Below are 72,089 nucleotides of genomic sequence, written 5' to 3' on the forward strand. Positions count from 1 at the left end.
TCTTATAGAGCATGCCTGATGTCTTGTCTCCTCCCCTTACACCCAGATGGCCCCGCCCCTCCCTAAGCCTGGTTTCTTCCTGTTAAAAGGTTTTCCTCCTCACTGTTGCCAAAGTGCCATCTTTCCATTCAAATTCAGCGGGGGATCATTAGGAACATTTTTATGTTGGTCCAATTGTATAGTAAATTAAACTGGTATACATTTTTATTTTAAAAAGAACTAGGTAAACAAAAATCCTTGCGCCACGGCAGCACAGGAAAAAATAGATAAACTACTCAATATGCATCAAACGAGGCCAGGAAAACCTGAGGGAAGACAAATGAGTGGAAACAGCCCATTCACACACAATGAGCAGAGGGATATTACAGCCCAGGAGGGGGGGGGGGGGCTAACATCACACAAAGCCACAAGAGGAAATCATTTTAAAATTGTTTAGCTTACATAATGAAAGGAACAGCAAACACAGAGAATCACGTATAGATGTGGGAAAACAGGAAAAAGGAAAACACTTAGAAACTCATCGATACAAAGGCAACAATTAAGACGGAAACATGACTTGTGAAAAGTGAAAAGACTTCCAAACAGGAAGCAATTCACTGGTCATGCTTTGTTTTATCACTGGCAGGTCATTAGCACTCGTCCTAGGCTCCTGTTGCCTAGGTAACATATTTCCTTTCCTGTCAGTCACTGGCATCCTTTGTCCTCAGTGGTGGTCGCTTCAGTCGTTCACCGAGTTCAGAGAAGTTTAACTTGTGACCTGCACACTTGATTATTTTGCTCGTCTACTTAAACTTGTCAAATGTGAACGCCACCTCAGCGAAAAATCATTTCCCTTTTGGATGCTGCCGTACGGACTGTTCAAAGCTCTGTGAGTCACGTTTAACCACACACCACTTTATCCTGCACATTTTAAGCACTCTCATCCACAGGCAATGTAGACTCACCAATTAACTTAACATGCATGTCTTTGAAAAGTGGGAGGAAGCTGGAGTACCCCGAGGAAACCCACTCAGCCACAGAAAGGATATGAAAATTCCACACAGGCTGTTTGAACCAGTTGTTGAGAGGCAGTAGTGGGCAGCGTGGGGGTTCAGAGGTTAGCGGGTACAAACAGAGCGCTCATTTTATGTTCAATAAAACTGGAGCCGAGGTGAGGACGTGGTCATTACAATTTAGGGACAATTTGATTTGAAAGGAGAATTACAAGAATTGTCAATTCTCTGTTTTTTCTATAAAACCTTTCAAATCCTTGCTTTAATACGAGCTGCTGTAAACTAGTGTTTCTTGTTTGTAATTATTAAACTACTATGAATTACTGTAACTTTACAGAAAGTAATTTAAATCACAAATGTCCATTAAAAACGGAGCTTTTTCAAATTGTAGGGAAAGTCTTCACTGAAAATGGATGAGTGTGTCTGTAATTCCTAAAAACTTAAGATAAAAATAATAATGATAATTTGTTAAATCCACTGATTCAAAAGTAAAAGTCTGTCACATTTTAATTGTGTCATTTAAAATCCACTGCGATGGTGTACAGAGGCCAACTGATAATGTTTATTAATGCTTCTTCAGTCAGCTTTCTTGCTTTTGAGTAAACTTTTGAACTGCAGATGCACGGGGGGGGGGGGGGGGGGGGGGGGGGAGGCTGGAGGCCTCAAGTCATTGAAAGTTACAAGTCACAGCAATGCCTCAAACAGTTAATATGCAATATACTAGGACTACTACTAATAATAACTACTTCAGTCTATAACTAATAATGATACCACAAATTAAATGTGGTCCTGTCTCTTTTTGCTTTCTTCTCGTTCCCTTCACCTCCACCACAGATGGCTGGCCATGGTCCTGCCAGAGGTTCCTTACAGTTAAAAGTGTGTCACAATAAGATCCCACACTAATTATTTGTGCCACTCCAAAAATAGTTTCTGTCGACCACGAGACAGAAAAGCACATCACAGGCCTAACAGCTGCAGGTGTATCACTCCTCCTGTTTCCACCTGGAGACAGCGTTTGCAATCGGCCTTTTTGGCCTTTTCCACTGTGACATTCAGGACTGTCCTCATTGTTTTGACACACAAACCAAAGCAAACAACCACAATACACACTAACTACACAAAGTGACACAAAAACTATACACAGGCTGAATCTCACGTCTCATAACTCAATATCTCTCTCTCGCTGCTGTCACTTCCAAAATTTTACCCTCTGCCTAAACAGCCATTTTCCACAGGCAGAAAAGGTGTGGCATGTTTTCTGTTTGTGTGCTAGCGAGCGCTGTCCTTAGAAAATGCTGTCTCCAACATGTGCTCTGGCACACTTATAGGCGTCGGTTGCTATTGACAACAAGAAATAGAGCCGTTTCATCTCTATGGGCTGAACCATTTTTTATGGGGGATAGAGTTAACTCTATGCAATATATATACAGATTTAGAATTTATATTATATAATTTATATTTATATATTAATTGTAGCTATGCTCAAAGTGTTAATGACAGCTTATTTTAATAAACCACATTATCATTTGCAAAACTAGGGTGGCAGTAATGCCAGCAAGAGACTATTTTAGGGTGGAACATGCCAGCCCGTGCCACCACAGTGCATCCGCCCCTGGAATTTTTACTGGACAATACAGCAACTGAAATAACAGATTTAAAGCTCACTGGGATAAAAAGGAGAATAAATGAACGTGAGACGACTGCCATGACAGAACAAACTTTTTCTGTTTTAAAATCTCATTGCATTTACTTAGCAAAGGAATTTTTTCACATTTTTCACATCTACTGAACGAACAGTGTTGACGTCCATACGACATCCGTCTGGGCTGTTGATAGTCTAAAACGTGGTGCTTGTGTGGGTCTTTTCAACGTCAAACTTTGACTCATTTTAGATGCTGCTTTTATACGTCTTCTACAGGCTCTGTAGTTCCATGTTTCCAGAGGGTGGAGGTCATGTTTTCAGTACAGAAACAGTAAATGCAGAGCGATCAGAGGACATCTCCAAGATGGTGCGAGCTAGTTCACTTCACACACACACACACACACACACACACACACACACACACACACACACACACACACACTGTTCACAGCCACATTCACTTCATCTTATAGTCATGAGCTCTTCACAATAAAACAGGATACTTATAAAAATGAACCTTTTTAAAGCTTATTAAACACATTGTTCTCCTTTTAAAAGGAATTTCTACATTTTTCTAAACCATTATTGTTTTACATTTTAACCTTAATTTCAATATTTTTAATATTTCAACACATTTTTATAAATGCCAGGTTTAATCTGGTTACAAACAATAAATAACCCAGTGAAAGAAAAACAGGAAAATGTAAACTAATAACAACAAAAAACAAACAAAGCCACATGTACAGAATAAGGCTAACACATAATAAATCTATCTGAATAATCTGTATTCATACATATCATGTTGCTAACAATGATGTTGATATTTGTAAATAAAAAATATTACATTTATTAATCATGTAAATTTCCTGCACAGGTCACATGACATCCAAGAATATTACCCGGTCCAAAATTCAGATGTTGGGTTGGGTCGTGGTAGACGTCGTTTAGATGTCCAGGGTTGGTCATGGACCGACGGGCCCAATATAGACATGATCTGCACGTCTCTCCGATGTTCAGTGAGGAGGATGCTTTCAAATAAAATATTTGTCCTTCACTTGCTAACTGCCTTTCCAAAATATCAAACTGTCCTACGTTGAGCTTGCTGGGATCTTGATGGCGTGTTTGTGCATCCGTCGTGATTGTGGGGCTCAGGTTGGCTCGTATATTTGCGAATCTTCCATCTTTATTTCTTGAGCTTAAACTGAATGACAAGCAGATGAAGAACATGAGTGACAAAAACACACAGAATCGTTTTTTCAAGAAAGCACAAGAGGAGCTTTAAATGTCTGAATAGAGAAGGGAATTGTACTCTGTATGCACCGTTATCTGGTCTGCAAAGGCCGAGTGACCTGTCCTCATTCTGTCAATTAAAGAAAATGAAACACTAGCGTGCTCGGAGACTCACTTGCTGATGACAGCTTTTCAGATGTATGGTATTATGACTGGATAAGGAACTTGGTTTCCTGTAATTTACGGCACTTTTGCAGTCTTATGTTATACTGGCATAAAATAAAATACTTTTTAGTGACACTGCAGCCTTTTCATTATCATTTTCTCTGTCTCTGCTCGAGGACAGGAAAGAGGTCATTGTGAGTGCACTTAGCCGGTGGCAGAGCCACAAAAGCTTCACATAGAGGCTAATTCACAGTGCAGCCCTCCACCATCAAAGTGCTCGGCTGTGGATTTAATTGAGAGCAGCTAAGCTCCCAACTGGGGATTCTACAGTACGGCCAGCTGACATTGGCAAATCAAACTGCCTCTTCATAACTGGAGCTCTCTTTCTGCTGAGACAAAAAAAAGAGAGTTTATACTTACAATTACTCATGACCAAGATAATTATTCCCTTCTGAATACCACCAAAACTGCTGTGCTGCTACAAACCACACTGGCATTGTGTTCACATGAAGAAAGTCTTTTGTCGTCCTAAAAGCTTTTTTTCTTTTCAGTTTCTCGCTTTAAGCAAAAACATGAAAACAACAAAAATTCTGGGACACTCAATAACAGCAACATTGATTTTGATAAGATATTGTACATGGATCAGGACTGCAGCATGTTTTACTAGAGCCATGGACTGAACGTACTGTAGCACACACAGTCAGGGTAAATCTGTCATGTTTGCATAGAAACGTGGAAGATTCGAAAATTCATAAACATTCCAGTAGTTCAAATATTTCACATGTGCATTATTCTCGAGTCTAGCACACTGACTGGTGTCACTGACCATATTAACTTGAAGAGGGTTTGCCTTGCGTGGCAGTTAGCAGTGGTTAGCATTGTCCCCTCGTAATAACAAGGCTCGAACCTCAGCTGAAGCTCATCCCAGCTGTCATAGGACAAAACACGGGGTCCTCCCTGGACATGCTGCTACTGCCCGGTCGTACTGTGATAGTGAAACATCAAAACCCGAGTCAATCAGATTGATACTGAGAGGTTTTCTCAGGATAGAGACTGAAAGTTTCAGAGCACGCAGCTCTGCATCACTGAGTTGTATCCAGAGCACGAGCAGGTATACCAAAAGTGAGCACACATAAGAAGATCGATGCATCAAGCTTTGTTCATCGACAGATACGCACGGCTGACAAATTACAGGAGAAACCATTACAAGAGTAAAGTGCAGGAAGTCCAGTGGATTCATACAAAGCATACATCCCTCCATCCATGCTTTGTTGGTACTGATGGAGACGACTGTTTCAGAGATAACTGAAGTCATCACTTTCATCTTCATTAAGTAGGTCCATGCACCCAGTGAACAGAAGCCGTCAGACTGTGGAGTCGAGCCTAACGCGAGCACTTGGGACAGATCAGAATACAAACAGGGCTGGGACTAACAAAAACGTACACCTGGACATACCTGGAGCATGAGTCATGGAGACACAGGGACGTGAGCAGACAATCAGCCTACAAACAGGAAGACAAAGGGCTTCATCACACAGAGGGATAACGAGGGAATGAGACAGGAGGAGAGCACAGCTGGGAGTAATCACACACAAGACTTTCAAAGTAAAACAGGAAACGAGACATTCACAAAGACACGGACTCGACACTGAGACATGGAGACATGACAGACTGGGGGAAACACAGGACATGCACGAACACAGAGACGGTGGAGACTACGACGTGAAAGGTGGAACACAGGAAGGCCTCGTAGCTGAAACCTGAAGACCAGAAACTAAGGATCACACATGGAGAACAGAAAGGATGAATTAACACTGACAGAAGCATCCTGATTAAAAGCAACCAAACCAAAAACATGTGTGATCACTAATAAAGATGATTACTGAGTGTGGGTAGGCCTGCAGGTCCACTTCTCTTTAAATAAACCCAAATCAAAATGGTAAAACAAAGCCACCACGTTTCCTCTGTGAGCACAGTGTTTGATACAATATCTAAAATGTGTTTGCATTTCATTCATTATGGATTTTTACAGGTTTTTATTGGACTAGTTTCTGTGTTAAGGATATCAGATCCCATGAGACTGCTTCTTCCATTTTCATTTCCTGATATCATCATCTTAAAACACCACAACCAGCTGCTTCTCCTACACTGGGAGCTTCTGTTTGGGTTTCTATAATCTGGTTATTCTTGATCATGGATGCTGTCAGCGCAGCGTGTCCTGACGTAAATCCAGACTGGACCGAATGAGCAGAAAGCTCGGCTTTTCTGGACATATTAGTCATTTGTTTCAAAAAAGGAAAACTACCTTGTACTCTATATGGACTGAGGGCAAATTGGATGATGCACTGACTTATCGTCACCTCTTAAGGTCCAAACTGGTATTAGGTAAGTGTAGAGGCCTGCAAAAGCTGAATAGCTGCTAACTTCAGCAGATGCACGAATGTCTTAAACATCATGTCACAGGTGTTAAATCTCATTTTTAAACAGTTTTTAAACTTTAAGCTTTCAGCCTGTTTGGCTGCTTTACTATCTGGCATATTCAATGATCTGCAGGAATCTAGCAGCATGAAAGATATTGATCAAGACTTCAGTCAACAATTCTGCAGAGCTGCCCTCGGGCCTCCTGTCAGTAGCTCCACCTCTCAAATATCTGAACACCTTTAAAGCTGTAGAGACGTGATGTGGAGTTCTCATTTATATGCACAGAAGCAGCAGAATTAAAGCAGATTTGTTGCATGTAGTGGTGTGTGTCTGTGTGTAGATTGGAGTCGTCCATTAATAACAGAGTTTTAATGTCTTTATTCACTCAGAATCAACTTTGTTTAGCCTAATAAAGCTGTGACTGTGACCCATGACCTGAAAAACCGATATTTAAAGGATGCTCATTTGAAATGCAGCCATGTCAAAGTGCTCATTTGTTCCAGCTCAGCGGCTCTGCCAGCACGAGTGTGAGGAGTTGGTGTGAAATGCTTTAAAAATGTTAATGTCATCTTTGTATTTTTGGATTCCAAATTGTGATATTGTGGGTAAGAGATTCTGACCAGCTGATTGAGGAGCCTGACACTATGGCTTTGTGTCATCGTAGAAATAATGGTGTTCCCTTCAGCACAGGGGGCATTACAGGATAAATGAGAGCTGTGGTTGCCTGAGGACATCTCTAATCTGGTATCTCACCTCCTGCAATTTGTTAATGCCGGTGAAAGCAAAATCTCATTCCCACAAGGCATGGTGTGGACTGTAAATGTTTGGGGGTGTGATATTGCCAATAACAGCTCTGTGCAGACAAATAGTTTAAGCCCCAGTGTGATTATTTGCTACCAAAACTATCAATGATATCTAAAGTGTGGAGACACACTGGGAGCAGCTGATGGGAGTAAAGTTTATCTGTTAACCACGTCTCAGTGATGGTATTCACAGGAGCTTTCGCCTAATGCACTGCTCAGTCCCCCTGAATAAATTCATGTGGCGTCATACTGGGATAAACCCCTGTCCACACCAGTTTAGCATCAACACCAGTTTAATTGCTCCTCTGTACAAACTCGTCAGTTTGAGCCTTCAGGCTGTCACATATTTACTCTGCTCAAGTGTTTACGCGGCGTCACAAGGAAACGTGTCAGCGCCAATTCCAATGAACATGAAGAAAAACTGCAAACAGTTACAGAACAGGTGGTGCCAGGTGGTCATGACTGAACAACATTTAATCCTTTCATCATCGGATATCAGCTGCAAAGAGGTAAAAACAAAACAAAATATCACATTAATATACCAGGATAACTGGATACAGAACCAGCATGAGCTCAGCTTTACTGAAATCTGACAGTACTGTAGAGTTTTTACATGTTTTTATTTCCAGTCTGAACCTAAAGCCCGTTTCACACCAGCACTTTGTCTTTCCTGGTTACATGCAGACTGCAAATGGCAGTAAAAACAACAACTCTGCAGCCCTACTAACAACGTGAGGCTATATTTAGCACGGTTTCCTTTGAGGTCCATGTTGTCAGCATGAGACATGACAAACCTGCCGACTTTTCCACAGAGAGGTGTGCTACAAAGTGAGATTAATGGGTTAGTGAGTTTTCTGTGTAACTGAGGTGACTCTTTGTTAACCCGAGTATATCACTTATGGTGGTAGAACGTGGGGGAACGTAATGTTCACATGTGACAACAAAGAAAATGTTGCCTACCCTGACCCGTAATTAGTGGACAAATATCAGCTGACCATAGAAAAGAGTAACACTGTTTCTTTTTTTTAAGCTTTTAACAAATTTCTTTGCTTCATATGTGCAAATAGTGTAATAGTAACAGTAGTGGATGAGATACACAAGATACACTGTTGTGTGTTGTGTGATGGTTCCAGTGTTGTTCTAACATGTTCAGTTTAAACTGATCAACTTTGAGGTTAGGGACTGTCACATTACACATAAAGGGCAACATTAAACATGGACTGAGTGGTAGAAGAAATCTCCTAATCCTAATCGCCTTCACTTGCTCTCTTGACTGCCAAAGGCAACACTTTATTGGTCCATTTTGCACATAGAAAAGTCAAACGACACGTCAAACACTCCGTTTATTGGAATGTGCACAGCTGCTAACGAAGAAAGGCTGGCTTACAAGAGGAAATGCATTTATTCCAGCAACAGAAAATATATTTGGCATCTGGGCTCTGACCTCACTTCCTGCAAATGTGATACATACAACAATTGGAAAGTGGGTACTGTGGAGGTGGAGCAGCAACAGGCAGTGGTAGCAGCAGCTCTGGGGACATTTCAGGATCATATATATGTGTATGAAATAAGGAGAAGGAGGCATGTTACTGTGTAAAAAGAGTCTCCTGTCTGAAGTAGCTCTTCATTTGTGATACTATGACAAAGTAACAGAATATCGACAAAGACTATGTCATGTTCTTTGTATTGATCTCTTCCTTTTAATCTTCACGTTACTCTGGCCCTTCTGTATATATCTTAGCTTATCTTATTTATCTGTACGTGTTAATTTCAGCCTACTTCCTGCTTTATGTGAAGGGTACTTCCTCGTGTAAGAAGTAAGATTGTAGGTTTCCTCCTGTCAGCAGGTTTGCACACATCTCAGGAGGGATTGTGCCCACTCCTCTTTAGAGGAACTCTCTAAATCCTTCTTGCAGGAAAGTTGTGCATGGATCTTTTCATGATGGAAACGACCCATCTTCAGTGTTCTGGCTGAGGGAAGGAGGTTTTCCAAGAACCTTTAAGATTTTACAGCACGTGGCCTTGCTCATTGGCCCCTCAGAGCAGTGAAGTTGTTCTTTTCCCTTGAAAGAAAAGCAGTCTGCAAGCACATGATTTTTACTGTCATTGCTGCCTCTGACAGCTAAACGAAGAATAAACAACTACAGCTGAGATCAGTGGTTACAAACTGCAGTAATGAATTTACATATGATGCAACCCCTCCTTTCCTTATTCTGAAAACTAAATACAAAGATACATTTCTGATAAAATGACATTTAATGTAAATAATGTGGTGGAATGTGTAACTGTAGAAATTAAGTTGGAGAACTCAAAAAAATATAATTATAAGCTGTACATACAGAAAATGACAGGTTTATATGTCTGTGGAGACTTACTGACTTTATTATATGAAGTTATTAACGTATGAGTTTGTTTCCTACAGTTTAATATCAGTAGATAATGTGACTGACGTGACCATCTGCCAGTGCTCTCAGGTGTAGACATTTTTTAAGTGAAAAAGAAGAAAATTAATAGGATAACAAGTTTTACAACTGATGATGGATTAGAAAAGTTTAACATGAATAAACACGACTGGAGTTTATTAAGAAAATACAAAAAAGGCAAAAGACATTTTCCAAAAAACAAACACTGTCTGTCCAATAAAAACGGGCCCTTAGGAGGAAAAGTACACAACACTGAAGCCTTGGTTTATGCAAGGATTACAAAACTGCATCACTGCATGAAGAATTCATAAAACCTACAACTAAAGAATCTAAAAATAAATAAATACATTACAAAAATAAATTCCCGTGGATATCAAGATCAAAGAAAATAACACATTATAGTAATTTATTAAAAAACAGCACAGATGTAGAGAACACCTGGAAGGTTTTAAAAAAGTGAAGGATATTATTATCCTCTTTATTTTATTACAAATAACCTGAAACCACGAAAGTCTCTGTAAACAGGGTCAAAGCTACGACAAAACACATTAATGAAAAGACAGCAGATGTTCTAAATACAAGTAGACACAGTCTGTTTCTCAAAGGAACAGAAGACACAGATAATCAACAGCCCACAGATTAAACAGCAAAAACTCTACAGACGGGATTCATCATGTTTGTTATAACAACAAATGAACACATGTCGACATCACAGTTATTCAGTCTTTGTGCACTGAAAGCCTTTGCTTAGAGCCATTAAACATCTATTCTTTAATTATACATATGTTTCAATTTTCCCTCTAAGATTCTGGAAAAATTATTTGTCCAAAGAAATAAACTTTATTATTTGCATAACAATGAAAATGAACGGCTCCATGTATTTATTTATGTTACCTGAGGGAAGCAGGGAAACCTGTAAACAGTACTGGTCCCAGACTGGAGCCTTGTGGTGACGACTGTGTGTGAAGACGACTTTTTTATAAGCACAACTGGAATTTATCACATGACGTACTGTAACACCTCACGCAACCTCTTCCAAAACAAACAAACAAACAAACAAACAAACAAACAAACAAACAAACAAACAAACAAAAGCATATGTGAACAATCATTGAAATGAATGAAGGTTACTCTATAATTAGCTGCTTTAATAACCAAACATATTACAAACATGAGCTAAATAACCTGTTAAAAGATATATTTATCATATTTAACATGAGGCATTAATTAATAATGAAACAGTCTTATAGACATGAGTCTGAAAGGTTCATGGTTTACACAAAAACATTACTGAAGTTTACTCAGATGAATATTAGCTGTTGTTAGAGTTTCTGTATTTAATGGTAAATCTGTGGGATGGCTGTGAATAATAGTTTTAACAGTTCCCATTTTATCTGTGAAGCATTCGTAGGGTTAATGATAGTTGTTAGTTAATGATTGGCTCGATAGACACAGAGCTGAAAGAAACCTGGGCTTGTTCCTGTTTTTGGTGATCAGTGACAGAGGGAGTTTTCCACTCTCCGGGTGTACGCAGTGTGGATGTGACACTATTAACAAGCTCCTCGACCTCGCTGCTCTGCATTGTGTTGGCACACTGCATCGAAGAAGACGATAGTGGAGAATGACTTTGTTAAACCTGGTTACAGCACTTTCAGAGAGACAGCTCGTGTAAGGAAATTCATTTTCCAGTGCTGTGTAATCTATTCCTGTAAAATTAAACCTAATAAAAAAAAGTGGATTTTCAGGAAATACTCTTAATTGTTCAGTTTCTATGCTACATGTCAAGAAGAGATCCAGAGTGTGATTAAAGAGGTGGGTGGGCTCATTTACATTTTGAGAGAAACCATCCGTTCTGTTCCACTTCTCCTGATAAGGAGAGGACACTGGAGCCTATCGAGGCTACCACAGGGCAAGAGGCAGGGTGCACCGTGGACCGGTCACTGCTCTTACACAGGGATGACACACAGAGACACACAACCATTCACACTCACACCTGTGGGGAATTAACCCAAGCCCACTAACTGCACGTCTGTGGACTGTGGGAAACTGTACACAGGTGGTGGGGTCAGCTTAAAAAGTTCAACTGAATGTAAAATTGCCTAAAACAAGTGTTTTATCAGAACTGAGCACTAAATCAGTAAAAAGGACAAACCCGACATGGTGAGTCAGGAGGACGATAAGATCTTTACAGTTAGGTGGAGAAGATGAAGAGTCAAATCAATTCAAACTGCCTCTGCACATATTGTTCTCCTGTTGCTGTGAAGCTTGAAGATAATCCATAAAAATTGAAGGTAATATAAAGTTTTTACAGATTTGCACACTTGCTGTGACCTTGCCTTGATTTTCAGACAGACAAACACACAGAACCAATCACAGCCTCCCGAACCCTGAGAGGGGAGAATAAAAGATCCTTTGATACGAGTTCCTCTCCTCAGTCTGCTCGAGAACCGTCCTCGAACCACCACAGCCTGGTTTTGTCTCATGTACACCGCTCACATAAGGTGTTCATTAGCTTAACAATCATGTAGTGTTCAAGTAAAGCCCAACAGAAACTGCTTCATTTAGATGTTGTCAGGTCAACACAATCAGGTGTTGCATAGTTTTAAACTTGCATAGTTTACTACATTAAGATATATTTACAATAACAGATAATATGCACTAAATGCTCATTTTAAAACAAAACAGATGTGTCTGTGTAACCTTTGAGGGACTCAGGTAACGACATATGAATATTTAGTCCAAGGCAGAAGCAAAAGACGGAACTGGTCCTTCATAAAAATACCTCAAAAGAACCTCAAACATTAACCAGAGAGAACATGTGGAACAACACTGCTGTCACACAGACATTCCTCGTCCTCACACAAAAACTGGTTCCTGCGACAAAACAGCCAAACTAAAGCTGAAGAGCACAGAGTCTGCTGATGAGGTACAGAGGGCTATAAAACAAACACCCCAAAGACGCGGCACAACATGGGAGACTCAGCTCAGGAGACTCAGCTTTTAAACTTACAGAGAAGAGTCAGCCTTCTGAGAAAACAAATGTTCACCTTTTGGATGGCTTGAGAGGTTAAAGGAAGGCATCTATGACCACCTGGAAACACCATTACTGAGATCTCTTCCCAAGGGGATTCCCACTTATCCGGTCGTTAAGTGATGACGTGACCAATCCTACTTCCGGGCCTAAAGTAGTCTGCGTTTAATATGGCTTTTGTGTTGTTAACATGTTTAATGTTTTGTATTTTCTTCTATTTAATCTCAAAAAGCTCCTAAGACAGTCAGTGATCACTGTTGACCTCCCTCGGCTTTTATTACCGCTAATCATTTATTTAAGCTCAGTTTTTAAAACCTTAGGATGTAACTACAGCCCAGCCCATGCAGCAGTATATGAATGACTAACCTCGTATTGTGGATGGATTATCTCAGTTGTTCTCCTGGCTGAAGTTTGGTCCTTTTACAGCATCCTGCCATGCGATTACATTTGTTCCTGACCACCGTGAACACTCACGTTAACTTTTATCCAGTGGAAAAAAAGTTAGCTTGTTTATATTATGCTAACATAGCTGTGTCGCTAACGGTCACGTAGCACATCATTATATACCAGCTAGCCAAACTTCAGTAACCCTACAAACGTCACTGCTGTTTAGTTTTCTGTCTTCATTTATGTTGGAAGTGATAACAGAGCTGTACGTTTTAATTTGTTTCCAAAACCCCGCAGTCAGGACATGCTATATTGTATTTAGATAGAAGCTAGCGAGCTAACTTCCTGCTAACTTCTAACTCCGTTAAATGTCATAAATTCCGTTTTCATGGATGCCTGGATGTTAAACTCAATTGTTACACCTGGTAGAGCAGAACGCTGATCATTTTATTAAAGATGAAAGAATTTAGACAGTTTTTCAACTCTCAGTAATGCCACAGTGATGTTTGATATATGGACCTGCAGCGGAGTTTAGGCCCAGACACGGCTAGTGACGTCAGACTTAATCACCGGATAGTCTACACGGTTGCAGGGTGGGCTAACAAAGAATTCACACCTTGGGTCATGTGATCGCAATGACGACACTGACACAGTGTTTTAACGACTCTAAAGACCACCTCCAATGTGACATCCATACTAGAGTCCCCATCAGCTGTTGGAGGAGAACTGAAACATCTAGAAGAACCTAAAGAAGAGCCTTCAGCTTTGGCTCAGGTGACCTGGACCATCTTTACTGACTCTTTAAATACTTGTTGGACTTTCATAGTGGCTCCATGGTGTAGCAGTTAACACATTTGTCTAACACGTGAAAGCTCTCTAGTGTCAAACTGGGAGGACGGAGAAGCAACTTAAAAAAACTGTAAAAATCTGCCACATCAAATATGTAGATTCGCCTGCTGTGGGGACCCCAAACATAATGTCACAATTAAAAAGTAAAATGTAGCATTCATAGCCTCGGTGTTGTACTGCACACAGTGACAGAGCCTGTAGCTCCTCCCTCCTCATGGAGAAAGGAGATGCTGAGAACTCCCTTTAACCCAAGACACAGATCTGGGTTTCTCCAGTAGGCACAAAGAAAGGACGGCTGGAATTCCTCATCCGCCTTTGATGTCTCTTTGTGATGAAACATAAAGCCTGATGGCAGCAACAGAGCTCTTTGAAAAATAAAAAAATCTAATCCCGCTGTAACAACAGCAAAGGCAGAGGTAGGCCGTCCTTTTATAAACAAGGTGCTCCCTGGAGTGGAAGAGGCTGCAAGGCTGCTGTTGCTGAGCTTGGTCACGCAAGGAACTTCACTGCCCTGTAGGAAAGCAGGTATTACTGTTGTCTTATGAGTAAACATGTGTTAATAACACCACTGTCCTTATGTAATGAGCACATGCTCGGTGGCAGTAAACCTGTGTGAGGTGTTCCTGTTTGCCAGAAAGATCCACAACAGTGTTCCAGCAATATTTATGAATATATATGATATATAATAAAATACATTACAATGCTCACCAAGTTTGTTTTCCATGTGGTGATGAGTTGATGGGACCGAGGATAAAGGTGGAAAAAAGAGAGAAGAAGAAAATGAGCGATAATTTCCAATAAGGAGTAATCAGCTAATCACCTAACCCTAACCCAATGGAATAGATTAAAACTTGTACAAGTATGTAAAGTATAACACTGATATTAGACTTGTTTTAATCTGCAGATGGTTTATTGTTAATGCTATCTTGTTAATTCACATTGTAAAGCGCTGATAAATAATTACAGGACAGTCATTTTTGTTATCTGAAGACTCAGATATCAGGAAGTGGGAGAGTGCAGCATCAAACATGGTACAGTACAGGATGTGGAAGCCTATTCACAGTCACTGCTGGGTTGGGCTGAGACAGTGGCTCTTTTCACAATGAGGACCACCCCATAAAATACATGGCTCTTGAAGTACCACCCTTATCACTGACGTTAAAGTACAGTAGTATAGGCATATTTAACACCACATACAGTTTACACAAGACAAGTTTATTTCTTATATGAATGTTATTTATTTTAACTGTCATAAACAGGATGTGACAAGTGATAATAACAACAGCTGTGCTGCATTAAAACAGTCACAGCAGGTGGGATATCCGGTCTTCAAGTGATGAAGTATGAACAGATAAGGCTTTAATAAGGCTGTTGTGTTTTTAACATGTTTTAATGTTTTGTGTCTTGTTCTATTTAATCTGAACAAGCCCCTAAAAACAGTCAGTGATCACTGTCGGCCTCTCTCGGTTTTTATTACCACTGTTCATTTTACAGCTCAGTTTTTAAACCCTTCCGATGGAACTACAGCCCCTGCAGCAGTATATTAATGACTAACCTCCTATTGTGGATGGATTATCTCAGTTGTTCTCCTGACTGAAGTTTGGTCCGTTTACAGCATCCTGCTATGCGATTACATTTGTCTCTAACCATCAGGAACCCTCACGTTAACTTTTATCGAGGGGAAAAAAGTTAGCGTTCATCCTCCAGCTTCACTGTGTTTATGCTATGCTAACGTAGCTGTGTCGCTAGCGGTCATGTAGCACAACATTATATACCAGCTAGCCAAACTTCAGTAACCCTACAAACGTCACTGCTGTTTAGTTTCCTGTCTTCATTTAGTTTTCCTGTCTTCATTTATGTTGGAAGTGATAGCAGAGCTGCAGGTTTGAATTTTTCTGCTGTAAAATCAACCTGTAAATTCAGTATTTGCCCCACGTCAGTGTCATTAAACCAGAGTCTGACAGTAAGTGTTGGTCATGTGGACGAGTCTGCTGTATGTGGAATATGTGAACACAGTAACATGCAGCGATCATTGTACAAATGTCTCATTTTAGCTGAAACAAATACTTTTTTAATTTAGTGTTTTTCATTCTGCAGAACTCATCGTCTGTAATCTTCACCCAGTGGTTTTATCAGAGTGATGCTGGAGGTTTCATCCTGTTAAAGGGGAGTTTTTCCTTCCCAATGTTGCCAAGTGCTCACTCACAGTGAAGCGAGGGATTTTCTCCCTAATGTTTTAGGGATTTATTCACAGTGTAAATGACCTTTGATTTGATTTTAGGGTTTTGCAAAAACACTGTTAGAGATGAAAAATCAGAGAGAAGAAGGAAAAATGTTTGTACCAGTGCAAAACTAGTGGGAGAAAAAAAATACATGAGATCCACGATTTGGCTACTGTATCTTAAAATTCCAGTGTGAGTGTGTAAACAACTGAAAAACAAACTATGTTATTAGTGCCAAATAAATATTGAATGATGAAGTTTTTCTTTCTGAATAAATACAGAAAATCAGTCAGTAACAACACTGTAACTGAGGCCAGGACGAACGACCTTGGACCCTGTGAATGAAGATATTTTAAAATAAAACCAGTAAAAATTGAACATCCATCTCACACCTATCAAATTATGAGAACAGCAGTCAATTAATATTTCTCAGGAATCGACACAGAACACAAGTCAACATGAATACAAGTGCATCTCTGCATGTGTCTGTTGCTAAATTTCAAGCACATAAATAGGAAACTGTTACTCTATGTCATGCTAGTGTCATGAAACAGATTTAGCATTCAGACACAATTCAGCTCATCTATCATCTATTGCATTGGTCCTCGGTCTCAAGCCAACAGGTATTTATCAGAAATCAATTAACAAACTTCAAATTTTTCAAAATGCAAAATAAGACTTCTGACAACAACGGAGAAAAATGAAGATATTAAATTCGTTTTAATGACTCTACACTGGTTGTCCACTTAAACTTCATTTTGAGATTTTCCTTCTTCTTTTACAGCTTCAAAGATCAAGGTGCGAAAAACTGCAGGTCCAGATGGCATCAGCTCCAGGGTCCCCAGGTGCTCGCAGACCAACTGTGTAGCATCATGGCATACATGTTCAACATGAGCCTGAAGCTGGGGAAAGTACCACAGCTGTGGAAGGCCTCCTGTGTGGTACCACTACTGAAGACCACACATCTGAAGGACCTCAGCAGCTACAGGCCGGTCGCACTTACCTTACATGTGATAGAGACCTTTGAGAAGTTGGTCCTCAAAATCTCTGCACCTTGACTGAGATCTTTTGGAGTGCAGGGCATAGCATCAGTCATGGACGATGTCTCCCAGCCCACACATGAAGCTCCTTCAGTGACACACTGCTGCATCCTCGGTGCACAAAGGAGCATTATGGCAGACTCCATCACCATCGCTGCTCCCAAACACATGAAGTTGTTTACATTTGTACAGTTTTTGCATTTTCTGTAAGTAGTCATTGTTGTTTTTAAGCACAAATATTCAGCACTTTCTGTTTGTGTTTTTAAAAATGATCCTACTCAGCTGCACATTTCTTTGAATCTGAGTTTGTGCTTTTTAATAAATGTACACTTCTTTTTTTCTTGCGCTGTAAATGTCCCCTGTACAGTCTCTTATTTTATTGTTTTTAATTTTATAGTCTTTACTTTTGGGTGAATCTGCATGCTCCATCTGCCTGTCGCTGCTGGAACACCTGAATGTCCCCAGTGAGGGACAATAAAGGATAATTCTATTCTATTCAATTCTATTCAATTCTATTCAGTTCTAGCCTGTTCACGGTTATTGCTTGTGGGTTGGAAGTTACATAAAGGGAGAGCTTACTGTGAGAGGTGGAGGTTTCTCCTTTGCATCAAAACGAGGCACTTGTGGTAGTTGATCAGCTGGCTAGCATCCTCCTGGGTGCTTCCCAGTTGAGGTATTCTTGGCATGGCGGGAGGAGGACCCAGGGTAGACCCACGGCATGTGTTGGTTGGCTTGGGAATACTTCAGTCTCTCCCCAGGAAAAGTGGAAGAGATAAATGGGAAGAGGTTGTTTGGACTACTACTGCAAAACCCAGACCCCAGTAAGTATACAAAAAAAAAGATATCAAGGAGGAAGGAAACATAATGACAATACAGGGGAGAGTAACACTAACTACAATGAACTCAAAATAAAACAGGAAACACAGAGACATAGACATGGAGATAGAACATGAACTTAACCTAACCAGAGACATGAAACATGACAGGTAGACACACGGACCAGGGAGAGATGACAAAAGGGACTAAGAAACCAAGGACTAAACTGCAAACTAGAAAACAACTAGATGCGTTAAACTACACATGTGGATACAAAAATATGCATTAGAACTTAAACCCTGGGCCTCATGGCCCAGTACCGTGACACAAACTCCGCCCACAGCCTTTAAACTGCAGGAAAAAGTGTCACTGGATTCTAAATTTGCCTCGCATGTCAGACAGATAAGGTACTTTTTGAACGGATGGTTAAAATGTGACGTGAATGGTCAGTATGACAAGTCCTCTACCTAACATTAGTGTTTGCATTTCCTTTATTGGTACATGGAAAGGCAGAATAAATATCAAAAGGCAGGCCACACTTGGTGCACTGAATGTATAAAACTGCGTGTATATCGCAGCGACATAGAGAGATGGATTTTATGATGTATTACTGTGATCTAATCGAAGGTTTTGTTGCACAGTTCAGCACTCCCAGCATTCAGCGAGAATTACAAGTGCCAAGAGTACGGCCCTCCCCAGCTCACTGCCAGCTGCAACTGTGTCACAGCCACTTGCTATGTCAACAGGCTTGCTTTCCACCATCAATATTTATCAGAGTGTCTGTACACCGAGGGGATTGCTGCTAGCCTCCTACAACACCCAACTCATACGTCTACATATTGTAACTTCATTAGAGGAGTCTCCTGAGCTAACACTACACGCTGGTCATGCAAAACGATTTTCCAGTATAAGACATAAGGATGATTTGTGCATGCTCTAAGTCTTACAGACTCACGTTCCACATGACCAGCCAGAGGCAAATAAGCACAAAACCTTTCAGAGCTGATTAGCTAATTGACAAAGGCAAGAACAAATTGAATTACATGAAATAAATAACTGTTTGTTTTTTTTATCGTGGCAAAAACGAATAAAAGCGTCCGTTTGATGAATGTGATGTAATATTTGTGACGATATCGTGTTTATCTGTGAACAATCACTGTTCATCACCACAATGTGCTGCTAAAGCAAGAAGAATATATATGTGTGTTATCAATCATTACAGATACATTAGAAGCCTATAGCTTTATATTTACTTACAGCTTTTAATGGGTTAATTTACCCATAAATTGAGTGCAACTCTCCTTTCCTGTGTCCTTCCTGACCTGGATCTGTGAATGCTGTCAGGCTACATTCAAGCTGTTCTGTTCATGTGCTTGGAAGTCTTCGGAGAAGCTGGCACTGCGGCACCAATGAGCAGATGTCTGGGAGAATAAATTGGCCGAAGAAAGTTTTTCAGGCACCTGTTCAATCCGTCTTAGTAGGAGATATCAGACAAGACAGTGCCCAGCCACATTCACAGTGACAGACATTCAGAAATAGGACAGGATGGTTAAGCTGTGGCTGTGGGTTGAAGTTTTTGTGTTGTGATTAACAACTTTATAAATGACAAAGCAAAGCAGTAATTAAGAGGGAGGTTTGTGTGTCTCGGTCTGGACCAGCATCTGCGAGGCTCTGCTTGTTGTTGGGCCTGCTGGCCTTGCTAAGAAACGTTTGGTCACATATCTCAGATTTCTTTATTATTTGTTGTTTTTACAACGGTCAACGCTTTTCTTCTATTCCCCTGAAAACGTCTTCAGTGAGAAGTCAATGTCATAATTGGTGACAGCTGTTATCATTCTGGCAGACTGTATGTCGAACCCAGACTAAATCTCCAACAAGCGTTCTTTATAGTGGGCAGCAGGGGGCAGCTCCACTGGTCAGAATAAAAACATTATTTTTTGTGTGGGGCAGTGGGTGTGGGTAGCATTGGTGATACCTCGATAGCTCTGCTTTCTTATTGTTGTCAGGGCAGAAATCAGGACCAGCCTGCAGGGCTTCAGCTCTGACTTGCTGGAGGAGAGAAAGACAAAAACACTGTGGACGAGCGAGGGTTAAAAACAAAAGTCTTCATGTGAAAGTGAAACTCTGACATTTTCCTTAAATTTAAGATCAGCCATAAAGGGAGACCACTACAATGTTTGTCTTCTTGATTCTTTTCAAACGTGTCTCCTGTTGATGACATCAGCACCGTGTGGTTGATGTTTGTATGACGGCGTCACAGAGTTTGTCCCAGTGCTGAACCCTGTCCTACAGGCTTTGTTTGTTTTCATGGGGAGGTTATAACATCAGACCTATTTTATCATTCTTATTGATAAATTCACTGCCGTTATTCTATCGACTAAAACCTTTTGAGTCTATAATATAATAAGTACTTGTTCCTTAAAATAAGGATTTGTTGTGTAACACTTCCTTTAGGGTGGATTTCCATCCTTTTCGTCTGTCTCAGGCTTCCTTCTGGTTTCAGGCTCTTCTGTGTGTTATCATTTCTGTACATATTTAACAAATATGATGTAACTGTGTCTATCACAGCGCCGCACCTCAGTGATTGTGATATCTTGTATCCCTTTTCAAATGCTAAATTGATTTCTGGTGTTGTTAAGACTCCTTGTTGCTATGGTTACAAGGGCCATCCTGAAAATGAATCTCACTACACAGCCTGCAGAGTGTAAACACTAACTTGGCTGCCTTTGTTCTGTAGGGCAAAGCTGGGAAGTGAAGCCCTCTGGGTTGGTAGACCGCGGCGCTGACGAAGCCGAAAAAGCTTTAAGGTTTTGAAAACGTGGAACAACTTACATCTATGGTCTGTTTTCTTATCATACGTGAAAACAGCTGGTCACATATCTGCCGCCTCACTCCCACCGCACAAGAACATCCCATCAGCTCAGTCTCCTCAGGTGCAGCTGTGTATCTGAGCCTCAGTGAAAAATGTGTCACAACAATGGTTCAGGAGTTTCCAGTGTTTGAAGAAGCTTTCTCATTTTTACTTCATTTCAAGCCAAACATATTCTTCCATAAACATTTTCCCAACACTTTCCTTATACTGTAGTTTCTTCATTCTATGTTCACTGGTTGCATGCGCGTACACTTAATAACAGATTTTCATCTGACAGATTACAGTAATATTCTGGATGAATACGTCTTTCCTCTGCAGGTGATTAGTTAATTCAACTGTATTATACAACCACTGTCTCAAAGTGCTTTATACTGTAAGATAAAAACCTTAGAGATAGAGATAGATAGAGGCAACCCTTCCAGCCCCCCTGAAAAAAATCAGAAAACAGTCTTTGAGCAAAGTGTTGGCTAAAGTGGGAACACAAAAAACTCCCTTTCAACAGGAAGAACCAGGCTCAGCCTTCATTCTTCTACTCTGACTGTTGGGGATAAAGGGAGAAGTACAACAAACACAGAAAATAAAAAAGAGTAATCACTGAATGCAGAGTGCTGTATAAACACATAGTGAGTGAAATAATAAAAAAAAAAAACACTCATAGGAAGTCACCACCAGCCTGGGACGTACTGAACTGTAACTAAGGGGGGATTCAGGGTCCAGCCCCAAATATTTGCTTTATCAAAAAGGAAAGTTTTAATCCTAATCTTTAAAAAAAGAGGGTGTCTGTCTCCTGAATCCAAACTGTGAGCTGGTTCCAGGTAAACATCTGCAAATATCTACACATAGAGCCTCCAGGCTGGGGACCTCCATGCCACCCAAGAGACATTAAATAGAGCCAGACTGGCGTGGATGTCACCTGGGTGAACAAGACCCACGTCCGGTGCTGAGGAAGCGCCAGGATACACTGATGAGACGTCGCCTCAACTGTTTTTCCTTTCATTTAGTTTAAAGACAAAAGTCCACTTACTGCACACAACAGATGCTGGGGAGCCTGAGGTGTCTTGGAAAAAAGGCACCCCCCCCACACACACACACACCCACGTACACACACACACACACACACACACCCACACACACATAATTAAAACAAATCATATCCTTTAGCAACGTGTTATCATCCAAAGTGAATGTAATTCTTTTATTATTCAAACGTGGACTTAATTGTCTTTATAATTCAAATTTCAAGTGACAACTTAACTTATCAGCTTACAACAATATTTTGTCACAGTCATGGTGCTTTCACCTAAAAATCTAATAATTTCTGATAATTACACATAATTTGTACCATTGTGTGACACTCAGACTTCTTTGATCTGTTTCTAACACAGATCTCTTGTCCTCACAGGGCAGTTAAAGGGCCAGTTGTTGGTCTGAATGGAAATAAAAAGTCAGGTCCTAGTATTTCTCTCATCATGACTGCATCAACACTTTGCTGCAGCATGATGTCCTCCAGGACTTGGAATGATAATTTGTTTACATTAGTGATTAAAATATGAATTATTAATATTTTTAATCATAAGTAAGTAAGAACACAGACAAAAGGGGAAAATGGCAATAGAGACAAAATAAAACAACCTGACTGATTTTGATGTCAAAGGTCACAAAGCTAGTTTTCAGCTACAAGCCCGACACGAACCCGACGTATTAGCCAGAGGTCCCTTTACTACGCTTCGGAGCCGCGGACCTGTTTTATATACGCGCGGAATAGTTTTCTATACGAGGTCGCTGCAAAAAGTGCAGCCTTACCTAATGTCCACCTACTGTTACTCATTTATATTAAGATTTTAACATCTAGTTGGTGTTGGTATGGAGAGTAACCTTCAGTAATAGTAATAAATCACACAGCAATAGTACATTCATGTAGTTGTAAAAAAGCATGATAATATATTAAGTAATCCAACATATTCAGAATATATTACTTTCATTGAGTAACGTAACGGAATACGTTACAAAGTACATTTTGGGGCATGTGTTCTGTAATCTGTAGTGGAATACATTTTAAAATTAACCTTTCCAACATCGTTATTGGGGTGTGTCAGTTGGTAGGATGTTGTTCTCACTGTGTGGTGGAGGGATGGCCCCTAGCTTCAGTATGGTTGTAATTTCTTATTTGGTTCTGTTTTGTGTTGGGTTTTGTTCTTTTGTTGTAAGAAGGGTTACAACCTTACAAGGGTTATCTTTCTTTGTACTACACATGTGCTATTCTCCAGTCCCTATGTGTAAGATTACTGGACCCACAGTCACACTTTCACCTGCATATGTTGCATTCATGACACCTATCAACCCCAACATGTTGAAGTTTTAAAATGTATGTGAGGGATTTTAAAATTATATCAAAATTAAATGCATGCAAGGAACATCAACCATGTGTCCAAATGTCAAGAAATCTTGTGTTTTCTTAAAAAATGGGAAGTTACGGCAGGTGGGCTAGGTGTTTAAATTATTATTTTCTCACATGTCAGACACCCTGAAACAGGGCGTTGTTGGAATGCTACTACGCAACTAACCCTGGCGGAAGGGTTTAGATGAATAGGATGAGGGACCTATGGATTCTTTGATAGCCAACATCCACAATGACGGTGAAACAACTGGTAGCTCAGTGTTCCAACATTCGAAAGAAGGGACTGCTCTCACAGCTAGAGATTGACGAGGTACAACATAAATGCTACGGCAAGGGAGAGCCAGGACGCCAGGTCAGGGGGAGATATCATGACCCCCACCCGAGATTGGGTACCAAGCCCCAAGTGCGATAGGAGAAGGATCGTTGAGTGCGAGAGGAACTGACCTGAAAGATAAGATCATGGCCAAGCTTGAAACCTGGACCCCCCGTAGCTGGTTACCAAGACTACGTGAAGTACCCTCAGAAGGTCTGCTAGATGATGTTAATACAGCACTATGGATGATAGGGCGTAGGTGTTGATAGCCTGGATCTTGTTCTTACCGTTCAGCTGACTCCTCAGGACTTTCCTGCGCCTCTACAGGTACTTGGCAGTTGCAGCTTTTCTAGCGACCTCTTCATGGTCCCCATTTGCCTGCGGGATCCTTAGGTACTTGTAGCTGTCCTCTATGTCTGCAATGTTGCCTTCTGGTAGTTCGATCCCCTCCGTTCTGACTACCTTCCCTCTCTTTGTTATCATCTGACTACATTTCTCCAGTCCGAATGACATTCCGATGTCATTGCTGTATATCCTGGTGGTGTGGACCAGTGAATCGATGTCTCGTTCACTCTTGGCATACAGCTTGATGTCATCCATGTACAGGAGGTGGCTGACAACTGCTCCATTCTGTAGTCGGTATCCGTACCCAGTCTTGTCAGTGATCTCACTGAGGGGGTTCAAGACTATGCAGAACAGCAGTGGGGACAGAGCATCTCCTTGGTAGATCCCGCACTTGATGGTGACTTGTGCTATGGGCTTGAAGTTGGCCTCTAGTGTTGTACGCCACATACCCATTGAGTTCCTGATGAAGGCATTTAGGGTCCTGTTGATCTTGTATAGTTCTAGGCATTCCAGGATCCAGGTGTGGGGCATCAAGTCATACGCCTTCTTGTAATCAATCCAGGCAGTGCACAGGTTGGTCAGCCTGGTCTTGCAGTCTCGGCTGACTGCTCAGTCTACCAGTAGCTGGTATTTTGCACCTCTGGTATTCTTGCCCATCCCTTTCTGTGCCCCACTCATGTATTGATCCATGTGCCTGTTCATCTTAGCCGCTATGATGCCTGACAGCAGCTTCCACCTTGTGCTGAGGCAGGTTATTTGTCGGTAGTTGGAGGGGACTGGTCCCTTCTGGTGGTCCTCGAGGATCAGGGCTGTCCGGCCTTTGGTTAGCCATTTTGGGTGTCTCTCGTCAACTAGCAGCTGGTTCTTTTTTTTTTTTTTCTTCTTTGGCTCTCGGAGGAGGCGGACGCACTTTTTCTCCTCTCCCTTATCTTCCCTGCTTTGCTCCTCATGTCCTTGTCTTGTGTTTTTTATTACTTTTCCCTGGAACATTCTCTCACAGTCTGTTCTCTAAAACCTAAAAGAGGAATTATGGATTTGTTCAACTGGTCCCTAAATGCAATTGACACCCCTTTCTCAACGAGAAGTTTGGGCTTGGGTGAGCCTGAGTGCTGAAGATATCTACCTATTCGGAACCATGGTAACAGGGTTCTGGCTGATCGGAGCTGGCTTGGCCCTGACTTATCGAAGAATTAAGAAAGCGGAACCGGCTGTTCAAACCCCCACAAGGCTGCCCGCTGGGATTGGAACGATGGGAGATGCGTAAGTTTCTCAAAATGGGCTCATTGAGTGCAGCACGGATAAGATCTTGGAGAGGCTACGGCTGCTGTGAATACTCAGAATAAGATCTCTGACTGCAGACTGGATACATCTCGGAAGGGCTAGCCCGGAATAACATCAATAACATCTCTGTGCGCAAATTGGATGACATCTCGGGGAGGCACACTGCCGTGAGTTCTCAGAAATTGGCTCCTTGAGCACAAGAAATGACAACATCACAGAGCGCAAGTATGGCGAAGCTCGCGGCTCTCCAACGGGAGATTGAGAGACCAGTGTTGGACTGTAGAACTGCTTTGAAAGTCATATGAGCTGTTCGCACTAAAGTAAAAAATACCATCACTTATGCGGATACCCTTTGGCGCCAGCTACAAGGCCGGAGCTGAACAAAACACCCTGATAACGACTGTGTTTAGTCTGTTCCTTCCCATTCCATGCAAGGCCACCTGGGTTGGCTGGAAGGTGGCCTTGCATGGAATGGGAATGGTGGGTGCACAGTAGCTCATAACCTGTAAAGATGGCGGCGCGCGCGGGTGCAGCGGCTCTTAGCTCTCCAGTTTGGTGCTTGTTTTTATTTTTACTTTTACTGTGTATATTTTTGAATGTTTGCAACGCCGCCATCTCTTACAGTCGCCAGAACCTAATTGACCTAGGTTTCAAATATAGTTTGTCTGTCTCTGGCGACTATCAGTGAACACACAACATCCTGGGGGAGATAGCGAGACCGCCTGGGTCACCGTGGATGGTCTGCCCGCCCAGCAAGCGTAGGAGGCGACGGAGGGAGAGAAAGCAGAAGAGAGGTTGCCGGTCGGGCTCAGACGCTAGGCTACGTAAACAACCATACCGGTCAGCACTTCCGAGCCTTTTCCTAACGAATGCCAGATCCATCACCCACAAATTGGACGAATTGGAGCTACAGATAGCCACCACGAGCTTTGCACGTAACTGCAGCATTATTCTTATCACGGAGTCGTGGCTTCACCCGCTGATTCCCGACGCTGCAGTCGAGTTAGCAGGCCGCACGCTACACCGGCATGACAGAAACAGCAACTCAGGTAAAAGCAGAGGAGGGGGGCTATGTGTTTACGTGCATAACGAATGGTGTTGTAACAGCAGGATCATTCACACACACTGTTCTCCTGATTTGGAGGTTCTGGCAGTCTCGTGCAGACCTTTTTACATCCCGAGGGAGTTTACAGTAGTTATTGTGATAGCTGTTTATATACCGCCGGATGCTAACGTTGGCATGGCTCTCAGCCTCTTGCTCAACACCATAAACAAACAACAGCTTGCCCACCCCGATGGGGTTTTTATTGTCGCCGGCGACTTTAACAAAGCGTGCCTAAAGACTGTGCTTCCCAAATTTGTCCAGTTTGTGGACTTTGCTACGAGAGGAGAACACACTTTGGACCATGTCTATTCAAACATCAGGCATGCTTTCAGAGCGACACCCCTCCCCCACCTGGCTGGATCTGACCACCTCTGCATGTCCCTCACCCCCACCTACACCCCCCTGCTGAGAAAAACAAAGCCCCAGACAAAGACAATAAAAACCTGGCCTGAAGGAGCCCTCTCTTAACTGCAGGACTGCTTCTCAACAACTGTATGGGATTTATTCTCCAGCCACAACCTCCAGGAGTACACGGACACTGTACTCTCGTACATCAGGAACTGTGTTGACAATGTCACCGTCAACAAAAGGGTCAGGGTGTTTCCAAATCAAAAACCCTGGATGAATAGCGAAGTGCAATCCCTCCTAAAAAGCCGCAACACTGCCTTCAAGTCAGGGGACAGGGCTGCGTATAGGGCGGCCAGGGCAGACCTGAGTAGAGGCATCAGGAAAGCTAAGGCTGCCTATAGGAGGAGGATTGAAGATCACTTTGTTGTTGACAACGACCCCAGAAAAATGTGGCAGGGGATCAATCACATTACCAACTATAGAAGCAATAACCAGGCGACATCTAGGACTGATGCCTCACTGGCTGAGGATCTAAACCGTTTCTTCGCCCGCTTTGAGACGACCAGGCCCTCAGCTGTCACACCACTTCCACCCGCCACACTAACACTAACATTTGGAGAGCATCAAGTGAGGTGTGTTCTAAGGTCAGTGAATCCCAGGAAGGCGGCAGGTCCTGATGGAATACATGGAAAGGTTCTCAGAGCATGTGCTGACGAACTGACCGGAGTCTTCACTAAAATCTTCAACCTTTCCTTGTCATCAAACACCGTCCCACCCTGCCTCAAAACCTCAATCATCATCCCCATCGCTAAGAAGACGGCTGTAGACAGCCCAAATGACTACAGGCCTGTTGCACTTACGCCTGTAGTGATGAAGTGCTTTGAGAGACTGGTCTGTCAGCACATCAGGGCCGGTCTGCCTCCCACTCTGGACCCCCGTCAATTTGCCTACAGGACAAATCGATCCACCGAGGACGCCATCACCATAGCGCTCCACACTGCGCTGAGTCACCTGGAGCACCGAGGAAGCTATGTGAGAATGCTCTTCCTGGACTTCAGCTCAGCATTCAATCACATCATCCCGGAGATGCTGGTCCAGAAACTGTCTCACCTGGGACTCTCCACCTCCATCTGCCTCTGGATCAAGGACTTCCTGACAAATAGACCACAGTCTGTCAGACTCGGCCCCCACCTGTCCAGCACCATCACACTCAGCACTGGGTCTCCACAAGGATGTGTTTTGAGTCCCCTCTTGTTTACACTCTACACATCCGACTGCTCCCCTACCCATCTCTCAAACACCATCATAAAGTTCACGGATGACACCACAGTGGTTGGACTCATCTCAAGGGGGGATGAGTCGGACTACAGAGATGAGGTAAACAGATTGACTGAGTGGTGTTCAGTTAACAACCTCCAACTTAACACCACGAAAACTAAAGAACTTATTTTGGACTTCAGGAAGGGCAGAGCAGACCCGGCCCCACTCTACATCCACGGGAACCGTGTGGAGAGGGTACACTCCATGAGGTTTCTGGGCGTGCAGATCTCTGATGATCTCTCCTGTACTGCAAATACCACGGCGGTGGTAAAAAAGGCCCAGCAGCGTCTCCATTTTTTGAGAGTGCTCAGGAGGAACAACCTGGAGGAGAGGCTGCTGGTGACATTCTATAGAGCCACCATAGAGAGCATCCTAATGTACGGCATAACAACATGGTATGCAGGGTGCTCAGTTGCAGACAGGAAAGTACTGTAGAGGGTCATCAACACAGCCCAGAAGATCACTGGCTGCTCTCTGCCCAGCCTGGAGGCCATTGCAAACTCTCAGTACCTCAGCAGAGCTGGCAATATCATTAAGGACTACTCTCACCCCAGTAATCAACTGTTTGAACTATTACCGTCAGGCCGACGGTACAGGTCACATAAAACCAGGACAAACAGATTCAGGGATAGCTTCTTTCCCAGAGCTATCACCATAGTAAATAAGCACAAAACAATTGAACCTGCTTAACTATACCATACTTGCCACTGTCACTATATTATGCTGCTATTCATACTATCATTATATGAATGTTGTTATTCTGTATATATCGTACTTATTATTGTTTGAGTACTTCGGTTGTTTTATTGTACTTTTTATATTTTATATTTATATTTCTTATTGCATTTTGCACCAAGGGAGTGGCACTCCAATTTCGTTGTACCTTGTACAATGACAATAAAGGCTATTCTAATTTCTAAAGACTGTTTACTTAGCCTAGCAGGGCGAAGGACACTGTCTCAGCTGAACTATGGACACGCACACACATACATATACTGATACTGATGAGCACTCACTGACGCATCACCCTCCCTACCCCGGATCCAACGCCACCTCCAACGCTTACCTCCCCTCTGATGTGGACATCGGGTCAGTTGGAGGCGCAGTCGAAAGATTGCAGCGGTCCCAGATCAGATGTAAACACTGGAACTCTTTCCCATGTTGCTGTCTGTGTTTATTGTGCTATGGTGTGTTGATATCTGTGCATTCCTGTATTATCCTTCTGTGTTACACATTTCGATGTTTTTTTTCCCTCGCTACCTAGCCTGACCTGTCTCCCCAATGTGATGTTTGTGTATTTTATGTACGGTCGGCAAGGTCTGTCATCTCGGTTGTGGGCAAAAGACCTGCAACTGACAAATAAAGGCTATCTCATCTCATCTCTCATCATCATTTGTGCTGCCAGGCGCTCGTGGAGTGCAGTCAGCTTCTTCAGCCAGTAGGTGTGAACCATGTTGGGGCCTGGTGCTGTCCAGCTGTTCATACTGGAGGCCCTTTCTTGGATGTCTGCCACTGTGATGGTTACTGGACCCTGTTCAGGGAGGTTGGTGTGGTCTGCCCTCAGATCCACTAGCCCCTGAGCATTGCTGTTATGGGTTGTGTCCATCTAATATGTAATATTATCTACAGCTACTCTTAGTACCATTGATGTTAAGTTAGACTCTTTTTCTCCAATTGATCTTTCTGAGTTAACTTCAATAATTACTTCCTACAAACCATCAACGTGTCTTTTAGACCCCATTCCTACAAAACTGCTCAAAGAAGTCCTGCCATTAATTAATTCTTCGATCTTAAATATGATCAACCTATCTCTAATAATCGGCTATGTACCACAGGCCTTCAAGCTGGCTGTAGTTAAACCTTTACTCAAAAAGCCATCTCTAGACCCAGCAGTCTTAGCTAATTATAGGCCAATCTCCAACCTTCCTTTCATATCAAACATCCTTGAAAGAGTAGTTGTCAAACAGCTAACAGATCATCTGCAGAGGAATGGTTTATTTGAAGAGTTTCAGTCAGGTTTCAGAGCTCATCACAGCACAGAAACAGCTTTAGTGAAGGTTACAAATGATCTTCTTATGGCCTCTGACAGTGGACTCATCTCTGTGCTTGTCCTGCTAGACCTCAGTGCAGCGTTCGATACTGTTGACCATAATATCCTATTAGAGCGATTAGAACATGCTGTAGGTATTACAGGTACTGCACTGCAGTGGTTTGTATCATATCTATCTAATAGACTCCAATTTGTGCATGTAAATGGAGAGTCCTCTTCACACACTGAGGTTAATTATGGAGTTCCACAGGGTTCAGTGCTAGGACCAATTCTGTTTACATTATACATGCTTCCCTTAGGCAGCATCATTAGAAGACATAGCATACATTTTCACTGCTATGCCGATGACACCCAGCTCTATCTGTCCATGAAGCCAGATAACACACACCAATTAGTTAAACTGCAGGAATGTCTTAAAGACATAAAGACCTGGATGGCCGCTAACTTTCTGCTTCTTAATTCAGATAAAACTGAGGTTATTGTACTCGGCCCTGAAAATCTTAGAAATATGGTATCTAACCAGATTCATACTCTGGATGGCATTACCTTGGCCTCCAGTAACGCTGTGAGGAACCTTGGAGTCATTTTTGACCAGGACATGTCCTTCAACGCACATATTAAACAAATATGTAAGACTGCTTTCTTCCATTTGCGCAACATCTCTAAAATTAGAAATATCCTGTCTCAGAGTGACGCTGAAAAACTAGTTCATGCATTTATTACTTCCAGGCTGGACTACTGTAATTCATTATTATCAGGATGTCCAAAAAACTCACCGAAAAGCCTTCAGCTAATCCAAAATGCTGCAGCAAGAGTACTGACAGGGACTAGAAAGAGAGAGCATATTTCTCCTGTTTTGGCTTCCCTTTATTGGCTTCCTGTTAAGTCCAGAATTGAATTCAAAATCCTGCTCCTCACATACAAGGTCTTAAATAATCAGGCCCCATCTTATCTTAATGACCTTGTAGTACCATATCACCCTATTAGAGCACTTCGCTCTCGCTCTGCAGGCCTACTTGTTGTTCCTAGAGTATTTAAAAGTAGAATGGGAGGCAGAGCCTTCAGTTTTCAGGCCCCTCTTCTGTGGAACCAGCTTCCAGTTTGGATTTGGGAGACAGACACTATCTCTACTTTTAAGATTAGGCTTAAAACTTTCCTTTTTGCTAAAGCATATAGTTAGGGCTGGACCAGGTGACCCTGAATCCTCCCTTAGTTATGCTGCAATAGACGTAGGCTGCCGGGGGATTCCCATGATGCATTGAGTTTTTCCTTTCCAGTCACCTTTCTCACTCACTATGTATTAATAGACCTCTCTGCATTGAATCATATCTGTTATTAACCTCTGTCTCTCTTCCACAGCATGTCTTTTATCCTGTCTTCCTTCTCTCACCCCAACCGGTCGCAGCAGATGGCCGCCCCTCCCTGAGCCTGGTTCTGCCGGAGGTTTCTTCCTGTTAAAAGGGAGTTTTTCCTTCCCACTGTCGCCAAAGTGCTTGCTCATAGGGGGTCATATGATTGTTGGGTTTTTCTCTGTATCTATGAAGCGCCTTGAGGCGACTTTTGTTGTGATTTGGCGCTATATAAATAAAATTGAATTGAATTGAATTGAATCTCCCATATGCTCTTCCAGTATTGCTCCATCTTCAGCCTTGGTGGTGCTGTTCTCATATTGTTCCCCTGCCACTGAGAGTACACCTTGGCTGGTTCTGTGGAGAACAGCTGGTTTATTCTCCTGCCTTCGATCTCTCTGGTGTACCTCTTCAAGTGGCTGGCCAAGGCTGTGAGTCATTGCTTGGCAGTTTCCAAGGCCTCAGGTATGGACAGCTTGCTGTACTTCTTAGACACCTTCTTCATCGCATATTCTGCAGCTCCGATAGTTGGCTAACCTCCGTGCTACCTTGATCTTAGCCTCTAGCCTCCTTCTCCATGGAGGGTATTGCTCCTTGTGGCTGTTCAACTTGTAGCCAAGCACGTTGGCCTCGGTAATGGTGGCTGTAGGTATCGTCCGTAGTGATGCATTAACATCATCTAGCAGACCTTCTGAGGGTACTTCACGTAGTCTTGGTAACTGGCTACGTGGGATCCAGGTTTCAAGTTTGGTCATGATCCTATCTTTCAGGTCAGTTCCTCTCACACTCAACAATCCTTCTTCTGTCGCACTTGGGGCTTGGTACCCAATCTCAGGTATTTTTATTCATATATATATATATATATATATATATATAGTACAAGGACCCGTCACACACAGCATTGCCAGACAAGTGTCTGTTTATTTACAGCTCTTTTGATCAGTTTGCTTGTTACAGGTCTTTTAAAGGTTCACTGGTGCTACTGAAAGTCATGTTTGACTTTGTGCCTCTCTGTAGAGCTCCAGGGCACTGTTGTGTCTGTCTGTGTTTTTGCAAACTGTGCACAATAATATCTTATAATAATATAAGATTTTTTAATATTATTTAAAAAATTATTTAATATTTAATATTATTATAATATTATTATAATAATATCTTATCCCTCTTTAAGTTTTCAGTTGCATCATTGTGATTTTTCAGAGAATACATGCGTTGTTATGGTTGCTATGCAGTTGGTTTAGAGTGGCCCGCTGGACCTTTCTGAATTTTGTCTTCATGTCCTAAGAACTACGTGCTACTCCCTTAATTTTCACTTAGCCCCACAAATTATACATCAAAACCTAGGCATTTTTGCTGGCTTTCAGAAAATGTCACTCTCAGTTTTTGTTGGAGTTACAGAGTTTTGGCAAATCTCCTCAGAGCAACACAAAGTCTGAAAACTCTCCATAGAAACTCAATGGAGACTTTGCTCGAAATCACCGCTGGAATTCTCTAATGAGACGCATTTTTGAATCATCATATCTCTGTAACAAAGCAAAGTTAAAACATGAGGCTTGTGCCAGTATATCTTCAGACACTTCCCGTTCACAATTCAAGAATTTTTTTTATCTTTCCCTCTTTCTTTTCCCCAGTCAAATCTGTCCCGTATTTAGCAAGTGAAAATAAAATAAATTAAACAATAAAAGGTGAATCAAATGGACCATTACGGCAAGGCTGGGATGGTCCATTTGGTAAAGTAAATCCGTTGGGCATCTTTCTTCGCCTTTAGACAATAATTCTGATGGCAAAAGAGCCAAACGGGACCGGCAAAAAATAAAAATAAAAACATTATTACATTATAAACAGAGGGGCCGATGGCGTGATATGGCAGCCTCGCTTCTGTCAGTCTGCCCCAGGGCAGCTGTGGCTACAACTGTAGCTGCCTCCACCAGTGTATGAATGCGAGAGTGAATGAATAGTGGAACTGTAAAGTGCTTTGGGTGCCTTGAAAAGCGCTATATAAATCCAATCCATTATTATTATTATTGTTATAAAAAATAATAATAATAGTATTATTATTATTATTATTATTGTGCTTTAGGCTCTACTGATAATAATAATAGTATTATTATTATTATTATTATTATTATTATTATTATTATTATTATTGTGCTTTAGGCTCTACTGATAACGCAGAGGTCTCTTCCTCTGGGCTGTTTAAAGGGCCAGTTTATCCAAATGACCAAAGCTGTGTATATACCAGCTGCTGTCAGGCTTCAAATGTTTGCATTAGTCCACAGTCCACTGTTTTGTAAGCCATTGCTTTACTGTATAAGTTCCCATCTACTGTAACAAAATGGAGATAAGCAGGCACATAATATGAAAAGGCATGCTGTAGGTTGACTTTGTCTTTTCTGATCCATCGGTTTGTGTGGCTCTTTTCACAGGAGGGACCTAACCCACACTTTATTTACTTATATGATAAATTAAGTTTAGTGGAATGTAGTGCAAAATACACAGTGTTAACTTTTAATTTAATAACATGAAGCTGCATCAAGTTTCCATGGTGACTGTTCAAGAAATTCTGCATTCCTAAATAAACATCAGACTGTCAAAAGAGCTCATCTGTGCAAGACCACCGAGCTGAGAGCATTTTCAGGTCCAGATCCCCCCGTACGCCATCGTTGGAGAGCAGTTAAAAGTTTTTCTTCCTGACTGTGATTTGAAAATGTCTAAATGGAATCAAGTCAAGGAATCTATAAACCTATCAGGGTATGTGAAGTTTTTGCTTTTACTGCATTTCAATAATATGAAGAATTTGATGTCGTTTTAAAAGTTGACAAACTGAGAATCATTTTAAGTAACAATGACTAAATTGCTATTTCTTTGACAGGTGTTGTTCAACACATTGATTTATGAAATGCATTGAATCATATCTGTTATTAACCTCTGTCTCTCTTCCACAGCATGTCTTTTATCCTGTCTTCCTTCTCTCACCCCAACCGGTCGCAGCAGATGGCCCCGCCCCTCCCTGAGCCTGGTTCTGCCGGAGGTTTCTTCCTGTTAAAAGGGAGTTTTTCCTTCCCACTGTCGCCAAAGTGCTTGCTCATAGGGGGTCATATGATTGTTGGGTTTTTCTCTGTATCTATGAAGCGCCTTGAGGCGACTTTTGTTGTGATTTGGCGCTATATAAATAAAATTGAATTGAATTGAATTGAATTGAATGAAACAGCTGTAAAGATCTGCTGGCATCTTCCGGGCTACAGGACTCAGGTTAGACCCAGATTCATGCAAACCAAAGCTGACAGAAAATATCAGGTCATTTCTGAGGACCTGAGAGTGGTGGTGATTAAATGTCTCCTTTACTTTTAGATTGCGATTATGACGGAGTTTCTCAGACTTCAGCAGGAAGATCTAATTCCACCGAACCTCACTGCTGAAGATCTGAGAGATCTTTTGGTGGAGAAGAGCAGGGAGACACTCAGAGAGCAGTGAGTTACTGTCACACCTGAAAGTCTGTTTGTGATGACGTGTAAATGCTGAGAGAAAACCTCTGTATTTTTTTCTTTTGAAGGCTGTGGGAGTTTGAATTAGAGGATTTTAAAGAAGAGGAAGCCAAACCTCTTCTAAGGCTGGTAAGACGAGAAAACTCACAAGACTTTGGAAATTTCTTTTTTTCATTATGTTCACATAACCTTTAAACATAAGCGCACTGTAAATGTGTTTTCTGTTTCAGGTGTGGGCGGTGAATGTCATCAATAAAATGAGGGACGTTGAATTTCAAGCCAGAATGCTTCTTCAGTTCCCAGAGGCCGTACCTCCTAAATTTCAGTGAGTCACATGTAATGTACAGTTATTAACCCTGTAAGACCCAACCTAGGGCTGTTCGATATAACGATATATATCGGATGACGATATAAAAACATCTGTCGTTTCATTTTACGCTATCGTTTGTTTCGTGGTGTCGCAAAATAAACTGTTTACGGCAATATTTTTTCATGGTTCTGATGGTCACTGTAGTGGTTATTATTAATTTATTAAAGTTCTCTCTTTCTCTTATATTTAATATAACCGCACTACAGACAGACAAGCGCTTGTTTTTATGCGTTGTCGTTAGCAACAACTACGGTAAAACTACGGCGTGTCCGCTTGTTTATTTTCCACATAAACCTTTCACAATAAAGCTCAAGATCCTGTTGAGACTTTTCAAAATAAACTGAATCACGTGAAAGATGCAGAGTGTTTCCGGATGAGAATTAAAAACGAGCCGCCAGGTGCTAAAAAAATAAACCTTAGACTCAAATGTTAGAACAGGCTTTTCCCCGCAGCACGCCGTGTAATAAATACTCACAAAGAAAACGGCGGCCGTTACAACTTATGTCTAAAAATGTATCGTTTCATGCATCGGTTAAAACACTCGACTCCAGCTACACGACGCCCAGCTGGAAACACTTCACGCAAGTCGAGCTGCCCGAGATTCACAGAAGTTACAGAAAATGTTACATTTTTGTGATTTATATCGTTATCGGACGATAGATGTCTTATATCGGGATATGAGATTTTGGTCATATCACACAGCCCTAACCCAACCCATCAAAAAATAGCCCGAAAATTCAGATTTTTTTGGAACTGAGATCTTTATTAACCCTTTAAACAAAAGCCACAAATTTGTTTTTGCTATGCCATGTTGTGTATGATATACTTTTATTATGTATTTATTAAATTTTTGTATCGAATTTGATACATTGGGTGTTTTTGGCAACTTTTTGTTAACAACGATGTCAACGTTAGACAAAAAAAAGAGTTTTGTCCATAACATTTTGAAATTATGGCAAGTACTGATCATGTTGATGAGATAGAAGTCACAGAAACTCATGTATCAAGTATGATACAAAGGGCATTACAGGGTTAACAGTCCAGCTACAGTGTTTCAATATTTAAGTGATGCTTTGAATATGTTTAAAAGATAACTCTTATAATGTTTTTCTACAGAGCACCTAAACTCCTGAGCGTGGTGAAGGATTACATTGAAATCCTAAAAGAGAAGAAGCAGGAACAGCATAACAGCAAACTGCTCACCGCGCAGGAGGTAGTGATCGAGGAAGACCATTGCTGATGTAGCACTGGTCCGGATATCTGAAATCTTTGAGCCCCCTTCAAGTCTTCCTGATGTGAAGAACACAAATGGAGAGCGTTCCTCTGACGGTCTTTCAATGGCAAATGTTCCACCAGCTGAAGGATGTTTTTCAGAAAGTCTTCCAGAGCCTGACGTTCCCTGTGAGGAATTTCTTGCTGAAAGTTCATCTATTCTGAAGGCTGAAGACCTTACGAGTGAAGGACCTCTTTCAGAAAGTGTGGCAGTGGCTGACGTTCCCTGTGAGGAACCCTTTGCTGAGTCCGAATCCAGTGTTAAAGGCGAAGATTATAAGATCAAAGGATCTCTTTCGAAAGTTCCCGATGTTCCCTGTGAGGAACCTTTTCCTGAACCTGAATCCAGTATTAAGTGCAAAGACCTTCAGATCAATAAGAAGAAGAAGAAAAAGAGCTTCTTCAAAAGACTGAATAGTCTGTTCTGCTGCTGTTGCAGCCCAAAAGACACTGACTTACACTGAAACTGAAATTGTCTGCAACCCAGTATTGGTGTTCCAGTAACTGTAAATATGTAAATATGTTCCTTGATGATTGTTGTTCATGTTTTTGGGTTTTCTTTGGTTTTCAGTGGGCTGGGTGTTTTTTCCCCTTCGTGTTCTTTACTTAATTCTTGTTCATAATTCCTGATTTGTTTTTCTAGTTCTTGTTTCTTAGTTTCTTGAGTCCAGTTGAGTTTCTATGAGTTTTGAGTTTTTGGTTTGTTTTTTGTGACGTTTATCTCTAATGAAAACGTTTTTCCAGCAATAAAAACTGCAGATTTAAGTTTCATTCCACGTAAGAGTCCTGTGTTTGGATCCTACAACCTGCCTGTCACAGCACACCATAGCAGAAATCAAATTGTATAAACTCATTCATATTTCTACATGAGTCTCCAGCTATATTAAAGATTTTTTTATTTCAAACATTTGTAAGAATCTCTTATGGTTCTCAAAATACTTCCTAACTAACACTTACTAAGTCCAGTAAGTGTAGTCCAGTAACATAATTGATGGTATTATTTTTAATACAATTTGAACTTATTCTGTTAACATATGAACAACAGTAACTGAAACTGGTATATAAAATGCATTTCCTGTAGAAAATGCAGTGTGAATGCTAATAGCCGAATAGTTTGAGTTGAATTTTTATAATTGCTGAAATCTTTGGTGAAAAACATGTTTAATGGGCTGAAATACACCGAAACATTCACCTGACAGCCAAAGCGCAGAACTGAAATTCACACAGAAGAACCTGGAAACTAGCTGAACAGCTTGAAAACGTACATAAGACAAACTGTCTAATTGCAAAAGACATTTTAGAGCTAGAACAGAATCTGAATGAATACTACTAGCTCATATTCTTTAAATCACTGGAAGAGTGGAATTATGTATTTTAAATGTCTAAACTCAAGAATCTCAAATGAAAAAAACTGAATATTTTCAGAATACCTGCTGTCTGTGTGTGTGTGTCTGTGTGTGTGTGTGTCTGTGTGTGTGTGTGAGAGAGAGAGAGACCCAATTTGTATTGTTTGGGGGCAGCATTTCATCAGTGGATTCAAATGGAGCAGATTCAGACTGACTGGCATAGAAACACACAGGACACTCCATACTCTGTGTGTGTCTCTGTGTGCCCTTGTGTGTGTCTGTCTCTATGTCTGTGTTTATGTTTGCATCCATGTTTGTAAACATTGTTTCTGGATATGGGTTATGTGCAGAGGTGGAAAGAGTACTAAAATATTTTACTCAAGTAAAAGTACTATTACCTGTCTAAAAATTTACTCAAGTAAAAGTAAAAAGTAGCTCATTTAAAATGTACTCAGAGTAAAAGTTACATAGTTACTTTTCTGTCAGCAGGAGGACAGCCGCTTCTGAGTAGTGCAAAAAAAGACAGTGGGATATAAATCTCAAAGTAGTTCTTTTTTAGTGAAAAGAAAAACTTTACAAATTAAAGTGCAGTGGCAGTTAAACTGCAAGTCTATACATGAAAATGGATAATGGTCACCAAACCAATCAAGCAAACTGTCAGGTATCACAGTGTTTTCAATACAAAACCACATCATTCTTTCACATGAGAATGTGTTCTAAACTGTCAAATAAGAGAACAAGTCCTGAACTGAACGGCAGCTGCTTTAAAAATCTTTTTTAATTTTTTAAACTTGGCCCTGCCCTACTGTACCTCTAGATTAAAGTTCCTTTGTATCCATCCTAGAGTGTTACTCTCTGAACTTCCTGTTCATTTTGAGGAGCAGTTGATTTTCAAAGTTAGTAGAGTTCATCCTTGCTCACTTTGCAGTGAACAGTAGTCCAGCACAGCTAAAGAGACGCTCGAAGGCAGCTGAGGCAGGCAGGCCAGTGTTAAGTTTGAGAGAAAGTTTTTTGACGTCCCTAATAAGACATCAATGCATTACATAGCTACCGCTGGTAAATTATACCAATATACCTCGTGTTTTTTTTTTTTTGGACAGTAACAGGCTAGTTAACGGGAGGTTGCAAGTGCTAATTAACAAGTAACAGAAGTCAGCTGTCTTTGACTAATCCAGACCTTCCCAAAGTGTGGGGCCCGCCCCCTAGGGGGGGCGCAGAGCCATTGCAGGGGGGGCGCGGCATGAAAAGGGGGGGGGGGAAACAAGGCTTGGACACTGCTAGCGCCCACACAAACGCAAAGCAGGAGATGAAGCATCACTGAATATGTTTCCAAACCAACTTCATTCTAAGCCAAAGACTAGAAAATATGGTGAAGCAAATCTTCCCAGCATCGCCCGCCTAGACACCAATTACAGGCGCTCAATCCCACCTGCAGAGCGCCTGTCCATCTGCCTGAGGTTAGTAAAAGTATTTAATACAGTAGTCCTTTATTGATACCTGTGCTAATATATGCTAAACCATCCATTTAGACACTGCTAACATGGATGTGCTATGCTAACAGTGAATGCTCTCGGTGTTTATTGAAAGCAAACTGTGGTACGGAGACGACTGTTTATAATATTTCTAGTGATACTCAGAAGCTCTCATCAAGTCCCGATTTAATTCGATTTATGCTGTTATCAGTGTTTGAATGATAGCATGGCTGTGGTGTCACATCAATGTATGCGCTCGGTGTTTGCTGATATCAAACTGTAGCATTAGGACCACTGAGTTAACCTTTGTAGTGATACTCACTCCTTTTTATTTAGACCTGGTTTAATTCTGGGATAGTTGAATATTTGTATATAATCCCTGCAGCTGTCAGACTCTATAACAGGGGTCACCAGCCTTTATTAAAACAGAGTTAGATAAAACTGAACAGTTTGGTTCATCTTTAGTTACATGGTTCTATCTTGATAAGCTGTCTTATCACAGATTAATTTTTCAAAAATATTAATGATTTAAGCAAGGAAAGGGCTACATGTCAACATACAACTCTTCATTTCTATTAATGTCTTACTTCATTCCTACCTGATTGACATGTTTAGGAATTATGAGTGATTGGCTCACTGTAGTGGCAAAAGTTGCTACCAATCAAATTATATGTTAAAGTTAAAACAAAACACAACTGTTTTAGATATTATCTAATATACATTTTGTAATTATCCTTATAATTACAAAATGTTTTATGTAAGATTTAAGTTTTGTGATTTAAATCTGACATCACAAAAGTATTTTGGAATTTGAATAATGTATTTTGTAACTGCAGTACACATAATACTGATTTTGAACAATTTTGTCCAGGTTCCTTGCCACCGGGGACTCCTTCACGACCAAGCGTTCAGTTGCAGAGTCGGTGTGTCCACGGTGAGCCAGATCACCCCCCAGGTAGCGACGGCCATCTGGGACTGTCTAGTGGACGACTTCATGGCTGTGCCTTCACCTGGAGACTGGCGCTCCATCACAGAGGGATTCCAGGAGCGCTGGAACTTCCCTCTGTGCTGTGGAGCTCTGGATGGGAAGCACGTCCAGACAAAGGCACCCCATATATCATATAGGAGACACACACATTGATATACACTAAATATTTATTCCATTTCTTTTTTTGTGGTGCCCAAATTTATGCACCTGCTTGATTTTGTTTAAACAATTATTGCACACTTTCTGTAAATCCAGTAAACTTCTTTTCACTTCTCAAATATCACTGTGTGTGTCTCCTGTATGATATATTTAACTGACATTTTTTATTGTAACAACCAACGATTTATACAGGAAAATAATGGCTATTAACAAGGTTGCCCAAACTTTTGCATCCCACTGTATTAGTATATTTTGTCATTAGTATAATATGAAATAAATTCTACATGTGTCAAGTCGTGTGCCAACATTTGCTGTGTAGTAGAACTGAGACATTAGTCATTATAAAAATTTATTTGAAATAATATTAAAATTCTCAAACTGAAAAACATTAAACATAAATATATAAAATATAAGTATTTACAGAGAGACAGGAATAAAAAGGACCCAGCTGCTCTCCAGAGCAGGAACAAGGCTGAGGAGGAAATGCTCCATTGGAGACTGGTGTGGCCTCTTCAGGGACACCAGGATGGCCAGCTCCACCGCCGATGGACCGTCCTGGGACCCGTCCCTCATCTGCCTCGGAGCTGTCCTCCTCTGTGGGCCTGTAAAACAGCACAAAACACAAAGAAATGAGAAGGCTGCTACTAGATTTTAATTTTAACATTGAAGAAAACAAAACAAAAACAGGATCTAATCAGATTGGTTGTAGATATTTAGTAAAGGTGATCACAAGGCAATCCCACCGACTAAAAAGGTATCAGTGCTGCTGTACATACCTGTGGGTGCAGCAGCAGGAGCTCAGGGACTGGGGAGCCAGGAGAAGCAACAGGGGACGCTCTGCTGCAGAATCAGTTGGCTCTATCAATACAGTATTAAATGTTAACATGTTGAATATAATCAGATTAAGTATATACAGTGGTCCTCATTTATTGCAGGGGTTCTCAGAATAACTAGCCCCTGGCCACGCACTTTATACACTGTTTTCCCCACACACATGAACATTGGTCACAGTTCTCACAATTGATTCTCAAAGTGCAAACCTTTGTAGATAAACGTAAAAGTATTATTATGCCGCGGTTTGTCTTCACCTGCCTGCCACTTTCGTGCGCCTTTTCCCTCGCGGTGCAGGTGTCTATTTCCGAATGAGGCTCATAGTTATGGGTGTTTTTGTGCTGTTTTTTCTATTGGATGTGATGGTTATCAAAACCAAACGTGATAAATTTGGCAAGCGCAGGAGACACGACACGGAGGAGATTTGTCAATCAGGCTGCAGAATGCAATGCTGTACGGTGCAAAAGAAAAAAGAAAAAGAAAATCAGCGAAAAAGCGAAGCAGTGGCGGATGAACAGCGGGACCACTGTGTGCTGTTTATTAATAAACAAAATATATTCCTATATGACAACATGCATAAAAGCAGAACGGTATTTGTACGTCAGTGGGAAAATAGCGGTGGCTTGCTAGCTTTTGTGCGGCTTCCCCGGGTCAGTGAAAACTTTCAAAAGAGAAATGAATGAACTTACCAGGTTGCCCGATCTCTTCACATATCTTCCTCCAAGCTCGTCCTTTATATTCCTGTCTAGGTACAGAAAGCAGCTGGTGTCGTACAGCTCCAGGTTGTTTGCTACGGTGCTGATTAGCCTTCCTTCCATTGAAGAATGAAGGGCTTTGGCTGGATCTGCCCCTTTGACCTAGGTCACAGCCACGTCACCAGGCTCCTGATTGGTTGTCGCGGCGCGATTTGACGCTGGAGTTCAGATTTTTCCAACTCGAGCGGTAGACGCGTAACGCGCGTATGCACAAAATGCAACACAAAAACTCACGCGCGTGGTTTTTTTGGCGAGTCAAACGCTCCAAACGCGCTAGACTGACGCGCGTTTCAGGCGTTTTCGCGTTTTCGCGACGCAAATCTGCTTCCGAATTTTCGTGGGAGCCGCAATCGCGGGTCATCGCGCTTTTCCATTGACTTTACATGTAAACCTGACGCTCTATTCGTGTCCATCTGATGGACTGTTATTCTTTTGCCTGCAGTGTGAACATATGTGGGTTAAGTAAGAAAGTAGCTGCTTCTGTCTTTAATTTAACTATTTTTTTAAATAAATTATTATTATTAACAAACAGGAAAAACGTAGGTAAACACATTTTCTTTTGGCAATTTACCAACCCAGTAAAAAAAATGTAAGTCGCGTGGACAACAACGTGCCCGATTACAGCAAGTTGCTAGTACCAACCAACGTTATCTGTGTTCTTCACCGATATCTTAACGTAATGTGATTAATTTGAACACAGCCTTTTTGCTACCATAACGGTACGAGTTGTATTTAACTTACCTCTACATGCTTGCGCAGGTTTGATGTGGAATTTTTAAAAGCTGCTAACTCGGTCTCTCTGGGCAAACACAGCTTACACTGCATAATAAAGCTGTTGCCTTTCTTGCACTTGCAGCCGAAATGGTCCCTTAAATACGGCCAGGGGTTCACATCCGTTTCTTCGAGTTCAGGGTCAGCAGAATTCGAGGGGGTTTCTTTTTTCACTGGATCCGTAACACCGATGTCAGACTCCATCTTTAACGTGACCTTAGCGCCAATTTGTTCTACTACCCATCATTCCCTGCAGTATTTCCGAAGCGCAATGTTTTTGTTTTTTTTTATTTACTCAGTAACGGGTGTGATTGAAAACGTAACGAACTACAATACTTTTTTAAAAATATACTAAGTAAAAGTAAAATTACAAACTTGAAAAATGACTTTAAAAAGGACAAATACACAAAAAAACTACTCAATTACAGTAACGCAAGTAAATGTAATTCGTTACTTTCCACCTCTGGTTATGTGTCACTGCATTTCTGTGAGTGTGTGTCCATATTTGTAAACATTGTTAGGCATGTCATTTTTGCCTTACCCTTGTGTGTCTGTCATTTGTTCAAGAGGAATCCTCTATGAGTACGGAGGACCACAAGAGCCACGCGCATCGAAATAAAGCATTCTGTGCTTAAATAATGAATTGTAGAATAAAATCTGCATTTGTAAATTCATTTTTGAATTCCACTTTAATAAAGTGATTTTCAAAATGCTTTTTAAAATATCGATTCCACTCCTCATTTCAAAATCCATTTCCCTTTCCTGTTCGCTCAGGGATTAACTTTTGGATTAGCTGTTGGATTAACCACTTCATTTTAAAAATCCTGCTGCTATTCAAATTAGCCACACCGTGGGATGTAAGGAGCTCTCTGATTGGTTGGACAGACACAGGGTGTCTGCCTGGATTTTTCTAGCTCATAGCTCCGCCCTGCTAAGAAGTAGTGATGTGTCGTTCGCGAACGAAACGGCTCTTAGAGTGGCTAAGTCCACACACAAATTTTTTTTACGCACACACAAATTCTTTTTACACATACAAATCCTGATTTACAAGTACAAAATATTTATGACCACATTTTGAGCCCATAGAGGGGCAGTAGTTACACTCAGTAGCACAGGAACAGAGCGGGAGAGAGAGAGAGAAAGAGAGCCAGGGACAACAACGACACATTAGAAAGGTATAGTAATCATCCACAACTATTTTCAGTTGCAGATGATAAATGATTCAGAAAGTTTATTCATGCAGGCCCATATGACAGAAAATGTGCATGTTCTTTTTGTTTTCATATTTTAATTTATATTTAATTGTGTTGTGGTTTGCAGTGTTTTGTGTTGTTTCACTTTAAATTTGTAAAAGGTAAAAGCTGAAAATTTAAATAGTTAAAAGTTGAAATGTGAATAGTTGGTTTTGGTATTATATGATTTATTTATTACATTTTATGTGGAGTGAAATAAATAAAAGTATATTTACGGTGGCCGCTAGAGACAAAGCACGTACAAACTCCAAATCACGTACGAACCCTGAAGCACGTAAAGACTCAAAAAACGTACAAAACACAACAGAAGTGCTCCAGGATGCTGGGCGCAGTGTTGAGCTTTTGTTACCTCGTGGCTACACAAGCCAGCAAGTACCAACAACCGGATTTGGTGTGTGGTAGTAACAGGTGAATGAACATTTTTTAAAATTATTTGACTATATATGAATGCTTGTGTATAAATACACAAACAATACACATATGCTTTCAATTGTGTAATTTAAGTGATCTCGGTAGCTCTGCTTTGGAAGTTCAGTTAACGCTAGAAATGTGTTTTGGAGTTTGTTCGTGTTTTGTCTCTAGGGGCCACCGCATATATTTATATATAAACATATATAAATAAAACCACTTTTTTTTACGTTAGTAATTCCTTTTGTGCATAATTTTATATTATTGTTAATAATAAATTAATTAAAGCAACAAAACAACCTGAAGAGCCGGTTCGGAGCCGAAAGAGCCGGTTCTCTAAAAAGAGCCGGAAATCCCATCACTACTATCGACCAACTTCTTTTTCGATAGATTATCTATAAATACTCATAAATACCTTAACAAACTTATTTAAGAAGTTACAAACCATTTGCTACTTGTTAGTAAAGTATTTTGAGTGACCTCATCTAAAGTGGGGACCATATATACCTTACAACCTATTTATAGATGTGAAAGTTTTTAAAATGCAGTGTAACAAAAAACAACACACAGGGTAGATCCAGAACGCACTGTATTTTTAAGATGCCAATCACAAAAACATCAGAACAATGCTTACAGATTTGACACACAAATGTTGATACAAAAATAAAAACAGTGTCATAAACTATCAGCCAATATTTGAAGTAATACAGAACACAGCTGGATGCAAACTATACGACCTGTAGCTCTTTACATGAAGTGTATCACGTGTGATCATTAAAGTAAAACTGCAGAATTTATAACAGTAAAATAATAATAAAACATATAAAAAACAAAAATCAAGTGTGTCATTTTTTCTTTTTACAAACAATTGACCAATCAACTGGAATATATAACTTGTCTTTTTTTTTAAGCTGTTAACAATGGTGGACTCTCACCACGTTTCACCATGTAAATCAACAAAAATCTAATCTTTCTTTGTTTTAAGAGGAAGCAACTTCCCTGAAGACGTATATCTTCTTAGACCTATCTAGACCTATCTTCTTCAAGATGGCGCGGCCACGTCCAGACGCCTTCCTGACCGCTCCGCTCCGACTATCCACTTTTCTTGTTTTTTACTTATTTTTTGCTCTGGTTTACATCCCAAAATCCTCTAGTCTTATAGTATACGACAGCGGATCACTTGTAAACATCGGTGACAAGGTTGCACATCTAATCTTGGACACTTTTAAACCCGACCCTTCCTGGCCGCCAGAGATTCTACGCGGTGCGGAGAACAACAAAGGACGGGCCGCTCATCCGAGGCGCAGAACAAAGAAGCGCCGGGGGAAACGCGCTGGCATTAGGAACAGACTGAGACAGCAGGCGCATCGCGCACCACTGCCCAGTATCCTACTGGCCAATGTACAATCCATGGAGAACAAGCTTGATGACCTAAGAGCAAGGGTCACCTTCCAACGTGACATGAGGGACTGCAACATTCTGTGCTTCACGGAGACATGGCTGACCCCCACCGTGCCGGACCAGGCCGTAACTCCGTCGGATTCATTCTTTGTGCTCCGCGCGGACAGAACAACGCCATCTTCCTCATTCCCCAGTATAAACAAAACATACGGAGGGAAGACGTAACCACGAGGGAGGTAAAACGGTGGACTGCCCAATCAGAAGCTACGCTACAGGACGCACTCAACGACGTCGACTGGGACATGTTCAGAGCATGCGCAGTCGACATCAACGAGTTTACGGAAGTAGCAGTATGCTTCGTCAATATGCTAGCGGAGGAGATTATCCCCACTGCGAGAGTCACCACATTCCCAAACCAGAAACCGTGGATGGACAGATCGATCCGCACTGCAGTAAACGGCAGGACCGCCTCCTACAACGCGGGTCTCGCCACTGGCGATATGAGCGCCTACAAAGCGGCCTCATACGGCGCGCGGTGCGCGGTGAGAGATGCCAAACGCCGGTACCGGGAACGTGTGGAGTCCCGCTTCCACCAGGGCGACACACGGAGTATGTGGCAGGGACTACGCACCATTACGGACTACAAAGCCAGGGACACTGCGCCGATCAACGCCAACTCTGCATTCACCAACGAGCTGAATCAGTTCTACGCCCGTTTCGAGGTTAGCCAGGCGGCTAATGCTATCTACCGCCTGAATACCGAGGACAGTGACGTCATCAGCGAGAGACCGGTGACCAGCATCGCGGAGCATGACGTCCGAGCGGCATTGAGGAGAGTGAACACAAGGAAAGCGGCGGGGCCAGACGGCATCACCGGCCGTCTGCTGTGCTGACCAGCTAGCAGGTGTGTTCACTTACATCTTCAACGAGTCCCTGGCGAAGTCTGTGGTCCCCACATGCTTCAAAAGATCCACCATCATCCCTGTGCCCAAGAACAGCAAACCCTCATCCCTGAACGATTACCGGCCAGTTGCACTGACCTCGGTAGTAATGAAGGTGTTTGAGAGGCTGCTGAAGAACATCATCTCCTCCTCCATCCCAGACACCACAGATCCGCTGCAGTTCGCCTACCGATCCAACAGATCCACAGAGGATGCCATCGCCCACGTCCTACACACCACTCTCAGCCACGTGGACAAGAAACAGGGTAACTATGTGCGAATGCTGTTTGTTGATTACAGTTCAGCGTTTAACACAATAGTGCCCTGCAGACTGTTCACAAAGCTCAGGGATCTGGGACTCAACAGCCGTCTGTGTGCGTGGGTGTTGGACTTCCTCACTGGCAGAACTCAGGTGGTGAGGGTGGGTAGATGCGTCTCTAACAGCATCACCATCAACACAGGAGCACCTCAGGGATGTGTCCTCTCGCCACTGCTCTACTCCCTCTACACTTCAGACTGTGTGGCCACCCATGGCTCCAACACCATTGTGAAGTTTGCTGACGACACAGTGGTGTTGGGCGCCATCTCCAACAACGATGAGGCGGCCTACATGGATGAAGTGAAGAATCTGGCATCATGGTGCCAGGACAACCACCTCCAGCTGAACGTCGGCAAGACCAAGGAGCTGGTGGTGGACTTCAGAAGGGGTCAGCACAGAGACTAAAAGCCCATTATCATCAATGGAGCTCCAGTGGAGAGGGTGCAGTCCTTCAAGTATCTTGGTGTCCACATCTCCTCAGACCTGACATGGGCTGCCCACATTCAGGTCCAGACCAAAAAGGCTAGGCAGCGCCTGTACCACCTACGACAACTGAGGAAGTTCAGGGTCTCTCCAAAGATCCTCAGGATTTTCTATACAGGCGCTGTGGAGAGCATCCTCACACAGAACATGACATCCTGGTTTGGGAACAGCTGTGTGAAGGACCAAAAAGCTCTCCAGAGAGTGATCCGTACAGCAGAACGCTGCTGCAGGATTGCTCTCCCCCCGCTTCAGGACACCTACACCAGGAGATGCCGGACTAGAGCAGCGCAGATACTGAAGGACCCGTCCCATCCTGGCAACAAACTGTTCCAACTTCTGCAATCTGGTAGAAGGTTCCACATCATCCGGGCAAGGACAGAGAGACTCAAGAGGAGCTTCTATCCCCAAGCCATCCGGGCCCTAAACACACACACACCCGCCCTCTCACATCATCTATAATTGACTGAGACAGGACTCTCTTCCAGACACTCTAAACCAGGCACAATGTACATTTCAAATTCCTTTAATTTGAAATATGTTTATATTGTCTATCCTGTAAAATAGTCAGATGTCTATTCATATTAATGTACAGAATTCACCTGCTTGCTGCTACTACTGCACATTCACCCAATGTATATACTATATATATATATATATATATATATATATATATATATATATAATGTTCTTCCTCTACCCCCCCCCCCCATTTTTGCACATGTCGAGGAGCGTGTCAGGCTACATTTCACTGTGTGTTATACTTGTATAACTATGCATGTGACAAATAAAGAACCTTGAACTTGAACTTGAACTATATGCTTTGAATTTTTCCTGTTTCTGGATCTGCACTGCTTGCTGCAGCACGCTGTGTAGCAAACAATGAACGTTTCTGTCCCTGCTTGTTTTTTTCTAATGCTTTAAAACCTCTCAGGTGCAACAATGTATAGCTCAGCAATTGGAGCAGTTGCCACAATCGTGTCCCGGTCCACTCCCAGACGTTTAAAGGCAGCAGACATGGTGCCTCCTCTTTTGAACAGCCTCAAAATCTTGTTATACCAGGTGACCACGTGCTTAGGATTCTGGACTGCAATTGAGAGAACATAATCATTGATGTAATGTTATAGTGTAGTAACGTAACACACCGCATGCAAAATCAAACTGTTGAGTTAATCACTTTACCTCTTGTTCTTGGTTTTTGGTCATGTTTCTTTGACTTCTTGTGCTTTTTTGCTTTGCCCCTCTTCCTCTTCTTCCTGTCGGTATCTGATGAAGTTGTGCTCATGGAGGAGTCAGAACTCTTATCAAAAGACCCATCAGAGGACAGTGAAGATATGCTCAATACCTCACTGGAATCCTGGTCAAAACTTGTGGGTTCCTTTGAGAGAGCTGGTAAAACAGTTAAAAAGACAACACAGACAAAATTACTCAACAGAATGCTTATGTAAGTGCTCACGCAGAGGAATGTGACAAGCTATGTAATGTTTTTAAGAGTGGACTTACATGCTGCTAATTGCTCCTTTAGATAGTCTCTTTCTTTGACGAGCTCATCAATCTTATCCTTTTGCCACGCTAGCCTCATCTTACAACTCTTGTGATTTTCTTCTGTCTGCCAGCTGTGCAACAGTCACACCCAGAGAAAATTAAAAACAAAATGAGACTTGGCTATAAATAAAATTAATAAAACAAATACAATAATAATACTAATGTACACTTTGTAGAATTTAAATAACAGTAAAAGCATTACAGTGATTGATAAATAGCCTACAATGGTGGCATTACAAACTATTTAGTTATGTATTTACAAACTGCCCAATTTGACTATAATTATATATTAACGTATTTCAAACATAGTGCATTAGATTGTACAATGTAGAGCATTTATTGTGAATATATATAGACAGCATAGACATGCTGCAAAATAGCTGGAGAAGGACTGACAAACTAAATTACAGAAAGTTACAGCCCAGAGTAACACCAAAGGCGATAATCCATCCTTTAATTCTTGAGCCAAGAAACGACTAATAAAATAAACTGAACAGTGTTTTTACTGATGTTTAAAGCTTAAATGTAACTAAAAGCTAAGCTAAGCTAATCGCCTAATAGCAGCTAGCAAAAAGCTACCTGCTAATAGGCGGTGGGTGTTAGCAATGAAATAAGCTAATACAATGAGGTTAAAAAAAATCCTCACCACTGGTAGGGGGTCATATGATTGTTGGGTTTTTCTCTGTATCTATGAAGCGCCTTGAGGCGACTTTTGTTGTGATTTGGCGCTATATAAATAAAATTGAATTGAATTGAATTGGTAACACGAACATCCATCTTGTCCACGTTATTATTCCCCCTTTTTGCCCGGGTTCGCATGCCGGTAGATCGGTCTGGGGTTTTCGTGTTCATAGAGGAAGCCATTGCTCCAGCTTGATTATGACCTACAGGTGAGAGGGCACAGCATCGCGGTCTCCTATTGGTCATGTAGGAAGCAGGAAGCAGCAAAAGCGCGGCTTCCTCTGTTGGCTTAATAACAAACATTGGCAAAAAAAATGGGAAATCTCACGCGACTGAAAAAACGAATTAACGAGGAGATTTCGAAAAGAGGCCCACTGAAGCTTATAAAATATCTTCAGAGGAAAAAGCTACTTAAAAGAAAAATAAAATGCAAAGTCTGCCAGCAGAAAAGGGTGAACAACAGAGACCAATATGCTTGGTAACATATCTATTTTAATTTTCATATTATGTTTTTAGACTCAACTCCATACAAAGTGACACACTTACTGTAAAATTCATTAGTATTATTTGTTTTCACACCAAAATTCTCCTTAAAACAGAGCTAACAAGGAACCTCTTTACCATGTTCCATCCCTGCTAAACCTGACCTTACCCTCCTCTCATGTTACTGCATGGAGTAGCCTGGACAAGGGGGATGAAAGCAGCATTAACGGGCACTAAGCCCCTGTGTGTGGTCTCATTAACAAAGACTTGTACGTACATACATACTGTCATAAAAAAAGAAAAATCAGTAGCCTATTTTAACTAAAGTCGATTAACATAACATGTAATTGTCTGGCAAATTAAAGCAAGTGAGGTCCGATTATCACCTTAAAGACTTGTCATTAACATTACAAATACACAGTCCCTTTTATCACTTTTTTCTTATTTGATAAAAAGACACATGGTAAATTGAAGGATAAAGTTATAACAAAACAAGGAATGACAAAATTTGTCAGCAAGTGCACATTAAGTTTAGTTTAAACAAATACTTGTTGCATATAATTAAACATATTTCATGTTACGATTTTGAAAATAGGATCTGTGGTGGAGCAGCACATGGTGGACACATCAAACAAAGCTCTGTCAGACACAAGTCCCTTTTCAGCCGTTCTAAAGTCTCAGTTCAACGCTGGATGCAATTTATCTACTGATGAGCTTAAACACTACAGAAAACAATAACAAAATAGATTTAAATTACTCTTCGTAAGGATGTTTTTTTTTCTCTGAAGATTTTCTCAGGGTCTGCGATTACGTCAAATCGACATGATAGATGACACCATTGCAGGCAGCACAACAACACTTAGTAAAATGCCCAGAAAAATAAGGAGGGTATGTGTGGCTGCAGTTCAAAGATTGAGACGTCGTACAGGTCAACAGATTGGTGGCCGAAGGGAGTTTGTTGTGATTGATGAGAGTCACATATATATACATATATAGATGTAATTTTATATTACATCTATATATTTATCAAGCTTTCATAGTATCTTTTAGTCATTTGTGTTCATTTTTTTGTTTCTGCATCAGTAGGGGAGAGGAAGAATGGCTGGGGGATGGAAAAGAAGAAAGTGGGTCTTTGGAATGCTGGGCATGAAACATCGAGGGAAAACAAGACCTATCTTGCGACTTGTGGAGAAAAGATCTCGAAGACATCTTGTTCCTGTGATTACCCTTCATGTCCAGATTGGTTCCTCAGTGATAAGTGATGAATGGCGGGCCTATCGTGTACTCCCAAATTTAGGCTATGAGCACCATACTGTTAACCACAGCAGGTGGCATGTTGACTCTCGTACAGGTGCCCATACCCAACATCTGGAGAGAGCCTGGAGGTCTTACATGTTGCAAATCTGGAGACTCGGGGGTAACAGATAGATTACTGTCAGAACACCTCACAGTTACTGAGTGGAACGAGTGGCTCGCAAAAAAGCACAAAAATGGTACATTGGGGAGACTGATATATGACATTTCCAAAAAATACAGATAATTATAAAAGTTAATGTTGCTACTGCTATTTTTTGCACCTTTTTGAAAATGTTATTTGAACACTTCATGTAAAGAGCTACAGGTCATATAGTTTGCATCCAGCTGTGTTCTGTATTACTTCAAATATTGGCTGATAGTTTATGACACTTTTTATTTTTGTATCAACATTTGTGTGTCAAATCTGTAAGAATTGTTCTGATGTTTTTGTGATTGGCATCTTAAAAATACAGTGCGTTCTGGATCTACCCTGTGTGTTGTCATTTGTTTTTGTTACACTGTATTTTAGCAACTTTCACATCTATAAATAAGTTGTATGGTATATATGGTCCCCACTTTAGATGAGTTCACTCAAAATACTTTACTAACAAGTAGCAAATGGTTTGTAACTTCCTAAATAAGTTTATTAAGGTATTTATGAGTATTTATAGATAATCTATCGAAAAAGAAGTTGGTCGATAGTTAGTTACAGCTTTGGCAGCCCTTAAGTGACAGTTATAAATGTATTGTAAGACATCTGTTAAGATATAGCAGCTGACTGATGTAACCCTGATATTCAGTGTTTATAAAACATCTGGTATGAAACTAGTTTGTGTGGTACATGTAGAGTTTATAGTATTATATAGGGTATGTTAACCATCTACTTACCTTTTACCAGTGATTTTGTATACCATTGAACATCCTGAAATGAAATAACTGATGCAGAGTAGTGTTTATAAATGATTCTTCAATGAGTTTTAGAACATGAAAACATAATTAATAAAAAGTGTTGTACATCAGCTTATTCATCGTGAATAAAGAGTTTAAAGCAGTGCTTGTAAACAATTAACTGATTATGAGAAATACTTTGTAGACGCTGTAGAGATAATTAAGTAACCATTAACTAATACCTAATAGTGTGCACTTCTTGTAAAGTGTTACCAAAAAGTGTTATTCTTTTCATCTGTACCCATGCCTGGTACACTTGAAACACCCCTCGTGATACTATAAAGCAGCCTAATCAAAGACCTTCTTTTCCTTGACATCAAATACAAAATGTGTCCACATGTCTGCTCTTATCTTCCTTCCAAGCTTTGACATTTTCACACATTACTGTTAGAAACTGAGCAGAAGAGCCAGTTATGCGTTTCCCAGAGGCAGATTGTCTAACCTTACTGCGCAACGAGCTGACCCGACTGCATCACCTGTCCCATCGTTCTACACAATGTAATGTCTTATCTCCTCCACCCCCGACACCAGCTCATCACTGCGTGTGGGTACAGATGTAGATTCAGGAGTGGAGGGACCATCATCCACCTGCTTTTCATGGATGACATTAGGATGTCACTCGGACTGCGAGCGTGGCCGAACGGTTACAAGATGCCACTGATGTCAAGACAGAAAGTTCCTCACACTGCATGGAGGTCTCCAGCCAGCATCTCGAGGCCCTTTGAGCTAAGAGGAGGGCGAGGATTAGCCAGAGGAACAATCTGGGATGAAACATCAGGAAGATGGTCCCCCCTCTAAAAATTCCTCAGGGACCTGAAGATAGATGGTGATGAAGGAAATGAGGAGAAGCTGTCATGGATGACCAAGTCTGTGCTGTCGACAGCTAGAAAAATATTGGACATCAAAAAGTCAATGATAATATTTTAATGTCAATAAATAATTTGAACGATTTGATTTATTTGAAGCGTAATAGCAATAATAACATCGGAGGATACGAGTATATAACAATAGCCTAAAACACCATCAAAAAGTTCTTCATTCACCCGCTCCCTACTTCTTTAACATCAGTCATGAACAGTGCTGGGAAATTATGACCTCCATCCTCCATCACTGCTGTGACCACGAACCTTGAATACCAGTCATCACAAACAGGACACTGAACATCGTCTGTATGTTTCTATACAAAGGACACTGTGCAGACACCCTGGATGCCCCCAGTGTTATACCCAGTTGTTGGAGTGCAAGAGAAGCACCTCACTCTCCTGAAATTGTTCAGCTGAATTCATGAACGGCTGTCCAGCAGTAACAGGGTTTTTTTTTGTTGTTGCTCTGAAATGGAGTGAAAAATGCCGGAAACCTGCTAATTCATGTCGACTATTAGTACCAGCTGACCTTTGATAAATTAGTGCAAAGACAAAATCTTACAATAGCAGCTTATTAGTGGTAATAATAATCATCATTATTATTATTGTTATATTGCATGTATGTGCATCAAAAGTTGCATAAAGGTTATAAAACATGGCATTACCACTGTGGGCTCACCGCTGGTTTTGCATTTGAATTTTGTGTTCTGGCCACTGAAACGTTGGTGTTTTGAAGCCAGAAATGACCATATTTGGACAATAGGGTGGTAAGTAAGAGGCTAAACAAATATCACATTCAGGAAGTTTGTGCTCAGTAAAAAACAGCAAGCAGAGACTTTTTGGACCACAGAGCACACCAACATTTGTCAGATATTTAATTAAAAATGTGTCAGAAAGTTCAGGCAGCAAAAACACAGACAAGAGGATCACTGACTCAAATTAGTATGTGTCATGTGTAAAACACATGTAAATGACTAAGAGGACAGAAGATAGAATTACATATATATATATGGGAATTGTTTGATAAACAGGTAAGGAATAACACACACATGAAATCAACACAGGTGAAACAATCAGGCAGGTGTTTAGCAAAACCCTCCAGTGGCTGTTGGAGGAAGTGCACAGGCAGCTCCACCTGGGCTTCCTTTTCCAGCTCTGGAGGTTTCAACTTTTTGCCATTTGGGGCACTTGTCCCTACGTGTCCCCAGCTTTAGTGGCATACAGAGCTTAGTGAGCTGTAAGAAGCCAGATGGCCCAGCCATAAATCACAACCCATTTTCACATCAATGCTGTCTGTTCTAAAAGCCTCACTGCAGCTGTTTCTTCTTTTTCAACTTCACAATCTTATTCTTTTTAGTCGTTATTGTGGGGGGTGGGTGGGTGGATGGGGGGGGCTCTTTTTTCCTAAGCATACCTTATTTGAACATAATAAAATATTGATAGATATAGGGCTGCCATGATTAGTCGACTAGTCACGATTACGTCGACTATCAAAATCGTCGACGACTGATTTAATAGTCGACACGTCGTTTGAAGCTTTGTAAGATCCCAAAAGACGCAGGAATTAGTAGGATTTAAGAGTGTAATAACGGACTGAAACAGAGGATGGCAGCACTGCATGTACAAGGATGCCAGCTGCCGTTAAACGCCGAAGAAGAAGAAACTGTGTCCCAGAATTCATAGCGCGGCCCTGCTCAGTTTCCAACAATGGCGGCAGCTAGTTAGTTTTAATGTTACTCTTATTATTCTTTCTGGGCCACAAAATAAACGTTTAACATATTTTCAGACGAGAATGTAGCTGTGTAAACCTCAAATATCTGCTCAGTTCATCAAGACACCACATATTTTCAAAAGCGCTCCGACGTTTTCAGAGACGTCTGTTACCCACTAGCTCGTTAGCTAGCCGGGGGCAAGGCTCACTAGAGCGTTTTCAAACCCACCGCCGTCTTTCGCTACTCAGGTTAAACATGATATATAAGTCACTTAGATAACTTAAAAATGTTATTGTTTGGCATTTTTCAGTATTTTATTTGTTCCTGAGTAAATCGGTTTGGCTGAGATTAAAGTTATAGTTTTTACACAGCTGAATAAACGTTAAGCAGACAGCTGATTATCAGAAGTGTGAAATGCGCGAGAATATACTCCGGTGTCCTGTTATATTTTAGATAGCAAGGAGCAGACGGCTGAGTTTATTAAACTCCACCGAAACAATCTGCAAACTTCATTAAAATTTAATAAACTATCATGTCTTTATTTTTAGTTAGCACATACTTTAAACACTTAAAGCTGTAAGCTAATGATAGTTATATAAGAGCAGATGCTGCTGGTGCAATAAGCTGTATGTTTTATGTTCAATGGATGATGATCTGATTAGTCGACTAATCGCAAAAATAATCGGTGACTAGTCGACTATCAAAATAATCGTTTGTGGCAGCCCTAGATAGATACATATACAGTCAGATCATTGCTATGGTGCAGTTACAAGAAATATGCAGCAGTGCCACATAAAGGCACATCCCACAGTGCCAGAGAGCCTCAAAGAGATGCTGCCAGTATGAGGAGGCCTCTGCTTATTAGCTATTAACTCAGTCACGAGTATCCAAAACGACAGCACAAAGAAATACCTGTTTGAAATGTAGTCGACCCTGAAGTGGTACTTTCTAGTATGAATAGCGACATTGTAGCTTCTTTTTCTTCTTCTTTGAATGGATCATTCTTCAAATAGTTCCACGTCTTGTCTTTACCAATAAAAACAAATTTCCCACCCAGCTGCTTCATCTCTGTTCTTGAGGCTTTGCAACAGTAGTGTGTGTGTGTGTGTGTGTGTGGAACATGAATAATGCAAACCTGTCAGTGTTGTGTCTGCTCTGAATGCTTTAAATGGTTAGCCCAGTTTAAAAAGTCAGCTTTGAGTAATCTATAATTTATTGTATTACTCCGCTTTTGTCCTGAACTCTGCCGAATGCTCTTGTCACAGTTTCAGGAAATGTTTTTGAAAATATGCCGCCTGGTTATTATGCTAATCCTGACAGCCTGTGTTCTGCATTTTGACGACTGTGCTTTGAATACAAATACAAGTTGTGCTTTAGATCATTGCCACATATGCTAATACAATTAAACCTGAATAGCAAATTGAAAATAACTCATGAATGAAACCAGAGTTGTCAGATTGCATATAATCTGCCTTTTCAATATGACAGGCTTCAACTGTAGCCTTTAAACCATCTGGTACCTCTCCTCTGCCCTATAATCTGCCACTCAGCTGATACAGAGTAGCCACTCTGTCCATGCCCTGCTGCATTTAGTCTCAATAATTACATGCTTTCTGTCTGCATTGTTATCAACTCTGTGTTATGCCACCATGGAAATGAGACTGTCAGGCTGAAGCCATGCTGTGGCCACATAGTCACCCTTGGCTTCACTGAGGCTGACAGAAAGGTGCAGCCGCTCCCACTGAGGCATGCTGATGCGATTGGTCCGATATATAAAGCCACACAGCATGACATTGAAGTGATTGAGCCAACCTGCATAGCTGTATTTCACACCTTTGAATCTACACACACCTTTCACAGCTCTTCACATAATAAATGATTCAGCAGATCAACGAATCATAATGAAGTGAAAACAGACAGCAGTTCGGTCTAATTAAAAGGTTAGGAATAGCACTGATTTGGAAGTAGGTGATAGAAAGACACCAGATGAATCTGATATAACCTAACAGCAATGTTATAAATGGTAAATGGTAAATGGCCTGTATTTGCATAGCGCTTTTACTAGTCCCCCCTAGGGACCCCAAAGCGCTTTACACATCCAGTCATCCACCCATTCACACACTCATTCACACACTGGTGGAGGCAAGCTACAGTTGTAGCTGCCCTGGGGCAGCTGTAGCTACAACTCACTTCAAAATCATCCCAAACGTTCTGCAGGGAACTGAGATGGTTTGATGAGCCATGCAGAGCGGCATTTGTACTTGATGTTGTTGGTGGCAGTGTGGTTATACTGACAATAATTTTACATTGGCACTGTGTGTGTGTGTGTGTGTGTGTGTGTGTGTGTGTGTGTGTGTGTGTGTGTGTGTGTGTGTGTGTGTGTGATCAAGGAGTTCTAGGATTGCAAATGAAAATCAAAAGCTTTATCTGATCTAAATCTCTGGACTGTTTTCAGCGGGTCTGCTATTTTCAGATCACTCGGGAAATCCTGCTCTGACTGCTTGCACTTGTGTCTCAAAGTCACAGGAAGTAGTGAGTGTTGGTGTAGTCAGTGTGCTGCCCAATGCTACACTTTCACCACAGTTCATGTTGTTTCTGCAGAATACCCTCTCACTGCTTCCTGAGGTTAGGACACCTCGGAACAGTAACACTTGACTGATGGTCATGCATTCCCATCCAATGAATGTTGGAAAGAAATCAGACAAGCTTGTGAACTTTTCTTTAACTGATGTGCCAAATTTACCCTTAGAAACCATAAAATGCTTACCTTGTATCGCCTGTAGTTTAGATAGACAGCATCAACACCCGTGAAACAAATACAAACGGAAAATAAAAACAGAAAATGACCGTGAATAGAAGCAGATAATGTGTCAAACTCAAGGCCCGCGGGCCACATCCGGCCCGGCGGACATTTATATCTGGCCCACGAGATCATTTTCTATAGATTTATTGTTATTGTTATGCATGGCCCGGCGATATCAGGCGCTAATAACACACAAACTACAAATCCCATAATGCAGCGCTGCAGCCTCCTTGCTGAACGCTAGGCTACCTGGGAACATTCCCACGTTAATCAAGTCAAACTTCTGTTATTGCAAAGCTAGCTGCTCACAATGGTGGAGAGAAAAGTTGATTCTGAAAGCAGAGCCTTTCAGCGCCAGTGGGAGGCTGAATATATGTTTACAGACATGCTGGTAAACCCGTGTGTCTTATTAGTGGAGCTAATGTGGCTGTAATGAAGGAATTTAGTTTAAGACGGCACTACGAGACAAAACATCAGGATAAGCTGAAAAACCTAAATGCAGAAACTACAGAAGGTAGAAGAGCTAAAGAAGAATCTGACATTTCAGCAGACGTTTGTCACCAGAGCAAAATCACAAAGTGAAGCTGTTGTGAAAGCAAGTTTTATTGTAGCAGAGGAGCCAAATCAGCCCGGCCATTTACCAAGGAGAGTTTGTGATGAAGGTGTGTGACATCTTGTGCGACGCAGATTTTGGCAAATGTGAGCCTGAGAAGAAACGTATGTCAAAGTGTAACCGACGTGAAACTGCCCTGGGACAAACTTGTTGGACTTACAACAGATGGAGCGCCGGTGTTGTGCGGTGAAAAAAGCGGACTAGTCAGCAGGATGCGAGTAAAGATGCAGGAGAACTGTACCGGTGAGTTAACAGCAGATCACTGCATCACACACCAGGAAAGGCTGTGTGGTAAAGTCCTAAAAATGGAGCATGTAATGATCACCGTGACGCAGACCGTACATTTTATCTGAGCTAAAAGTTTAAATCACCGTCAATTTCAGTCTTTATGTGGGAAATAGATTCAGAGTTTGCAGACATGCCATCATACAGAGGTCCGCTGGCTGAGTTGGGGAAAAGTTCTCAACAGAGTTTTTGAGCTCAACAAGGAAACCTGTCAGTTCATGGACATGTATGATGCGGTGAAGGCGTTTCAAGTGAAGCTGTCACAAATGCACCAGTGCAACTTGCCTCACTCTCCCTGTTGCCAAGTAATGTTGAACCAAGTCAGCGCACTTTGCTGAGCTGCACCTGTGCAGATTCAGATGGAGCTGCAGTGTAATGATGCACTCAGGGAAAGTACGACACTGAATGGTCCGCACAGTTTATTAGCTCCACTCCTGCAGCAACGCCCAGCTCCGTCTACATGCGGCTCCAACCTTGTGTTTGCTTTCATTTATTTTTTCTGGGGTTTTGGCAGCATGTTCATATTTCTAACTTGCATAATTTTGACAGGATATATTTTTATGGAGAGCAAAATATTTAAAGTTAAAGTTTATTTTTTAAGTTTATTTATTCTGGAATAATATTCTTCTCTGTTTTTATTCATATTTATTTTTAAAAAACATTGTTTTAGTGTGTTCAATAAATGTTTATCTTGTTTGGCCCACGACCTAAAGTGTGCCTTGAGTTTTGGCCCCCTGTGCAATTGAGTTTGACACCCCTGCTTTAAAACATGCATAATGCAGTAAATAAACATTACGGAGCCAATCTAAGACAGACAACCCTGCTTTCTAGAGCTTCAGGTAAAACAAACAGTTAATATTTACAAGGATCAGGTTTCTAATCATCAGGTCTGACTTTTCAGTTTTGGATCAGTTTCTCAAAACTAAACAGAAACGAGGTCACTGCTTTGTCATAAATGTCGGACTTTTATGTCTTGAAGTACATTCACATGTTACCTGTTTCACAGGATGTAGCCAAACACAGTAATATGTAATGTAAGTACAATGACAAAACAAAAGAACAAACTGTCTTCTGCTGCCTGATATTCATCCTCTGACTGTTTTTCTCACTCTTCCTCTTCCTGCTCGAGCTTCCTGTAAGCGTCACTCAACACATGACAGAATTGTTCTTCTCAAAATGACTGAGACTAATTGGTGATCAGTGTGCTGCATTTTGAAGGCCTGTGTTCCTTGGTGAACAAAGTCTTCTAAATGATGCTCTCAGATTTGTATTCAGAGACTTGCAGACACATTTGAGAGGGATCAGTGAAATGATACGTGGAGTGTGTTGTTATCAGAGCTGTGTGCATAGCTCCATTTGTGTGTGTGTGTGTGTAAAATTAGAAAAACTGTAATATGAAAATAGAGTATGGTGCAAAAGTCTTGAGTTCTTTGTATTTTGTGGAAACAGGTAGAGTTATTTATTGAAACAGGTACAAATATAAATGTAAGTACAGTATATAAAATAGCATAGAAGCTTAGTATGGCCACCTTTACTCTCCAACACAGTGTTCGTGTCATTTATTCAAGTAATGTTGAGGAATAGTTACGCAGGTCTCTTAAAGGACAGTCAGAAGCTCGGCGTGGGAGCTTATCCTGGGAACTTTGGATGATCATCCCAAGATTAATGTTCAGTTTGTCTGGCAGTGTTGCATGCTTCTTCCATTCAGGCGTGCCTCATCGGCAGTGTGCTCGGGATGATTTTCATGCCGATAAATTGAGCTGTTGCCAACCAAAGCTTTCAGATGGTAATGCATGGAAGATCAAAATCTGACTAAAGTTTTCCGTGTTCATAATTCCATCAGTTTTGACAATATTCCCAACACTGAAACGTGTCTCCAAACTGTGACAGTGACCCCGCTGTGTTTTACAGACAGCTGTAGACAGTGCTGCTCTTCTGACCCCACACATGTTAATGATGCTTGGATACAAACTGAGAGAAGGCCTTCTTTACAGCCACCCTTTCATTCAGTCTTCAGTGATAGATCAGTTGAAGGGCCAGATGCAGGTCTTAGTCAGGTCCTGGTCTTTTCTTCTTTATCTTAACATGACTTTCAGATATTACTCATTTGCTGTAGATAGCTTTTTAGACACATCACTTCTTTTGTCCTCTGCTTGTCCAGTTTTCTCTTTTTTAAAGACACTGCACACCATGCTAACCTATGCCAGAGTTTTGGCTCTTAGCTCTTTGGGAATTTTTTGTAACTTTCCAGATGCAAAATCCAATTTTAAGCTTGTCAGACTGTGTTTGCATCTTTTATAGATTTAAATAGGAAATGGAAACAAATGAAGAATTTTTGTGCAGACTGCTAATAACAGAGTGTCTGAAGTTGTGGTTCGTCCCTTGGGTCGCGTGCTTTTCATGCTTGAATCACTCAGTGTTAGTGTCAAGTGGCTCTATCAATAAGCACATTCTTCATAAAAAGGCCACATACAAGATGAAAAGAAACATTTTAAAAAACCTTCCGAAAGCATGGAGAACGATTGTTCAAGGCCACTTTAAAAACTTACAAGTCAAGCAAAATATAAAGGAATGAAGGACGGATAAAGACTTTCCAAGACTCTTCTGCTTTTCACCATGACCCTAAACCATTATTGGAAGTGTCTACAAAGTTACCCTTATGTTAAACTGCAAGTGTCTCCCATCTTCAAAAAGATAACCCTGATCATTGATTGGCCTTATCATTGTAACACACACACACACACACACACACACACACACACACACACACACACACACACACACACACACAGAAACCAGTGAATGAATACATGGGAGGTCACAGTTCAATATCTTGCCTAAGAAGAGCTGGATGCAGAAACCACCAAGCATTAACTGAGTGACCACCCTGCTCTGCTTGCTGAGCCCTGTAAATATAAGCCATCAACAGGGTTCCTCCTCTTTCCTTGGTATGGTACCAGGTCTTTCCAGGTCACTTGGTGTCTTTCTGGAGATCCTCTTGGATGATGTTTCTTTGATGTTTCCTTAAAGATTGTGCTGACGCTGTTATTATAACATGTACCTGATCCATGTGTTTCCATGTATGTTTGCTGCTTCCAGTGGATATTAGGAGTGCTGCTGTGGATTAAAGTTTGCACTCTGCAGAGTGTCAGAAAACGTCTCTCAGGCAAGTATTTTATGTGACGAGTGCGCTGGAAGCATCTGTCTTTAAAACAAATGTCATTTGCTTTGACATTCTGCTGATTCAAAGTCCAAACTCACATTTTCTGAAGCAGACAAACGCTCCACTGTATCACCTGACTGTCAGTGTGGACAGTGTGTAGATCCTTGTACTGAAGACATTTATCTGCTATGAAAGAACATGATGCTAACTCCAACTTCCAAATTATTATTCTCATCTTCTTTTTCTGGTGAGTGTTTCTGCTGAGTTACTTACAAAAATTAAGAATAAGTTGTTCAGATGTTTGTTTTTTAAAATAAATAAGAAACATAAGGGGAAATTATACTGACTGTGGGGGCTGTCTCTGTGTACATTCATTGCAGTATTTGCATTAAATGTAACTTTTGAATGTGTGTAAATATTAGCTAATATGGGTGAGTTTAGTCCAGCTGAAGGACTGAGATTCACGCATGCACATACAGAGAAACACACACACACACACACACACACACACACACACACACACACACACACACACACACACACACACACACATATGCATGTACCTATCTGTCTAATATAAGACCCATTGTAACACTCAGCAGTATCTGTGCACACAGTTGTGCTCTCTCATTAAATCCTGTTAGATCCTCACATTAACAGATGATTGTTCTAATGTTCTATATTGTTGTGACAAGAAAAGTCCCAGCAGTGTTTCTGTTGTTCTCATGCTTGTGTTACCAAAGGAATATGAGATATCTGAGCCACGGAGATCTACTGCTGCTCATCAACAATTAATATTTCAAAACAGACTCTAAGAATAAATATAAATGAGCCATACTGCTACTCTGACTGATCATTAATTATGATACTAAACATTTGCACTGCAGTCAGTGTCACACACTCTCAGCGACTGCTTTAAATGTTCAGTAGCCACACACAGCTGAATATAGTGCAGTATTCTCCTGTTTTCACTGCTGTCCAACTAAGTAATCACTGAAAGCAAACATGCTTGTATCTGACTGCCAAAGTATGCTAATATATGGACTATTAACGATGTCTCCATCTTTAGCTTTGAACCTTCTTTCTACATTTTCTGTCCCCGATCTAAAGCAGTCTTTAAAAAACTGCCTGAGATCCGTTCACAGAGCTAATTTCCTGCCTTTCTTTACTCTGTAAGCTCTCATGACTCAACAGATGCAGCAGGTTGTTTGTTACAAAGAAGCTGACCTTACTCCATTTCTTTTCAGCCCCTTTGACAGCGGACACAGCGACTGACTCAGAGGGAGTTTAACTACATACTGTGTTTGTCACATACTTTCTTTCTGCACAAACCGACTTCAGCACCATTCTGTCAACTCTGGAAAACAAATGTCACCTCATCAGGTCCAATCAGCATGTGCCAAAAACTTCGACTGCCTCTTAGTGTTTGGCGTGGGTGACATTACAAGGGGTGGCTCCAAACCTGAAACTGACCTTTAAGAACATAAAATCCTATTAATGCGTTTTGAACTTTTCTGAAATCATTTTGAGTTCATGTTATTACAACAGTGTTCAACTCAACAGCCAAAGCTGAGTGCTATGATCTGCTTCATGTTTCTGGTTGCTGGGATCCTTAGCTTTCACTGTCATAACATACTTTATTTATCCCCAAACCTGGGAAACTACTCTGCTTTTGGTAATACCCCCATTATTGTCTTTATTGATTTTGCCTGAGCCTTATTATCCTTTTCCGTGGTTCAGTTGAGTCTATTCTTTGGAACTTATCATCCTGTTTTTGAGTCCTAGTAATTTGTTGTGGCTGCCTACTTGCAGTTACTGCGGCCATGCCACCTTGGTGCAGTATTGTCTGTGATGCTGCAAGTTTAAATGAAAGGCCTGTCTATATTTCCACCAGCCTTGAGTCCTGTGGTATCAGCTGCTGTAACATCAGCAGCTCTCTGATCTGTGAGAATGAGGGCATTTCTTCGCTGAAATAGAGGGACTGTAGGCTGACATGAGTCCAAAGATAAACGGTCGATGGGATAAATCTGGTGGTTAAATGTGCAAAAAATGTGTCAACAGTACTGTGGAGTTCCTGACAAGTAATAGTCCTATGGAGCAATAGAAAGACTTTTTCTTCTGTTTGTTCTTGTAGCTGATACAGTTTTACATCTAATCTTATGCTAGCGTTGTCACAGGCCAGTGTACTTCTTTAAAGCTGAATCCACTGTGATACTTTCTGACTGCTGAGGTGACAAAGGTCGACAGGAAGATGAGGATTTCTTCCTCTTGCTCTGTGACCTCAGTAAGCACTTTCCTCTACGTTATATGGTCATTCGTTTTTTGAATCACCAGGATGTTAATGTAAATTCATACATTTTTGGCATCATCGTCTTCCACTTCCAAGAAAGGCTTCAAACCCAGAACGTTTTGCTGAGAAGCTTCAGTTCTAACCACTCCACCATTTGTAACAGTCTAAAAAGACAATAAACCATTGTCTGCTTTATGCTAGCCAAAGAGGGTGCAATCTCTCTCAGTTTTAGTGGTGCCCAGTGCTCATGATGTCTGGTTTCAAAAATATTAAACTCGCCAATAGTTCCAGTGGTGATGTCCATCTTGTTTTACGTTCTTGGTTTACAATATCAGATTTGGCTACACAGTTATCATGGCCAAAATGATTCAAGATAATTCCAAAATATTTGGTAATGAACTTTACAACTCATTATTGCAGTGGCTCAGTCAGGCCAGCCAGCATGGGCATGCATTGATTTATGCTCATGTGCAGCCCCGTGTTTAAAAACAATTTTAAACATCATTTTTTGTTGGGTATTTATCATTTTATTTTAAACTTTGTACTAAACTCAAAGTTTTAATTCTAACTAAATAACTAAATATTGCAAAAATTATGTAATCAAAACATATTCAGATTGCCTACATTAAATGTACTCGCTGTGTAGACTAGTAGTATTTCTGGATCATTGCAGGTCTTGATGATTTGTAACTACTTATAAATGCTTGGTAGCTTGATCTAATATCGAGCTAATATAGATAATATATTATCTTATATATAATTTATGTGCAGAATAACAAGTAATAAAGGCTTTAAAATGCACGTCGCTGCAGCCCCCTGTGGCTTCTGCACTGTGGCTGCTGGGTGAGCCTAACCCTAACCCATCTCTCCTCAGATCTTTTCTAGGAGGCCGGGGCGGCTGCCCCTCCAATGGTCCTCCTTGGGCTCTTGTGCTCTGGGGGCCTCTAGATGTCTGGGGCCTGGATCTCTTCCATGCCTGCTTCATGTCCTGGGCTGCGGGGCTGTGGCTCCCCACACCCAGTATCAGTCAGTTACGTGGAGAAACCCTGTGAATACAAGCGCACTCACACACACAGGTGTGCACAGACACACACTATCCTCTTTGGTTGCTGCCTCTAAACATATGGTCTGTTGTCGGTCTGTGTTCTGCTCAGTAACATTCAGTATTTATTACTTATGCTTATGTTAGTTGTTGCTGTGGTTTCCCTGCTGTGTTCTCTTTTTGCTTGTTTTTTTTCCAGCAGGTAATCAAACTGATTTGTAGTGTCTTTGCTCTCTGCCCCTCTTCTTTTTTTGAGCTTCTTCCCAACATCTCTTGTCTTCGTCTTTCCCTTTCTTATCCCACGGTCCTGTCTGTTCCGATTGTAATAAGTCAAAAGTAAAATAATAATAATAATAATAATAATAATAATAATAATAAAGATTGAACAAACTATGACAAACAAGTGGACAGCAAAGCCGTGATGATCCACCTGAGAAAATAATCTGTTGGGCATTTTTCTTGGCCTTCAGACAATAATTGTGATTGCTACAGTGTTGGACAGGACAGGCAAAAACAAGAAAAAAGCTTTAAAATAAATACTAAAAAGTACAATAATTGTATTCAGTATGGCAAAGTAGAGCCTGCACGTTCCATAACAAACATACATTAAACTTCTACTGACTTGTAAATATACATAGTTACTTTCCTATTAGTCCCATTTATTCCCTTTCTGTGGTGTTGGACATAGCAAAGTTAAATCTGGTCCAAAGGGATTGGTGAAGGAGGACCTTGGGGCAAATCATATTAGAGAAGGGGCCAATAGTACCCTCGAGACACCCCCTTACTCAGAAGAGCAGAGAGAGGCTGAAGAGCTGAGAACAGCAGGTTACTCGACATTAGCCTGGATGGATGATGGATGGATGGATGGATGGATGGACGGATGGATGGATGATGGATAATGGATGGACGGATGGATAGATGGATGGATGGACGGACGGATAGATGGAGGGATGGACGGAGGGACAGACGGATGAATGGACGGATGGATGATGGATGGATGGATGGACGGACGGATGATGGATGGATGGATGGACGGACGGATGATGGATGGATGGATGGATGGATGGTTGGATGGACGGACGGATGGATGAATGAACGGATGGACAGACGGACGGACGGATGGATGGATGATGGATGGACGGATGGATAGATGGATGGATGGACGGACAGACGGAGGGACAGACGGATGAATGGACGGATGGATGGATGGACGGATGGACGGACGGACGGACGGATGGATAATGGATGGACGGACAGACGGAGGGACAGATGGATGAATGGACAGATGGATGATGGATGGATGGATGGACGGACGGACGGACGGACGGATGGATGATGGACGGACGGACGGACGGATGGATGATGGACGGACGGACGGACGGACGGACGGACGGACGGATGGATGATGGATGGATGGATGGATTGATGGATGGATGATGGATGGATGGATGGATGATGGATAATTGATGGACGGATGGATAGATGGATGGATGGAGAGACGGATAGATGGATGGATGGATGGACGGAGGGACAGACGGATGAATGGATGGACGGATGGATGGACGGAGGGACAGACGGATGAATGGATGGACGGATGGATGGACGGAGGGACAGACGGATGAATGGACGGACGGATGGATGGACGGAGGGACGGACGGACAGATGGATGGATGGATGGATGGATGGACTGCTGGACGGACGGACGGACGGCTGGATGGATGGACGGATGGACAGAGGGACGGACGGACGGATTGATGATGGATGGATGAAGGATGGATGGACAGATGGACGGACAGACTGATGAATGGACGGATGGATGGACGGACAGACGGATGAATGGACGGATGGATGATGGATGGACGGACGGACGGACGGACTGACTGACGGACGGATGGATGGATGGACAGACGGATGGATGGATAGACGGACGATGGATGGATGGACTGACGGATGGATGGATAGACGGACGGACGGATGGATGATGGATAATGGATGGACAGACGGACCGATGGACGGACGGATGGATGATGGATAATGGATGGACGGACGGACGGATGGATGATGGATAATGGATGGACGGATGGACGGAAGGACGGATGGATGATGGACGGACGGACGGACGGACGGAGGGACAGACGGATGAATGCATGGACGGATGGATGGACGGCGGGACAGACGGATGAATGGACGGACGGATGGATGGACGGACAGATGGATGGATGGATGGATGGACTGCTGGACGGACGGACGGCTGGATGGATGGACGGATGGACAGAGGGACGGACGGACGGATTGATGATGGATGGATGAAGGATGGATGGACAGATGGACGGACGGACTGATGAATGGACGGATGGATGGACGGACAGACGGATGAATGGACGGATGGATGGATGGACAGACGGATGGATGGATAGATGGACGGATGGATGGATGGACAGACGGATGGATGGATAGACGGACGGACGGATGGATGATGGATAATGGATGGACGGACGGACAGATGGACGGACGGATGGATGATGGATAATGGATGGACGGACGGATGGATGATGGATAATGGATGGACGGATGGACGGCTGGATGGATGGATGGATGGACGGAGGATAGATGAATGGACGGATGGATGGATGGACGGAGGAACGGACGGACGGCTGAATGGATGGATGGATGGACGGAGGATGGATGAATGGACGGATGGATGGATGGATGGAGGAACGGACGGACGGATGAATGGACGGATGGACAGAGGGCCGGACGGACGGATTGATGATGGATGGATGAAGGATGGATGGACAGATGGACGGACGGACTGATGAATGGACGGATGGATGGACGGACAGACGGATGAATGGACGGATGGATGATGGATGGACGGACGGACGGACGGATGGATGGATGGATGGACAGACGGATGGATGGATAGGCGGACGGATGGATGGATGGACAGACGGATGGATGGATAGACGGACGGACGGATGGATGATGGATAATGGATGGACAGACGGACGGATGGACGGACGGATGGATGATGGATAATGGATGGACGGACGGACGGATGGATGATGGATAATGGATGGACGGATGGACGGAAGGACGGATGGATGATGGACGGACGGACGGACGGACGGATGATGGATGGATGGACGGATGGATGGATGATGGATGGATGGATGGATGATGGATAATTGATGGACGGATGGATAGATGGATGGATGGAGGGACGGATAGATGGATGGATGGATGGACGGAGGGACAGACGGATGAATGGACGGATGGATGGATGGACGGATGGACGGACGGACGGATGGATAATGGATGGACGGACAGACGGAGGGACAGATGGATGAATGGACAGATGGATGATGGATGGACGGACGGACGGATGGATGATGGACGGACGGACGGACGGACGGACGGACGGATGGATGATGGACGGACGGACGGACGGACGGACGGACGGACGGATGGATGATGGATGGATGGATGGATTGATGGATGGATGATGGATGGATGGATGGATGATGGATAATTGATGGACGGATGGATAGATGGATGGATGGAGAGACGGATAGATGGATGGATGGACGGAGGGACAGACGGATGAATGGATGGACGGATGGATGGACGGAGGGACAGACGGATGAATGGATGGACGGATGGATGGACGGAGGGACAGACGGATGAATGGACGGACGGATGGATGGACGGAGGGACGGACGGACAGATGGATGGATGGATGGATGGATGGACTGCTGGACGGACGGACGGACGGCTGGATGGATGGACGGATGGACAGAGGGACGGACGGACGGATTGATGATGGATGGATGAAGGATGGATGGACAGATGGACGGACAGACTGATGAATGGACGGATGGATGGACGGACAGACGGATGAATGGACGGATGGATGATGGATGGACGGACGGACGGACGGACTGACTGACTGACGGACGGATGGATGGATGGACAGACGGATGGATGGATAGACGGACGGATGGATGGATGGACTGACGGATGGATGGATAGACGGACGGACGGATGGATGATGGATAATGGATGGACAGACGGACCGATGGACGGACGGATGGATGATGGATAATGGATGGACGGACGGACGGATGGATGATGGATAATGGATGGACGGATGGACGGAAGGACGGATGGATGATGGACGGACGGACGGACGGACGGAGGGACAGACGGATGAATGCATGGACGGATGGATGGACGGCGGGACAGACGGATGAATGGACGGACGGATGGATGGACGGAGGGATGGACGGACAGATGGATGGATGGATGGATGGACTGCTGGACGGACGGACGGCTGGATGGATGGACGGATGGACAGAGGGACGGACGGACGGATTGATGATGGATGGATGAAGGATGGATGGACAGATGGACGGACGGACTGATGAATGGACGGATGGATGGACGGACAGACGGATGAATGGACGGATGGATGGATGGACAGACGGATGGATGGATAGATGGACGGATGGATGGATGGACAGACGGATGGATGGATAGACGGACGGACGGATGGATGATGGATAATGGATGGACGGACGGACAGATGGACGGACGGATGGATGATGGATAATGGATGGACGGACGGACGGACGGATGGATGATGGATAATGGATGGACGGATGGACGGCTGGATGGATGGATGGATGGACGGAGGATAGATGAATGGACGGATGGATGGATGGACGGAGGAACGGACGGACGGCTGAATGGATGGATGGATGGACGGAGGATGGATGAATGGACGGATGGATGGATGGATGGAGGAACGGACGGACGGATGAATGGACGGATGGACAGAGGGCCGGACGGACGGATTGATGATGGATGGATGAAGGATGGATGGACAGATGGACGGACGGACTGATGAATGGACGGATGGATGGACGGACAGACGGATGAATGGACGGATGGATGATGGATGGACGGACGGACGGATGGATGGATGGATGGACAGACGGATGGATGGATAGGCGGACGGATGGATGGATGGACAGACGGATGGATGGATAGACGGACGGACGGATGGATGATGGATACTGGATGGACGGACGGACGGATGGATGATGGATAATGGATGGACGGATGGACGGAAGGACGGATGGATGATGGACGGACGGACGGACGGACGGATGATGGATGGATGGACGGATGGATGGATGATGGATGGATGGATGGATGATGGATAATTGATGGACGGATGGATAGATGGATGGATGGAGGGACGGATAGATGGATGGATGGATGGACGGAGGGACAGACGGATGAATGGATGGACGGATGGATGGACGGAGGGACAGACGGATGAATGGACGGACGGAGGGATGGACGGACAGATGGATGGATGGATGGATGGACTGCTGGACGGACGGACGGACGGCTGGATGGATGGACGGATGGACAGAGGGACGGACGGACGGATTGATGATGGATGGATGAAGGATGGATGGACAGATGGACGGACGGACTGATGAATGGACGGATGGATGGACGGACAGACGGATGGATGGATGGACAGACGGATGGATGGATAGATGGACGGATGGATGGATGGACAGACGGATGGATGGATAGACGGACGGACGGATGGATGATGGATAATGGATGGACGGACGGACAGATGGACGGACGGATGGATGATGGATAATGGATGGACGGACGGATGGATGATGGATAATGGATGGACGGACGGATGGATGATGGATAATGGATGGACGGAGGATAGATGAATGGACGGATGGATGGATGGACGGAGGAACGGACGGACGGCTGAATGGATGGATGGATGGACGGAGGATGGATGAATGGATGGATTGATGAATGGATGGAGGAACGGACGGACGGATGAATGGACGGATGGACAGAGGGCCGGACGGACGGATTGATGATGGATGGATGAAGGATGGATGGACAGATGGACGGACAGACTGATGAATGGACGGATGGATGGACGGACAGACGGAGGGACAGACGGAGGGACAGACGGATGAATGGATGATGGATGGACTGCTGGACGGACGGACGGACGGACGGACGGACTGACGGACGGATGGATGGATGGACAGACGGATGGATGGATAGACGGACGGACGGATGGACGGCTGAATGGATGGATGGATGGACGGAGGATGGATGAATGGACGGATGGATGGATGGAGGAACGGACGGACGGATGGATGGACGGATGGACAGAGGGACGGACGGACGGATTGATGATAGATGGATGAAGGATGGATGGATGAAGGATGGATGGACAGATGGACGGACGGACTGATGAATGGACGGATGGATGGACGGACAGACGGAGGGACAGACGGATGAATGGATGGATGGATGATGGATGGACGGATGGATGGATGGACGGACGGCTGAATGGATGGATGGATGGACGGAGGATGGATGAATGGACGGATGGATGGATGGATGGAGGAACGGACGGACGGATGGATGGACGGATGGACAGAGGGACGGACGGACGGATTGATGATGGATGGATGAAGGATGGATGGATGAAGGATGGATGGACAGATGGACGGACGGACTGATGAATGGACGGATGGATGGACGGACAGACGGATGAATGGACGGATGGATGATGGATGGACGGACGGACGGACGGACGGACTGACGGACGGATGGATGGATGGACAGACGGATGGATGGATAGACGGAC

General features: G+C 42.4%; 2 pseudogenes; one reads left to right on the plus strand and one right to left on the minus strand.

Moving 5' to 3' along the window:
* The first annotated feature begins 34,117 nt into the window (after window positions 1-34,117).
* LOC146371275 (uncharacterized) lies at window positions 34,118-36,993 on the plus strand (annotated as a pseudogene).
* Window positions 36,994-45,476: 8,483 nt separating this feature from the next.
* Window positions 45,477-50,053, minus strand: LOC146371276 (uncharacterized; annotated as a pseudogene).
* Window positions 50,054-72,089: the final 22,036 nt, after the last annotated feature.

Source organism: Perissodus microlepis, chromosome 16 (assembly GCF_051167445.1).
Source record: "Perissodus microlepis isolate ML-2025 ecotype Zambia chromosome 16, ASM5116744v1, whole genome shotgun sequence".
Lineage (NCBI taxonomy): Eukaryota > Metazoa > Chordata > Actinopteri > Cichliformes > Cichlidae > Perissodus > Perissodus microlepis.